General features: G+C 41.0%; 2 protein-coding genes across 2 annotated transcripts; one reads left to right on the top strand and one right to left on the bottom strand.

Moving 5' to 3' along the window:
* Positions 1-12,349: 12,349 nt before the first annotated feature.
* On the top strand, positions 12,350-39,060 carry copb2 (COPI coat complex subunit beta 2). Its single transcript, XM_080185545.1, has 22 exons — positions 12,350-12,480; positions 16,440-16,577; positions 17,548-17,634; positions 19,146-19,272; positions 19,485-19,633; positions 19,894-20,040; positions 20,890-20,989; positions 22,788-22,930; positions 25,021-25,220; positions 26,144-26,254; positions 26,333-26,421; positions 28,174-28,280; positions 29,463-29,606; positions 29,881-30,011; positions 30,261-30,468; positions 32,321-32,431; positions 34,778-34,992; positions 35,613-35,705; positions 35,820-36,003; positions 36,105-36,176; positions 36,600-36,740; positions 38,647-39,060. The coding sequence occupies exons 1-22, from the start codon at positions 12,478-12,480 to the stop codon at positions 38,740-38,742; spliced, it is 2,796 nt and encodes a 931-aa protein (XP_080041671.1). The 5' UTR covers positions 12,350-12,477; the 3' UTR covers positions 38,743-39,060.
* A 94-nt stretch (positions 39,061-39,154) lies between these two features.
* Positions 39,155-68,463, bottom strand: mrps22 (mitochondrial ribosomal protein S22). The gene is made up of 8 exons (XM_080185546.1): positions 68,334-68,463; positions 58,114-58,277; positions 56,948-57,112; positions 54,474-54,617; positions 45,485-45,568; positions 44,695-44,840; positions 41,578-41,686; positions 39,155-40,394 (listed from the first exon to the last, which is right to left on the bottom strand). The coding sequence occupies exons 1-8, from the start codon at positions 68,461-68,463 to the stop codon at positions 40,275-40,277; spliced, it is 1,062 nt and encodes a 353-aa protein (XP_080041672.1). The 3' UTR covers positions 39,155-40,274.
* Between the last annotated feature and the right edge of the window lie 3,626 nt (positions 68,464-72,089).

Here is a 72,089-nt window from a genome sequence, read left to right as displayed (position 1 = left end):
CTGAAGGATGGAGTAAGACACCCTTTGAAAAGCACTTCCCAAGCAGAAACAAGAAAGTGATTGCCAGCGTCACAGATCCTGCCATTTGGATAAATTCCATTGTTGTGAGAATTTTTAATTTTCTTTGTTCTTTTCCTCGGAAGGGTAGAGGGTTTTAGTTCAGTCAGGCAGTATGGTCGGTGCAGGCTTTAACAGCCGACGGGCCTGTCCCTGTGCTGTAATTTTCTTTGTTCTTTGTTCTTTATAACATGAAAAGCCACATGAATGAGTGGCAGTCAGATATTGGAATTCCCAATGCCAATATTGGAAGACATGACAAGCTCTTGACAGAAAAGGAAAGAGTTAATTCAGAAAATTCAGACAGCTAAAAAAGATTTCCAATAAAAAAACTGTAGCAGCCCCAGGTAAAAAATTGAAATGTTGACCTGGAAAACTGAAGGCTGAGCCGGACATCATGTGACAAGCTGAAAAGAAGCAAATGGAAGAGTAACTATGAACAGTGGAGCTGGTAATGGAGGCCAAGATGGAAATTCTAAATCTCAAGTCAGAACTTCAACATCATCAGCTCCAAATAGTAAACTGCAGGTGCAGTTGAACACTATGGGGGAGATTTTGAGTCCACACTACCAATCAGTGGAAATGGCAGAGTGCGCTCCAAATCTGGAAAGTGAGTTTCTGAGTTTGGATTTCCCTGGCTCCTTGCCTGTGGAGTAGCGTGAAACACGCTGCAGGACTGCAAAAGCTCATTTTACTACATTGTCATTAGCGAACACTCTGTCCAGGACTTATCCCTTCTCCAGATATTCAGCGGGCATCAGAGTGATATCACGCTGGGCCCATTTTCAACAGGTTCAGCTGTCATGAGGGTCTCCCCCTGGTGAGGGGGGAACATAGAAATGAGTATAGCACCTGGGAAGAAGGACATGGCCAGGCAGTGGCTTGGCAATGTGCTCTGGCACAGTGCCATGCCCATGCCAACCTGGCAGTGAAAATCTGGCAGTGCCAACCTGTACCAAGGCATGGATCCCAGTGGGTATTTCATGGAGAAGGGAGGTTTCAATCAGATTTAGCTATGGGCTTGAAGCTCATGGAGGAGCAGGAGACCCAGCAATAGACATTGTGGGAGAGAGGGGACATTCGGTGCTGGCTCAAAATGTGGGGCAGGTGTGTGATAGGTGAAGGGGGGAAAAAGGGGTCAATGATAGGGGATGTTAAGGGGCTAATGATGAGGGAATGGGACAAATATTGGGATGTGGGGGTTGACTATTGGGGAAGGGGTCAATGAATGGAAGAAGAAGGGGAGTGGCCGCTGTTAGGGGGGAATGGAAGGAAGGGGCGATGATCAGTTGGAAGGCTGGAGGAGCAAAATGATGACTATATTTGAGGGTGTGGAAGGGAGTCTCTGTTACCTCCATGGTGGGTTTGGGTAGGGGGTTAGGTGAGGAGGGAATTACTCTTGTTATATCCATTAAAGATGGCACCCGGATCTCAGTGCAGCCAAGTTTTGTGTTGAGGCCCCTTCCTACTGCATGACGGTGTGAAATCTACATCCTTGATTTTCTTAGACAGAGCATCATAAGATCACTGGGCAGCATGCTGGTACAGTGATCAGCAGTGCTGCCTCACAGTTCCAGGGACCCGGGTTCGATTCCTGGCTTGGGTTACTGTCTGTGTGGACTTTGCACATTCTCCCTGTGTCTGCGTGGGTTTCCTCCGGGTACTCCGGTTTCCTCCCACGGTCCAAAGATGTGCGGGTTAGGTTGATTGGTATGTTAACTTGCCCTTAGTGCCCTGGGATGCGCGGGATTAGCGGGCTAAATATGTGAAGTTATGGGGATGGGGCCTGGGCGGGATTGTTGTCAACGTAGACTCGATAGGCCGAACGGTCTGTTTCCACACTACAGGGATTCAATGATCTGGAGAGAAAAGTGACCAGTTTGTACGGAGGGAAACACATCAATTTTCCAGCTAGAAACAACACTGTAATTCTTTGGTAAGATTTCTCCCCTATTACACAGTTAGAAGATGATTTTTGGTGACCAATAACATACTGCAAGAGAAGAGGAAATACAAAATGCAAGTTAACAAGCAGAGTAAGAATGACAAGAAGCTGAAAAACTGTTGGAAGAAAGATGTGTGGAGAAACATAAGCTGCAGAATTTTAACATGGATCTCAAGGAGATGTACTGCCAGATCAAAGACTGACTGTAGTTTACTGCTTTAGCTGAAAATGGCATTTTACCATCAAAGCAAACCCACAAATAATGTTTTCAACTCAAAAAAATCAAAAACAGTAAAAGATTCTTAAGGTGTTCAGTTTAATTTTAAGTGTTGATTGTGTTAATTTCCTTTAATTTAGACAATATCAAAAAGTTAATGGCTAGGACTTTACAGCCATGATCACACCGAAACCGCAAAATCCCACCCGAGATCAATGGACCTCTCCCTGTTCACCGCTTGCCCTCTACGATTCCCAGGCAGAGGCAATGGGAAAATTTGTCCCAATGTTTGGAACAATTATATTGAGTTATAAAGGCTTTCTGTTTATTGCAAAGGAAGGATGAATGTTACGCTGTTGTATCATTTCAATATGATTTCAGAGTATGTGTTAATGTATTATATGAGAGTCTGGAGTGCCACATCGCTCAGTCTGTAACCATGTGGCAAGCTGACCATGCATCAGTCTGTAACCCATGTTGTAATCTGAGAACTATATTCAATGAAGCTCCAGCATTTGATTGCAAAGTCTAATTATTTCAAACCTCTGGGAAGCACAAGACTTGACTCAGAGAGTGGGATGTAGATTATCTCAAACACCAGGACCTAGGCATGGGAGGGACAGCCAGGACTCATTGCGCTAAAGGGAGCTTCTTGTTGTCTCCCAGCCTGAGCATCCAGCTGCAGACCTGAAAGACCGGCTTAAAAACAGATCAGAACTCTTAGCCTGAAGGTTCTGATGATTTTTAAAAGCCTGCCTTCCTGGTTAGCTTCACTGTGTTGCTGCACAGCTACTTCTGACCTTTGAGCAGAATCATGATTTAATTCTTTTATCAAAATCCCGCCAAGAAAACCTCTAAGCTGCCCGAAGGTCAGCAGCAGCGCAGCAAGTGTACTTGCTTGAAAACATGAGAAGTGAAATCTCTATTTTGGAGCAAATTGGATGCTGTGGTGGGTGAGGGCAGGGGCAGATGGTCGGGTGAGGTTGGGGACTGTCGGTGGGAGGTGGAGGTTGGGATGTTGGGAAGAGTGGGGTGCAGTCCTGTTGGAGGGGTAGGGAGTGAGGATAGATGGGGGAGATTGGGGATAATGGAGAGGTGATGGGGGATTAGTGTATTCTGGAGGGGTTAGGTACTGTTGGAGGGGTCAGGCAGTTGGGATAAGTTGAATGGTGTTTGTAAGGTGGGGGAGGTTGAGATTAGGGGGTTAAATGGGTTGGTGAGAGAGGAGGGAGGGTGGGATGGTGTCGGGCAGGGAAGGATGGATGTGACTGGAGTGGCCTCGGGAGAGGCTAGGGGTTGAGTGATACCTTGGGGTGGGAGTGTTACTCATTTTTGCTGTTTAAGTTTCCTATTTATTAATGAACACTTTTCCATTTAAGCCATAAATTTACAATGTGCAACACAATGAAATCATTCTTCTCTGAAAAAATCTGATCAATAATTTAATCTACATTTTTCCTGAGCTACTTGTAGATGTCTGACTGACAAATCCTAAAGATAGTGTCATTAGTTTAAAAGGAGTAGATGTCATTCATGGTGTATTGCCAGAGGTGTCAGAATGGGAAAGCTGTATTAGCTACAGCATTGAATTATTTTATACATGTAATAATTTCTTTGTAGCCACTTTCCTTACATCAGTTGATCGCTCTGTATCGTGGATAGGGAAGGGAAGCACAACTGAACTCCCTTTTTATACTATCAATCTGTAAGCAGAAGTGGGTTAATTTTTAAAATAGGTTGTGGCTTGTTTTCCCAAACCCTCTGTTTGTGAGGTCAATTTTTAAAATGACTCATAGAAAACTCTCTTTCGGGTTAAATCAGAAGTATAGTTTATTCACACATTCAAACCCAGGGAATGGTCACAACTTCATCCACACATACAAGTCCAAAATAACATAGGAAATAAGAGTTGTTACAACTATAAATAACAAAGAAAAATCCATTCATTCTGCTTGCCATGTATTTTAGCAATCTGTACAGACTGTAACATTTAAAGTAAATGATTTCCTATATTTGTTCCTATCTAGAACCAAGGACAGAACCCTCTTGGAGTGTTTTGATAGGTCACTGGATCTGTTCAAGGGTCAGCTAATAGCATTTCTTGAAGTAAGCACTTTGTCAGTCAGATGGAGTCAATTTTTAGTCAGCTAGGAAATGTCCCAGAGGTAAGAGATAGACAGAAATAGGTTCACTTAAGCTAAAGGGAGCCTTCCATCCATTGACTCTGTCTACACTTCCTGCTGCCTTGGCAAAGCAGCCAGAATAGTTAAGGAGCCCATGCACCCTGGACATTCTCTCTTCCACCCTCTTCCGTCAGGAAAAAGAAGCAGAAGTCTGAGATCATGTACTAACCAACTCAAGAACACCTTCTTCCCTGCTGCTGTCAGGCTTTTGAATGAACTTATCTTGCATTAAGTTGACCTTTCTCTGCACCCTAGCTATAACTATAACACTACATTCTGCACTCCCTCATTTCCTTCTCTATGAATGGTATGTTTTGTCTGTATAGCGCACATGAAACAATATTTTACACTGTTTGTTAATACATATGACAATAATAAATCAAATCAAAATCGAAAGCAAGCTCTGAATTAAAGAAAGTGCTGCAGGGAGCAAATTTTAACTGAAGAGGGCTCAAGAGAATCCTTGAAGATCTAAAATGGCAAGCAAAGGTTGGTGAAGCCATGCTGTGGGCGGTTGGAGCAGAAGTGCCCCTTTGGAGAAGTGGCGTTCTGCTTGGCATGCCCAAAGAGCTAAAATTATGTTTGTGAGCTAGTGTTTGAGTGTACAGAGGAATCCAGGGAATGCAATCTTGGATGATGAGATCAAAATGTTGTGAGGTCGGCTGTCATTGAAGCTGTCCAATTTAGACCAGCTTTTGGAGAGAATTCCAAGGCAAAATCTTTGAAGGTGAAGATTGGAAACCCTTGTGTGAATGACTATGGGCCGGCTTCTCCAACCTCGCCTACAGCTTTAATTCTCTGGTCCCGCTACGGTGAACAGAGATTTGGCTAATGCCAAGTTCTCCATTTTCGCTGGCAGTGGTGGTGGGGTGTCAGCAGCAAAAGAATTCCAGCCAATGTTTCAATGAGATCGGTTGGCCCACAATGTGACAAACACCTGGGTTGGGTTGCTCAGAAATCCACGGAAGTGGCTTTTGTCACATTTGGCATTTCAATCAAATACAGAATTGCCACTGAAATCTGCACTAACAGAGGCACTTCAACCTTCATCTAGCTCAAGGAATGCAGTTGCTTCTGTTGAACAAAACATGAAGGAAGTTCCAAGTTGTCCTGCCCAATTAAGTCCTTTCAAAAAAGTTACCTTTGTCTCCGACAAAGCGTGGGCTGTTAAAACATAGTTTGCTTATTAATTCACATATACCTCATACTTATCCTGAATATTAAAAATAGATGTTACAAATTGTTTTACCTTTTTGAGCTTTTATAACAAAGTTTCTTTTTGTTTGCTCAAAAATTGTGGAATCTTGAGGCTTTCTTCATCTTGTAAGCATTGTGAATTTAAAACTTTATCTACTTTAAAAAAGATATCATTGGACCCCAAATGAATCTCTCTTCATGACCAAAGTCTGGACACGGATCAGAACACACCACAAATGTGAATATCAGATCATGTGATTGCCAGAGACTAGAAGCTTAGAGGGCAGTGAGTGCTTTGTCATGGAGGAGTATTGTTCAGCTAGCTGAAGCAAAATTTTGCTGAATTCCCTGAAAGTTGATTATGACAGAGTGAGATGAGGTTGGTATACAGAGACTCGGTCAGCTCAGCAGGTGATGACAGGAATCTTCCAGAAAAATGGAGTTTGAGGAGGTTTTGACTTGGTGCAGACTGTTGGTCAGCCTGGAGTCCTGCTGTAATGTTATCAGGCTGGCTGTTAACCAACAGAGTGAGTTTTGAATCTAGAAATGTAACATTAAAATTCGCAAAAGGTCAGATGCTTAGGTCATGTGATGTTGCCCATTGAGGAGTCAGGTACAGGTGAACAAGCAGTTTATATGCCTTTGGTTAAAATCCATTGTTCATCATGAGATAAATGATGGCTTTCCACACCTCTGCCGGTATAATGAGTTACAATGGCTTCAGCTTTGTTAATGGACCAGCCTGGGGAAATGGATCATCTGCTGATCCCTGATTTTCTTCATTATAATGTGTTCTCACAAAGAGAGGCATGAGATTCCATAGGGATGAGGGTTGCATTTTTGTTCTGTAACTGCTATTGGAAATTTCCAGAAAGTATTGCAGCTATCTTTTGGTTCAGTAAAGTTCACATTTTAAGTAAGCAAGATAATAAGGTTTGATTTAACAGCTAATGATCTCTTTCATGTCTTGGGACATGACACTCTTGTGATTAATTATTCTTCGAGGATCAGCACTGAACTTCCAATTTTGCCATTATTAGTCTTTCTGCTGCTGCATGCAGGTGTTATGAAAAAAAGACTAAAACTACATTTATACAGAACCTTTCGCAATATCCCAACTTACAGCCAATTAAATACTTTTGAGTTGTAGTCAATGATATAATGTAGGCCTGCGTTTCCCAAACTGGATTCCATGCAGCTCTAGGATTCTCAGGAAACATTTAGGTGTTCCGTGATAGGTCTGACTGTTTGAAATTTTAACAATACTGAATCCAATTGAAAGCAGTTTTCACACCGCGTTGGCTACTGCTAGATGCACTAGTCAGCTGTCATTGCCCTGAGAATCTGGTCTCTGATCGGATGAGCTGGAAATAGTGGCAAAATCAGTGTTCAAAATCCCTGGAAAGGGCGAGAGTGAAGATGACTAGACTGTGGAACAGACAGCAGAGTGATGTAGGCGGATACCAAGGAGGGGCAGCGGTTCTCAGAAGGTGGAGGGCAGTGGCCAAGGAGGGCACAAGGGAAAGCAGCCATGGAGTAACATAGAGATAGGTGAGTGTGTGTATACATGTGTGAGAGAGAGAGAGGTGGTGGGTGAGTATGAGAGAAAGTGGGGGTGGGTGGGGGATGAATGTGTGTGTGATAGAGAAGTGAGCATGTGTGTGTGAGAGGGTAAGGTGTGTGCATGAGAGAGTTATTTAGGGTGCAGAGCAGAAGCCCCATAGTATGTTATGAAGTCTAACGAGATTCCAACAGTTTTTTTCAGAATGCCTCTGGAGAAAGAAACAGAGAGAGAGAGACCTATTAGCAAGCCCCAAACAACAGCCTCCAGAGAGAAAGACACGCACGCATTTTGCTTCTTTTAGGACCTAGCAGTAATACCTGCTTTTCCCTTAGGCACATGACTGCTTCTGTTAATCGACCTAATCAAAATCCTGCCCTGAAAGTCCAGGGGAAAGACCAAAATAAACAAAAATGCTTTAACTCAGATTAACACAGGCACATCTCTCGCTAAAATTAATCATTAGCCTGATTTCTCTGTATGTCTCAGTATGTGAGCTGCCTGTTTTGCCGACAAATTGGCACCATGTAAACAGAGCTGAAAAAAATGACATGAATATATTCTTTAAAGGCACAGAGGTCAGCGTGTGAGTGCATGTGTGGGTGTGAGGGAAAGGTGAGAGTGTGTTTGAGAGAGAGAGGTGGGAGAGTGAGGCTGTGTGTGAGGTCAGAGTGTGAGTACATGTGTGAGTGTGAGAGAGCTGAGAGTGTGTAAGAGAGGTGAGAACGGGAGTGTGTGCAAACATGAGAGTGGTGACAGTCTGGGTGTTTGTGAGAGAGGTGTAACTGTGAGTGAGTGTGTAAGAGAGAGATGTGTAAGTGTGAGTTTGCGTGTGAGAGAGGTCTAGGTTTGAGTGTATGTGAGAGAGAGACACGAGCGAGTGTATGTTTATGTGAGAAGTGTAAGTTTGAGTGTGGATGTGAGGGAGAGAGTTGAGATTGTGAGTGGGTATGAGAGAAGGCGAGGTATGAGTGTGTGTGAAAGAGTGGGAAAACTGTGCATGTGTGAGACAGGTGAGAGTAGTGTGTGAGGGAGAGGTTACAGTGTGAATGCATATGTGTGAGAGAGATGAGAATATGAGATTGGTAAAAGTGTGAGAGAGGTATAACTGTGAGTGTGTGCGTGAGAGTTGTAAGTATGAGTTTGCATGTGAGAGAGGTTTGATTTTGAGTATATGTGAGAGAGCGAGGCGAGCAAATGTGAGTGTGTGCATGTGAGAGGTTTAAGTGTGAATGTGGATTTGAGAGGTGAGAGTGTGTATGTGGGCGTGAGCGAGGACGAGGTATGATTGTGTATGTGAGAGCGCAGTGCAACCATGGGCCAGATTTTCTCATCGCGACGCACTAGTCTTTTGGCCCATCGGATTGGGAGTTGCGTGTGTTAGCCATTTTGCAGGATTTGCACGTACATTTCCAACGCATGCACGTCCCACAGCCGGAGAGCAGGCCTGGTCAAGACCACGCTGGAAACCAGCGGGAAGACAGGTAAGTGATTCTAATCTGTTTTAAACATGATTATTGAGCCAGGACTGAATTCTCTGGGCCCGATATCATCTCCTACCCCTCCAGGAGTATTTCATTCCGGCAGGATTTAGAGTAGCTCCTCACATTCAGGGAACTAATGGGAGACCCCACTGGAGTGAAGGGGGGCAATCGTGTCCCGCCCACCACCAGGGTCAGGCAGCAGGGGGTGATGCCCCCTGGGCACAGGCACCCTGGCAATGCCAGCCTGTGCCCCGACACTGCACAAGGGCAAAGTGCCCATGCCGGGGGACACCTTGGCACTATTCACTGGGTATCGGGCAGTGCCAAGGGTACGAGGCCGGGGAGCAATGCTGAGGAGACAGGGCGTATTGTGGGTGGGGCCTTGGGGCAATCGGAGGAGGTCTCGCTGTCATTTTGCAATGGAATTGGTCGGGGCTGAAGGGAAGCCAGCAATCAGGGTGGGCTGGGGGAGGCGGGGTGTCTGCTGTGGGGGGAGGGGGGGCTGCTTCTCAAGGGGTAGTCTGTCTCCTGTGGGGGGAGGGGGGTCTGTCTCCTGTGGGGGAGGTCTGCCTCCTAGTGGGGGGGGGGGGAGTCTGTTGGGGAGGGAGGGATCTGCCCAGGAGATGGGAGGGATTGTCACTGCTGGTGGGGGGTGGGTGGCTAGAGATTGCCCTGGATTTGTTGGGGGGGGCTGGTGGTGATGGAGGTTCGGCTGGCCTGGGAATAGTTGTGCACGATCAGGCCATGGAAGTGTCATGAGGGGCAGCACTATGGGGTTCCCAGGCCAGACAACAATCTGGCCTCCCTTTGCCCTCCCCCCATTCCGCCCCAACCAGACAACACTATGCCTCCCTCCTCCCTTCACGCCCATCCACCAGAGAGAAATCTGACCCGCCTCCTCCTCCCCCATCTCCAGAAAATGATCAGGCCTCCCTTCTCCTGCCAACACCACACCCTCCCACCCCCCAACCAGGGAATAATCTGACCCGCCTCCCTCCCCACATTCTGCCCACCACTGATCTGAGTCAGAGAGCCACTGGAAGCTCTGAACTTACCTCTTCAGAAGCTCGAGCGTCCAAAAATGACCTTTGCCAAGCATGTCTGTTTCGCACTGAATCTGGACGCGTGAAAGTAATAGTAAAGGGGGAAATGCTGGTAAAGTTTGGTGGGCAGTTCATTAATTCAATTTAAATGCATGCAAATCGTTTCTTTATTTTCCTTTTGTGCAGTTTTGGTCGCCGCACTTACGCAAGGATATTTTGGCCTTGGAGGGAGTGCAGAGGAGGTTTACTAGGCTGATACCGGAGTTGAGGGGGTTGAGCTATGAGGAGAGGCTGAATAAACTAGGCTTGTACTCGTTAGAGTTTAGAAGAATGAGGGGAGATCTCATTGAGACATATAAGATGATGAATGGGATGGATAGGAAAGAGGTGGAGAGACTCTTCCCGCTCAGAAAGGACAGCAGGACTAGGGGGCACACCCTCAAGATAAAGGGGGGGCGGTTTAGAACGGAGTTGAGGAGGAACTTCTTCACTCAAAGGGTGGTGAATCTCTGGAATTCTCTGCCCGTTGAAGTGGTGGAGGCTGCCTCGCTAAATATTTTTAAGACGCGGGTTGATGGGTTTTTGATAAGCGAGGGGATTAAGGGTTATGGGGAGAGGGCGGGAATGTGGAACTGAGCCACGACAGATCAGCCATGATCTTATTGAATGGCGGGACAGGCTCGAAGGGCTAGATGGCCTACTCCTGCTCCTATTTCTTATGTTCTTATGTTCTTTATGTTCTTATGTTTTTTTTATTGTCTCTGGTTCTCCCTGTTTCTTTCAAACCACTTCCTCCTATGATTTGATTTGACTTATTATTGTCACATGCATTAGTATACAGTGAGAAGTATTGTTTCTTGTGTGCTATACAAACAAAACATACCATTCATAGAGAAGAAAATGAGAGAATACAAATTGTAATGTTACAGTCATAGCAAGGGTATAGAGAAAGATTAACTTAATGCAAGGGAAGTCCATTCAAAAGTCTGATGGCAGCAGGGAAGAAGTTGTTCTTTTGTTGGTTGGCACATTACCTTTCCCATCTTTTTCCTGATGGAAGAAGGTGAAAAGAAAATGTCTGGAGTGAGTGGGGCCCTTAATTATGTTGGCTGCTTTGCTGAGGCAGTGGGAAGTGTAGACAGAGACAATGGATGGGAGGCTGGTTTATGCGATGGATTGGGCTACATTCACATTTTGTAATTTCTCCCAGTCAGTCTCGGGCAGAGCAGGAGCCATATCAAACTGTGATACAAACAGAAAGAATGCTTTCTATGATGCATCTGTAAAAGGTAGTGACAGTCGTAGCTGACATGCCAAATTTCCTTTGTCTTCTGAGAAAGTAGAGGCATCGGTTGGCATGGGGGGACCAGGACAGCTGTTGGTGATCTGGACACCAAAAAATCTGAAAGGTGTCGACCATTTCTACTTTGTCCCCCTTGATGTAGACAGGGACATGTTCTCCTTTACACTTCCTGAAGTTGATGACAATCTCCTTCTCATTGAGGGAGAGATTATTGTTGCTACACCAGTTCACCAGATTTTCTATCTCATTCCTGCACTCTGTCTTGTCATTGGTTGAGATCCCACCCACTACAGTAGTGCCATCAGCACACTTAAAAATCGAATTGGAGGGGAATTTGGCCACCCAGTCATAGGTGTATAAGGAGTAGAATAGGGGGCTGAGAACACAGCCCTGTGGGACACCAGCATTGAGGATGAACGTGGTAGAGGTATTGTTGCCCATCCTTACTGAATGTGGTCTGTGAGCTAGGAAGTTTTCTGGGAAGAATGGTGTTGAATGCTGAGCTCTAGTAATAAATAGGAGTCTGACATCGGTGTCCTTGTTGTCTAGATGTCCCAGGGCCAAGGCTTTGGTTCTGCTGTGCATCTGTTGCATCAATAGGCAAACTGTAATGGATCCAGTAATGCAGAAGGCTGGAATTGATTCATGCCATGACTAATCTGTCAATGCACTTCATAATGATAGATGTGAAAGTCACCTGACAGCCTCTGGCTCGTCACCCTCCCCTTCACTTATCCCTCCTTTGATTTCATTTGCCCATCTCTCACAGCATTTGGCTTTATTTTACTGCTGAGCTCTATGCGCGTAATTCTACCAGTCGGGAAGAGGCACTTGTGCGGTGGTTTTGCTGTCTGGAAGGGGCGCTGTGTCTGGAGGTCTTTTTGTCCGGAGGGGGCGCTGTGTGTGGAGGTCTCCCTGTCCGGAGGGGACGCTGCGTTCGAAGGTACCCCTGCCCGGAGGGGGCGTTGTATCTGGAGGTTGCCCCGTCCGGAGGGGACGCTGTGTGTGGAGGTCTACCCTGCGGTGGGGGCGCTGTGTCTGATGGTCTCCCTGTCCGGAGCGGGCGCTGTGTCTGGAGGTCTCCCTAGATAGAGGGGGCGCGGTGTCTGGAGGTCTCCCTGTCCAGAGTATGCACTGTGTCTGGAAGTCTCCGTCCGGATGGGGCGATGCGTCCGGAAGTCCCCCTGTCTGGAGGGGGCGCTGTGTTTGGAGGTCTCCCTGTCCGGAGGGGCCGCTGTGTTTGGAGGGCTTCCTGTCTGGAGAAGGCGCTGTATCTGGAGGTCTCCCTGTCCGGAGGGGACGATGCGTCCGGAAGTCCCCCTGTCCGGAGGTGGCGCTGTATCTGGAGGTCCCCGGGGCCGTGGCCGCGGCCAGTCTCGCGAATCTGCCGAAATCCCGTGTTTCGTGGCCGAGGAGGAAGCTCCACGTCAGAGGATCAGTCGGTTCGGCTGGGCTTTGGTTTGGTGACGGGCTGAGCGGCCGGGGCGATGGTGGGTACAGCAGCCTGACAGGGACATGGCTGGGAGTGAGACTGGAGGCTGACAGGGAGCTGGAGCTGAGCTCGGGCCCGCTGTTCTCATCACAGAGGGTCCGGGAGCGGCTGCAGATTTACCCGGGAGGGGAAGGCTGAGCTCTGGGCCACGGCCCTTGCAGTCTTGGGGGCTTTGTACAGATCACTGCAAGTAGATAGCAGTCTGACCATTGTTTACGATATGGACCTTTAATGTCCCGATTGAAACTTGTTTTTTGTGTGAACTCTCAGTAGACAAATCAAGTTATTTGTAAGTACCTGCAGATTTCTGGCCCGGGGTCAAAATACGTTGTCGAAAAGTGAGCTGTGCGCTTGAAGATAGATTTACAGTTTATTAGTGTGCAAGTTTATAATTTCTGGAGTGTAGCGAGTGTGCATTAGTTGTAACTCTTCCATGTATATTAAGTGGTGGATGTTGCTGTTTGATTAGTAACATGTTATTTCATGGTGGTGTTTAGCTGCCGGGAGGAAATTATGTTTGAAGTGAACTCTTGCAAGCTTCTTTGCTGCCCATCTCAGTGATCTTTGCTCGATTCCACTCTTGCTTATCAAATCAACACCTTTAATAATAATTGCTCTACCTGACTGATGTGTGCTTAACCTATTCTCTTCCTCAGCCAAATGCAGCTTGCAGCAACATTCAAAATATAGAGTCAGCTTCCATATTTAAGCTTGCATCCTGTTTTACCTCTTCACTCTTGTCTTGAATCCTCCACTATCTGCACTTTCAGACTGATTATCTGATATTGTCTTAGATGAGTTGCAATTTGTTCTAGTTAAACATAAGAAATATCAAAGCCCTCAACATTGATCCCTATCAAAATGTTCTACCTGTGATATTTATGCTGTACCCCTCCCTGGTTGTTAGTAAAGTTGTGATAAAAGCCGTTAGTAATTGCTTGTTAAATCTGCAAATTTTCAGTGACCAACGAATTACAGGGCTGTGAATATATCACTCATTTTTCATTCTGGAAGTAAGAACATAAGAAATAGGAGCAGGAGTAGGCCATCCAGCCCTTCGAGCCTGCCCCGCCATTCAATAAGATCATGGCTGATCTGTCGCTGCTCAGTTCCACTTTCCCGCCCTCTCCCCATAACCCTTAATCCCCTCTCCTATCAAAAACCCATCAACCCGCGTCTTAAAAATATTTAGCGAGGCAGCCTCTACCACTTCAACGGGCAGAGAATTCCAAAGATTCACCACCCTTTGAGTGAAGAAGTTCCTCCTCAACTCCGTTCTAAACCGCCCCCCTTTTATCTTGAGGCTGTGCCCCCTAGTCCTATTGTCTTTTTTGAGCGGGAAGAGTCTTTCCACCTCTATCCTATCCATCCCATTCATCATCTTATACGTCTCAATGAGATCTCCTCATTCTTCTAAACTCTAATGAGTACAAGCCCAGTTTATTCAGCCTCTCCTCATAGCTCAACCCCCTCAACTCCGGTATCAGCCTAGTAAACCTCCTCTGCACTCCTTCCAAGGCCAAAATATCTTTGCGCAGGTGCGGCGCCCAAAAATGCACACAGTACTCCAGTTGCGGCCTCACCAATGCCCTATACAGCTGCAGCAAGACCTCCCTATTTTTATATTCAATCCCCTTCGCTATGAAGGCCAGCATCCCATTCGCCTTCCTGACCACCTGTTGCACCTGCAAGCTGGGTTTTTGCGACTCATGCACAAGGACCCCGAGGTCCCTCTGCACCGTCGCCTGCTGCAGTTTTTCGCCCCGTAAGTAATAGTCCTTCCTACCATTCTTCCTACCAAAGTGGACCACCTCACACTTGCCAACATTAAATTCCATTTGCCATTTGCCATTTCCTGGCCCATTCGCCCAGCCTATCTAGATCCTTCTGCAGACTCTCCACACCCTCCGCACAATTTGCCGTTCCCCCAATCTTGGTGTCATCAGCAAATTTCGACACTCTACACTCTGTTCCCTCCTCCAGATCATCTATATAAATGGTAAAAAGCTGAGGCCCCAGCACCGACCCCTGGGGCACTCCACTAGTCACCATCCGCCAATCCGAATAGCACCCGTTGACCCCCACTCTCTGCCTCCTATTTGACAACCAATCCTCTATCCACGCTAACACCCTACCCCCAACTCCATGTCCCTCGACCTTCTGCAATAACCTCTTGTGAGGCACTTTGTCAAACGCCTTCTGAAAATCTAGAAAGACCACATCCACCGGCTCTCCTCTATCCACCGCCCTAGACACATCCTCATAGAACTCCAGTAAATTTGTCAGACACGACTTCCCTTTAATGAAACCGTGCTGCGTCTGCTCTATCAAGCAATTCCCTTCAAGATGCCTTGCAATTTCCTCCTTAATGACAGATTCTAACATTTTACCTACCACAGACGTTAAACTAACCGGCCTATAATTCCCCGCCTTTTGCCTGGCACCCTTCTTAAACAACGGCGTAACATTAGCCGTTTTCCAATCATCCGGCACTTCCCCGGAATCCAGCGACGTTTGGAAAATAACCACCAAGGCATCCACTATCACCTCCGCCATTTCTTTCAGAACCCTCGGATGCATTCCATCCGGTCCTGGGGACTTGTCCACAATCAGCCCCTCCAGTCTGTCGAGCACCGCCTTTCTAGTAACAGTAATGTCATTAAGACCCTCCAGTCCTACCACCTTTCCATCGCTAACACCCGGCAAATTATTCACGTCCTCCTCCGTGAAGACAGAAACAAAAAAGTTATTCAATACCTTAGCCATATCCCCATCCCCTACCACTAGGTCCCCTTTCTCATCCTCTAAAGGACCAACATTCACCCTAGCCAGCCTCTTCCTTTTTATATATTTATAAGTACATTAGGAAGTGCTTACTGAAACATTCATAAACAGTAGATGCAGGAGTTTAACTATTATAAGGGTAAACACTATTTCCACTGACAGGTTTAGTTTGTTTTTTCCCCTCTTGAATATGGTGATTCGCTGCATATGGTTTAATGGAAGCTGATGGCCCTCTGGTATCATGTGCAAACGGATGTAATTTTAAATCAGGTAAAGGTATTAAGGGATATGGGCCAAAGGTAGGTATATGGACATAGGCTACAGATCGGTCAAGATCTCATTGAATGGCATAAAAGGCTGAATGGCCTACTCTTCTTATGTTTATGCATGACCCTGGATTGTGTGTGTGCTTGGCTGTTGCAATGCCAAGTTTCCGACTGTTCAGACTTTCTGAACTCACCCAGTAACGGTCTGCTGCTGCAATTTAAGAAAAGAATTAACATTTTAATAATATTTATGTAACACCTTTCAGCTCAAAGAATTAGATAGTGGTTAATCTGTTAAAAAGTTCTTTACAGAATCTGACAGAGACAAGACTTGAGTAGTTATCCCAATGACAGACTCATTTTTATGGGTCGATGAGCCAGGGTTCAGTCATGCTCACAAAGTTTAAGTCAAACAAATGCAACAGCCTATAGCTTTCATTAATTGGTTCAATTAAAGGGAATTCTACCTCAGAATTGACTTCATGTGAGGAGGACTTTGTTGACCAGAATGGTAATACTGTCTCTTAAACTTTACAGCTACAACACAAATAATCTTTTATAAAGTAAGTAGTGTTAAAATTGTAATTAAAAAGGAAATATTGGAGTATAAATTTATCTCAGTCATCTGGACTCAACATTGGCTCTATTCTGTCCTCACAGATGTTGTCAGTCCTGCTGAGATTTTCCAGTATTTTTTGTTTGTTTTAGATTCCTGTATCCAAAATATTTTGCTTTGTATAAATTTGTCTTGGCTGGTATATAGTGCAAAGTAGCAATGGGGATTTGGTAGTCACTTTATGTTCTTCTGATGCTTTTAAATCCCATGTGTTTAAACTCTCACAAAGTGCAATGTGTTTAAGTGTGCATTATTTGGAACAATATTAATGCTATATTAACTTTTTTCTAGCCTTTGAGACTAGACATCAAACGGAAACTGACCGCTCGGTCTGACCGAGTGAAAAGTGTAGACTTGCACCCGACTGAACCATGGATGTTGGCTAGTCTTTACAATGGCAGCGTCTGTGTGTGGAACCATGAATCTCAGGTACAGCTGCTTTTTTTGCTTCTTCCAGTTCTGATTGACGTTGCAATTGCTAAACAGTGTTTAATGAAATGTTTATTATTTCAGACCTGTTCACTGCAGTTCTGTCCTAAAATTGCTTTGCCATACTGTCTTTTTTGCCTCCTAAAATCTGTTTGTTGTTTCACCTATTTTCTCTTCCTTGCAATATTCTCTTTTTCTTGTATGGTGCTCAGCTTTCCTCTTGTAAAACACAGTGAGACATAACTTTTATGGCAGAAGAGCTGCTTCTTTCCATATTTTTAGTTTTAATTCTTGATGAGGGAATTTTTAATAGATAGAAATAAAATCATCTTGCATGGAATTGTAATAAGTAAACTATTATATTTCATATAATCCCTCAAATAATAAATATCTACAACTACATTTTATGCTACATTGCAATGTAAAATTAATATATATGGTGCTGTTGTATTGAAATAGATCACAAATCTTCCAGTTCTGAGATTCAAGTCAGCACATAATGAAACTTTCCTCTTAAGTAAATGAATTTAAATTTTCAGAGAGTTTCAGCTGCACGATAGCCATGATCACAAAATAGCCAGAATGAGTTTCAAAATTTAGTGTCACTTATAAAGACAACAATGGCAACTGAAATATCAGAGTCTTACTGTAACAGGTGCTGTTTTGAAGTTGTGTTAAGTGGTCTCTGAGTAGCAGTTCACATGTGATTTCATTCTCCAGACCAGATATCTATCATCTACAAAACCCAAAAGATGATCAAATTAAACAAGTTTACATCTTGATTGTTCAAAGATTGTTCAACTTTTATGTGGTTTTATTCTTATTTCTCGCAATGTTGTAGGTTTTGTGTTAGGCTAATTAATATGTATTTACTGTATTAAAGTAGATAATTTTTCAGTTAGCAGCAAAATTGAGTTCTGAATAAACTGGTCATATTTACTTTTTTTTTACTGTTTCTGTACTCTTCCAGACACTGGTGAAGACGTTTGAGGTGTGCGATCTACCTGTGAGGGCATCTAAATTTGTGGCACGAAAGAACTGGGTCATCACAGGAGCAGTAAGTATCTTTGGGGATTTTGAGAGTCTGAAGATGCAGTATAGCATCTTTCAGATTAAAGAGCTCAAGAAGGGATCCGTGGTCTCTCTTGAGCTGTCTGATTTCAGTTAGACAGTGATGAGGCTTTGTGCCTTTCAATCCCCAGACAAAGGGAAAATAATAACCTGCATTTATGTAGTTTCTTTAGTATAGTAAAACATCCCAAGGCACCCAACAGATACATTGTCAAGCAAACTTTCAGAAGGGTAAAACTAGGCATGCTTCTATCTCTCAAACATCTTCCAGTGTCCCCCAGTTGAAAGTGCATGTTGAACATTTTTTTGAGAAACTGCCACCATTCCAAGCTGTAATGACTCAACTGTATTGAATAGCCACTTGTCACTCAGTGCCAGGATTTGAGGCATAAGAATGTTGCTGATAACTGAAACTAGTAAGGAGTCAACATTTTGGAATTAGTGGTTTATTTGCATTCATAAATAGATTGATGAAGGAGAAAATAATTTTTTTCTGTTCAGACAAGCTATATATCTTAACTAAAAATTGCCGGAACTTTAATTATTTGGCTAGCCCTTCCCTAAATAATGATCTGTTTTAGCTAGTTTGTGTGAAATTGTTCAGGGAACCAGAGATGATTGTCCATCTAAGGAAAGTAATCGTAAGTAGGTTATTCACACAGGTACTTTGATAATATCTTTATTACACATTGCATTGTGTAAATCAACAACTTGTCCTTCAGGTGAAATAACTGAATTGAAGTTAAGTCTGCTGTCCATATCCAAATGATGAAAATGGTGGAGCTGGTTTGGGGAAGGATTAGACCAGCTGGGCCGCAGAGTGGTTAGCACTGCTGCCACACAGCGCCAGGGGCCCTGGTTCGATTCCCAGCTTGGGTCACTGTCTGTATAGAGTTTGCATGTTCTCTCCATGTCTGCCTGGATTTCTTTCAGGAGCTCTGGTTTCCTCCCACAGTCTGAAAGACGTGCTTTAACCTGAACAGGCACCAGATTGTGGTGACTAGGGGAATTTCACAGTAACTTCATTTGCAGAGTTAATGTAAGCCTTATTGTAATATAATAAATAAACTTTATTACTTTATAAGAATTATTAATGGAAGAATGTGGCAAAATGTCACTGCAAGTAAGTTTTACAACTAAGTACCAAACAAAGACAAAATTTTGAAATAAATTGTAGTCATAGTCACCTTAATCATCTTCCATCTCTCACTGCCATTTATTTGATGAGTTGGTATGATATGTTGGTTTAATATGTAAACTCACTTAATTTATCAATCAGTGTGAAGTCTCTGCCTCATTGCATTTTAATAGTAAAGTTGTCTTTTCTTTATGTTGATGTAAGGGGAAGACTTTTAAAAATCATTCCGCTTTATAGTGATTCTCAGTTCAGATGAATGTTCTGTCATTTTGATCACAAAAACTTGGACATCCTCAATTTGCTACAAAGTCTTGGTTATTGGTGACTTTGCAAGGTATAATTTGTAATTTGTAACTTAGGATGATATGCAGATCCGAGTTTTCAATTACAACACGTTGGAGAGAGTTCACATGTTTGAAGCTCATTCAGATTACATTCGTTGTATTGCTGTCCACCCAACTCAACCTTACATCTTGACCAGCAGTGGTGAGTGTACATTACTTCAAATGTATTTCTGAACTTTTCAACTTACAAATATTGTAGCCTATATATGTAAAATTGATAATTATTTTTATTTTTGATAAATCATTTAATGCTGGTGAGTGGGAAGATTTTCTGCAGATTTTATCTTTGCTGTTTTTCAAATATTGATGATTTATGGAATGGTTTTAAAAACTGGTAAATCATTCCCTTGGTAGATGACATGCTTATCAAACTGTGGGACTGGGAGAAGAAGTGGACCTGCACCCAGGTTTTTGAAGGGCACACCCATTATGTTATGCAGATTGTCATCAATCCAAAAGACAACAATCAATTTGCAAGTGCGTCTTTGGATAGGACTATTAAGGTACGTGAATGAGGTTGAAGTATGGTGTAGAACTGTTTGGAAGAAAGAGTGAAACATCTTTTTTTATAAGTTAAAACATTTCACAGCATAAAATTAAAGACTTTATGACTTTACTCCCCAATCTAAAATATGGAGACAAACAGAATGCTGGGCTGGAGTGTGGTATATTTGATTTAGGAATATTTGAAGGGGTTTGTTTTGCATATTTTGTTTTTCTGTAAAGACCTTACATTTGTAAATTGTGTGTTGGCACTTGTCAGGTGTGGCAGCTTGGCTCGTCCTCACCTAATTTCACCTTGGAGGGCCATGAGAAAGGAGTGAACTGCATTGATTACTACAGTGGAGGTGACAAACCATACCTGATTTCTGGAGCTGATGACCGCCTAGTCAAAATCTGGGACTATCAGGTAAAGAGAAATTATTACATTGGTAGGTAATTGTTCGTGCAGGTTGGGTAATTATGTAGGATTGTTTAATTGTGAATTGTAATTTGATAATTTAACTCTAATGGGCAGCATGGAGGCTCTGCTGCCTCATAATGCCAGGGACCCGGGTTTGATTCCAGCCTTTGGTAATTGTGCAAACTGCACACACACAATCTCCATGTCTATGTGGGTTTCTTCCAGGTGCTCCGGTTTCCTTCCAAGGTCCAAAAATATGCAGGTTAGGTGGATTGGCCACGCTCAATTGCTGCTTAGTGTTCATAGGTGTGCAGGTCAGAGGGATTAGTGGGGTAAATATGTGGGGTAATGGGGATAGAGACTGGGTAAGATTCTCTGTTGGAGACTCAGTGCAGATTCGATGGGTCAAATCCCATTGTAGAGATTCTAAGATAATTAATTCTATTTAATGGTAAAACTTGACTCCGCAAAATCATCTAAACATTTTAGAAATAAACATTGCCTCCATGATAGTGTAGTTGTACAAAAGCCTGGCTGTAATCCTCACTTTGATTTAGAAGGTCAAACATATCCATATGGGTCAATAGCTGGCAAAAACACAGAACCGGCAACAAAACTATCACTATTTTCACCAATCTAAGAGAAAGTAATTATCTGCTTTATATTGAATTGTTGTTAATATTTGCAAAAAGGCCTGCACATTGCAGCACAAGTTAGTGAACTTGATCCCATTGCTGTGTGTTGATTGCTCCATTGCCAAATGCACTGAACCAGTTAACTGATCGAAGCTTTTAGACCTGGAATCATAAACATACATTGTATATTTTAACTGAAATAATGCTGTTTTGCCTGCAGAATAAGACTTGTGTTCAGACACTGGAGGGCCATGCTCAGAATGTCTCTTGTGTTAGCTTCCATCCTGAACTTCCAATTATCATTACTGGATCAGAGGATGGTGCGTATTGCCTATGTTTCAATAATTGCTATTAAGTTTGCTTTTTTTAAGTCCCAGTTTGGTTTTGCACCACACCCTGTATTAAAATAATTGAAGCAGTTACTTTTATGGGATAAAGTAGACTGTTGATTTATTGTCTCCAGAAATACTGTGGACACCTTCCAAAAGGGCAGGAGGGAGATTGTACCCATAGCTACATGTTCTATCTTGCAATTATGGAATTGTCATCTAATTGGATAGCCTGAATAGTCCAGCCTCAGCAACTACTTGCTTTTCAAAAGAGTATATATCAGTGCACTTTGAAGTGGAGCACTCAGATTTTATGTTTTATGGTGGAGTGCTGAAATAGCAGTTTTTGAGCTCTGTAGCTCTGGTAACTTCTTTTACAACTCTCTCACCTTTGGATATAATGGCTCTTCCTCCTCCTAACTTCATAATTTTTAAGTTGTAACCGGATATTTAAATTTTTAATCATCATAAACAACAAGTCTTTCAAAGATTGACGAGAGAGATCTCAAATAAGTATAAAATATTCCAAGTGACTGTTAAAGAATCGATGAGGGCAGATTTTTTTATATGTCTTGATTGAAACATAGTAATTTTGATTTGGAAGGAGGCTAAAATAATTATCAGTTCAGTGAAGGTATAAACTAACTAAATAACACAATCTGCTAAAGGATTAGTATTAATCAAAAAGCTGTTTTAAGGACAATTATTGGAACAAGAATGGTGGATAACCCATTGCAATGTTTCAGAAACATTATCACCTGATTGTTCTTTCATGAGGTGCATAAACCAAAATTATAGGGGTTTTTTTCATTGTAAAGGGTAGGGAAAGATATTCTTAACATGTTGTAAAAGTAGATTACATTAACATTTTGTTCTGATACTTGACTGTATCTTCACAATTCTCAGTGTTTCTTTGTGTTTTTACTTTTGTGTAAAGTGTGTTCAAATGATTTCATTTCTTTGCCCATGTTTCAAAAACATTATGTCACCTGATTGTTCTTTGCTGAGAGACATGTAATCAGAAACTAAACGGTTTTTTCATTGTGAAGGGCAGGGAAAGATATTCTGCAGCAAGAAGGAATTTTGATTGGGAGCTTATTAAAAAACCCTTGTTGGCGGATAAAAAGAAACGTGATACAAAACTAGATATGACTAAGAATGAAAGGAAGTTATATTTCAGTTATATGTGATCTTGATGGAACAGCTTCTGATGTACTGTATTCAGATTTTGTCTTTATATTGCTGGAAAGTATGAAATTATTGGAGGAAGTCAAGAGGAGAGTTATGAGCTTGATTTCTGAACTAAGTGGGCTGAGTTCTGAAGAAGGATAGTTTCTTCCCACCACTGTGCACATGTACATGCATACACAAAAGATTTAATTTCCTGGTGAAGGGTGAGAATGACTGATGGAGGCCTTTAAGACTCCCATGGATATGGGAACTTTGGATCAAATAAAATATTTTTGTTGGGCCGAAGATTCAAGGATGAGGAGCACAGTTTAATAAAATTAAGGACAACAAAGAAAAATAAATTTAACCAGTTTTATTTCTTAAGAGAGTGACTGAATTATGGCTCAGATTACCAGTCAGGACAATGGGGAAGTTATAAAGAAAGACTGAATGCATTGATAATAAGTGATGCAAGAGTAACAGTTCTAGAATCATGATTTTTTTTTACAAAACTGATAGGCCATTTGGAAGAATGGGCTAGATAAATCAGTAGTTTTGTGTCCAAAAGATTACTGAATTACTATGTATGCAACTGACCCTTGCATTTAATTCTTTAAAGGTACTGTTCGTATCTGGCATTCAAGCACTTATCGCCTAGAGAGTACCCTGAATTATGGAATGGAAAGAGTCTGGTGTGTGGCAAGTCTAAGAGGCTCCAACAATGTGGCTCTTGGTTATGATGAAGGCAGTATCATCATTAAGGTATGTGAGCTAAAAATTACCACTCCGCATCAAGCATGGCTGACTAGGAGTCTCTCCCGCTTTTACCACCTGCTGTCAGCGTGTTGGAGGATTTTGCAGGTTGATATTCAACTTGTTTGGCTACATTATGAATATACCTTCTTTAGCCATCAAGCCCTGAGGTGGGTCACCTGTTTTCTAGCTCAGAGGCAGGGATGCTACCTACTGCACCGCAAGATCTTCTGAGTTGATATATCGGGCATATTAATCTTTGAGAGATAGTGTGTACTAACTATCCAGACAGTCATACGCAAAATCCAAATTATTTCCAAAAGGCATTAGTTAAGGTGTCACTTAAAAGGTTACTGTACAAGATAAGACCTCATGGTATTGATGTAATAACTTGGATAGAAGATTGGCTAGTCAGAATCAGTGAGTCACTTTCGGATTATCAGACTCGTAACTAGTGGAGTGCACAGGGATTAAGATTGGAGCATCAACTATTTACAATCTGTATTAATGATGTGGGTGATTGGACTGACTATATTGTATCCAGAATTGCTGATGATATAACAATAGGTAATGTTATGGTCCCCTTTGAGACTTGGCATTTAAAGAGAAATAAGAACACCCAGTAATTAACTGACAGAATAATGCCACAACATTTCACGTTTCTAAACCAAGTAAATGTTATTATATATGTGTGTGTGTGTATATGTGTATATACAATATCTCTATGAATTAAATGTTCCTGATTTAACAGTAAAGCTTATAAACTATATATGCTACACATTCAGTTTTAGTTCAACTCCCCATCTGCCTCTGGGAGTTCCATCATCTTACAAACTCCTGAAGCTCATTTATTTTCCAATCTCCAAAGGTATGACACAGCTCTCCAAAATTCACTACCATTTCTCCACAGCATTCTAGCTATTCTCTGAAGTATGAAATCTTTTAGGGATCCTTCCATTAGCTTTTATCCAAGTGATCTTCCAACTTTTCTTCAAAACGTCACAACTGTGGACTTCTTCCTCAAACTTCCACTACATTCTCCAAGATAACTGCTTAATTTTACTGTCAGGGTTACAGTGAATTTCTTCATTTAGTTGCTCAGCAAATATTCTAATCCCTCTTTCCCTCTTAAATTCTAAGTGAACTACAATCTACATAAGACAAATCTACAACTCCTTTCTGTGTGAACAGCACAGATAAGTTAAGCAGAGGGACCTTTTAACCTTCATAGTCCATGTCCATGACCGTGTGGCATGGCTTGGGACGTTCCAAACCAGAAATGCAAACTAGTTACATTTTACGCGCAACTCATTGGTTCTGCAGCTCTTATGAATAAATATCTCTATTGGATATGATTGCCCTATTTGTTGAGTCCATCAAAAAAATCTTACAAACTATTTCTAGCTTCACTGGGTTACTTGTCAGTTTCCCAACCAGGCTTTTCCATTTATCCGACATTTAACACTTGTATCTCTAACTTAATGATACCATTCCAAAAACTATAAGTTATATCTTTGAAACGCATGAATTATGGAATCAAATATTTGCAACATTAGGAAAGCAAGTTGGGAAGAGGATACAAAGAATCTTAAAAGGGATGTAGATAGGTTAAGTGATTGGACAAAAATTTGTTAGAGTAAATGTGGAAAAATGAGATTATCCACTTTGACAATCCAGAGGGATCTAGGTGTCTTGAACATGAGTCACGAAAGATTAGCTTGTACATCAATTCGGAGGACAAATGGAATTGTCTTTTTTGCAGTGAAAATGTTGTATGAAAGTAGCCAAGTCTTGTTACGACTGTATGGTGTATTAATGAGACCCACACCTAGAATACTGTGTACAGGTTTGATCTCCTTACTTAAGGAGGAATATATTTGCCTTTGAAGGATTTCAGAGAAGATTCAGTCAGCTAATTTCTGAATTGGAGGAGTAGTCTTATGAGGAAAGGTTGAACAGATAGGGCCTAAAATCATTGAAGTTTGGAAGAATGAGAGATGATTATATTGAACCATTTAAGATTCTGAGTGTCTTCACAGGGCAGATATAAATATGATGGAAAGGTTGTAAACATGACAATATTTGTGCTTTTTTTTAAGCTTGGCCGTGAGGAACCTGCAATGTCTATGGATGCTAGTGGCAAAATTATTTGGGCCAGGCATTCCGAAGTTCAGCAGGCTAACCTCAAAGCAATGGGAGACACTGAGATAAAAGATGGTGAAAGACTGCCCTTGGCTGTAAAAGACATGGGAAGCTGTGAGATATATCCACAGACAATTCAACATAATCCAAATGGAAGGTAAAGCTTTAACTTTACCCAATTTTTAAAAATTAATTTAACAACAGCTTGGTTTGTCTTGAGGCAAAGATGGGACAAATTTTAACTGTTAAGGCACTGTTATCTTAAAGTGAGTTTTTTTGAAATATTTGCTGTTCATAATTTTAATTAATTATTAGTTATTCCTGAATTTAAAAATAACATGTTCTCAAGTCACTTGCAATATTTTTAACAAGTTAATTATTTAAGAAAATATTAGAATGGTGACCAGGAAAAATAATCTATTATTGTGACAGGCAGCCTTTCATTTTGCATTTGCTGGTCAAGTCAATGTTAAACTTCGCTTGATGTGGTTCATGAACCTTACTATGGCATGGCAGTCTTTGTCGCATTTGCTGAAAATGATGACAGGCTGAGAAGGTGCAGGATATGCTGGCCTTCGTTTTCTTTGGGCCTTATACTTGACCAGCTGAGTTTTCCATTTCTTCCCACCTCTTCCAATGCCCTCCAAACAGTTGGCCTCCAGAGGTTATAGTCATTAATGACTGTCTCCCAGTTGCCTGTGTCTATGTGTGCCACCTTTATAGCTCAGTTTCAAGTATCCTTGTAGAAGAGGTATGAAGATCCAGAAGTTCATGGCCAGTTCACTATTCTAGAAGTTCTGAGTGTGTGGCTATCATCCAGCTGACTAATGTGGCTGAGCCATTGCAGATATTGTTGGCTTAGCGATAAGTGTACACTGACTTATCAAGTTTTACGCTTCCTAAGCTGGTGACCTTGTCCTGCCAAGAGATGCATGAGATATGTCTTAAGACAGTGAAAGTTGAAACTGCCAGCCATTTCTCATTTCACATATGTTGTCGAAGTCTTACTATTGTAGAGTAATGCTGTTTTTGGGAATATGAATTTTTCATTCACACGTTCGTTTCAATATTTGTATTTAGGTTCGTGGTGGTCTGTGGCGATGGTGAATATATTATTTACACAGCAATGGCTTTGAGAAATAAAAGCTTTGGATCTGCACAGGAGTTTGTATGGGCGCATGATTCTTCTGAGTAAGTAAAATTCTAAGTGTGATTTTAGTTATAGTCAGGAAGCACTTGAATCACTAATTGACATGTTTTTATTTTCAGATACGCAATCAGGGAAAGCAACAGTGTAGTGAAAATATTCAAGAATTTCAAGGAAAAGAAATCATTTAAACCAGATTTTGGAGCGGAAGGTAGAGTTTCAGTTTACACACTACCGAATGCATCTAAGTGAGATAATAGCCAGATTTAGCAAATCATTTAGCTAATTTTTGCAAACTACCCATGCTCCAATTTATTATGGCCAGGAAATTGAACATTCTTTTGCCAGTTGCCTCAAAGAAAATACACTTGTATAACTGTTTGAATATTAAGCATCTTTAGTATCAATCACAAAAATGATGAGATTATGTTGACCATTTCTTCATAGGTTCAGAAGGTCATCATACATTGGGAATAAAAATACAGGGAAAGGATTTGACTTTTTCTGTCTATGGTACTTAACATCGGAAGGGTCTCTTGGAAATGCTTTTCTAGCCAGTTTGTAATTCGCATGAAATGCCATATAAATAGAACGTATAAAGCTCAGAACTTGTTTTTCCTGAGAAAGAATTTTCTTATCAAAGCTTTTCATCTTGCACTGATTAAGATATTTACAAGACAATGCAAGGGAAATCAACAAATTTATTCTGTATGACAAGAGTGCAGAGTGCTGATTGGTTGGAAAGTGGATTTTGGTAGAGCCATTGCCTGGTGTGTGCAACACTTGATGGTGACTGACGCTTGACTGCCGAACATTGTTTGAAATTTAAACGAGACAGCTTGACTCTGGTCAGGGCCTTACCCTAAGTCATGAACTTATTGTGTTTAGCTGAAACTGATACAATGTGTGTACATGTTATTTCTGTCTGCAAGTAACAGTTCTATGACTCTATTTAGTACTAGCTTTGGGGTTTAAAAAAAGGGCGGCATGGACAGGTTGGGCTGAAGGGCCTGTTTCCATCATGTAAACATCTTTGACTCTAACAGGGCCTTGTGTACTATTACATGTAGCTTCCAGTACATGTAAATGTGCCACACAGTGAGCCTGACTGATAATCTTAAATTGGTTATCAGCGTAATCCTTAGCATAGGATTATTTAGCTAATGTTGTCCAATCGCAGTATCACATCTAACATTAGACACTGCAAATATTCTGATAAGTGCAAGTGTTGATAAAAAAAATTCTATTTTTTTCAAACAATACTCAAGTTCTGCATTACCGAACAGCTCAATTTTAGTTTTAGTAATTGCATATAACATAGGTACTTTTTAATTAGCAATGGATAATAAATTAATTATGTAACAGCTTGAACTACATTCTAACTTAAAAAATGTTCAAACATTTGAGTCACCTGCTGCAAGATGGTCAGGGACCTCTGCTTTTGAATTCAGAACTAAAATGATTTCTGTGCCAGGTGTGCTCTCCCTGATGATAAATCAGAAACTAGCTCAATGCTTTGAAGTATATAAGAATAGTTGAGTCAAGACCCTGTGGAGATTGGGAATTAGAGAGAAGAGACAGCTGGGCATAAATAGACCAAAGTAAATTAGGGAGATGGATGGGATCAAAAGAAAAGAACAAAAAAAAACAGGCAAAAAGAGAGCAAAAGATCATGTACAATGTATGTCTCACTGTTTTGAATTGCTTAATTTTCCACGTCACTGATTTTGGTCGATTCACAAGTATACGATGTAGTGAGGCAATGAAGATCAATTAGTAATTTTCAGTTTTATGAAGTATGTCTCAGATTAAATTATTATTAAAATCTGAAGGTTGAGTTGTGGAATTATGACACAAATACGTGTTTTTCAAATGCATTTACAGGCAATTTGTCTCATTTTGCTTTTTGGTTTTGTCTGACATTATTATCTAAATATAACTTTAAAGCTTTTGATGTTCATAGGTATCTATGGTGGGTTCCTCCTGGGTGTCCGCTCAATGAATGGCCTAGCATTTTATGACTGGGATACCACTGAACTCATCCGCAGAATCGAAATACAACCCAAACATGTAAGTGATGTGACCTGATGATTAGTGTTCCACCAAGGGAGAATGTTCAAAATTAAGAACAGAATTTGATTTTTCTGTACCCATCTTGATTTAAATAAATCATCTTTATTAGAATTTTAAATTGACATATTTTCTTCGAGAATAGTTTACTTCTGAAGGTGTTCTTAAAATGCCTGAGCTAATGATTTTTATATTGTATTACTTGTTTGATATGCTCCCATGGCAAATCGCTCCAGTATAAGGTTAGTTATAGTGTTGATTTATTGCTGAAGTTTTTCTTCAGATCCTTCATTCTACACATTCTGTATACATAGTAGGAGCTTGCTGTATACCGTGGCTTACAGTTCCTAGCTCTGGTGATGATGGTAATCCATTTAAAATGAATGGACTACCATTTGTGTAATGGTCAGAAAACCCAGTCCATGGTTCTAACTTGGCACAAGGAAGCTGTTCATACGGTTGGAATTGTGGAGAAGGAAATGCTGGGTTCAGAGAAGTGATTTAAACCTAAAGAAAGGAAGCTGAATTTAACTGAAGGATAACTTTGAGTATCTTGTGGAAGGGACTGTCATTTAGTATGATTAACACAGCCTCAGTTGAATATTTGTTTTGTAGATTATTCCAGGTAATAGGAGTAGAGAATTGTGATTGGTAGTGAGGGATTAGAAATGAAAATGGCCTTAGTCCTATATGGATTTAAATAATGAGTGGTTGGTCTTTTCCTGTGCTTACACTCAACTGAGGGTAGGTGTTTGCTACAGTAGTGTGGTGATAGTTACTTATTATTTCTACATTTCAATTCTCTCCTTTCTCAAGGACACTGTCCCATTTTGGGGTACAGGTTCATGCACAGTAGTTGCTCTCTGTTCCCTTCTTCAAGTGGCAAATTTTCCTCTCAAGTCCAGACCTCGAATGATTGTGGATTATTCTGCTGTCTAGGGAATTATCGCCAAGTCTGTTCTCATTTTCTCACGTGCTCTTTCCTCTCAGGATCACTGGTGATGGGCTGTAAATCTAAGCTAAGTTTACTCCTTCCCAAACCCATTGGCACTAAGAACCATTAAAATGCCTGTACTACCATTCTAATCAAGCTGCTCTGTGATTTGATATTAGATTTGGCAATGCATTTGCCACAGTGATGGTTATCATCAGATAACAACGTGATGCTCCTTTTACTTGCAGATATTTTGGTCAGACTCTGGTGAACTGGTGTGCATTGCCACAGAGGATTCCTTTTTCATTTTGAAATATCTTGCTGAGAAGGTGGCTACAGCACAGGAAACACATGAAGGAGTTACAGAGGATGGCATTGAAGATGCATTTGAGGTAAGATGCAAGCACTTAGTGTAACAATTGAGTAGTTACTTTGAAGAAACAGTAAAAACACAAATTGTAGGCTGTAAAAGTTGCTTGAATAGAACTGCCTGACAAGGATATGATGGGCAAAGTGGCTGCCTGTGCTGAAAATGTTTCTATGTTAGTAAGTTGTAATTGTGCTCCTGCAGTCATGATATTTTCTAACTGTGTATTTTGAATCTTTCTAACTACTTGATACTGAGTTACTTGATTTATTTAATTCTTTTGGACATACTTTTACCAGGTTCTTGGTGAAATTCAGGAAATTGTTAAGACTGGATTGTGGGTAGGAGACTGCTTCATCTACACAAGCTCTGTGAACAGACTTAATTATTACGTTGGTGGAGAGATTGTTACCATTGCCCACCTTGACAGGTTAGTGGAAGAGTGTTAGAAAATCACATTGCATACCTATAAAACGCTTTACCTTTAAATACTTCGGCATTTTTTTGATTTCATTGGATGGTGACATTGTGGTCCAACATTTATTGTCCTTGGGTGATGAACCACCAACGATTTGCTGGTGTTTTAACTGGATTCATGTACTTGTGTATTAAAAAAATCTACATAATTGAAGCTGCTACTTTTCATGCCAAAATTAAAGCTCCAGCATTATTTTTTCAGGACTATGTATCTCCTGGGTTATATCCCAAAAGATAATCGACTGTATTTGGGAGATAAAGATTTGAACATTGTCAGCTATTCTTTGCTTGTCTCTGTGCTCGAGTACCAGACTGCTGTCATGAGGAGGGACTTCTCCATGGCTGACAAGGTTCTTCCCACAATTCCAAAGGAGCAGAGGACAAGAGTAGCACACTTCCTGGAGAAACAGGTTAGATGGGACGTAATCACACTCTAAGTCAGTCTTTGTAGATGGTTTTATTCAGCAGAGGTGTTTCTCAGGACAAATGAGCCTCAGCTTTCAGTCTCAGCAATATATAAAATTGTACATTTTTTAAAAAAGCAAGCAGTTAAATTACAGTACTTATTGAGCACTTAAGCTGCTGATCATCTCATAAAATGTAAGGCAAATAACATCAAGCTTTAACTCTGCCTCGAAGATTTCATTTTTGGTTGCAGTATTATTTCATTCTTCTGAATTTAAGACTATGTAATTTTCCTTCAGTAATGTGAAAAATTGCATTGCTCCCAAATATACCCAGAACCAAGTTGCACAGGTTGTCTGATGGTTAAAGAAAACCTGTGTACCCAAGCACATCCCAGCACATAAATTTGCAGGAGCTCTGGCAGTTAATAATGAATGAAATGCTTGTTTGTGTCCATCTAATTTGTCTAGAGTGATTTGAGATATGGAAAAGTAGGTATATGAAGGAGGTGAAAATGAATAACACTGGCCCAAGACAAGGCAAGAGGAAATGTTGCTTAGCTATTCAACAATGGATGGATGCACAAGATTGAAAAATAAATAAAATGTGAAAATAATAATTTATAGTGATGATAAAATTAGTACTTCTGACTACAATATCCTTTGTGACTTTAAAATTGAGACTCATGATTTTCTCTGTCCTTTTTGTTTATCTAGAAATAATGTTGATATGTATATTTTAACTGTAGAGTTGTACTTAGTTACGGGAGACTTAACACCAAAAGTCACTGTTTATACACCAAGACATATTCTTAGTTGCAGGCTGTCTTAATTCTCTACAACAAATAATGTTATGCCCTTGTCAAATTTGTTTGGATTTATTTTATTATCAAAGCACTAACTTACCATAATCTGAGCAGTGAGATAAATTATGGTTCTTGCTGCTCGCTTCAAGATCCAAATTATGTTGTTGTCATTTTAGTTTTAACTAGTACCTCTCCCATAGTGGGAGAGGTAAGGATAAGTATTTGTAGCCAAAGCAATTTCTCCTGTATTTTTCTCATCAATATTCATCCTTTTACATTGAGGGCAGTTTTGTAAATAATACTTTCATAAATTTTGGCACTCAAAAGTTGTATGATCACTTTGCAGAAATCTTAATGTTGTCATGATTTCTTCAAAACAAAAATGGTTTCCTCCTTAACTCAAATTTGCCATTGCCCCTTTTGTCTATTTGCAGAAATTGAGAGAATGTTATTTCAACCCATGGTTGGTTTCAAATAAATAAATTAAACTAAGTTGCAATGGTTAGACATGAAAAATGATACTGGAGCAAGTGTGAGCAACACAGAAATTAAGAAAATTTAAAGTCAATATACTTTCCATATGAAATCACAAACAAAATTCACATTTTAGTTTGTTACAATTTATTTTGATCAATACTATCAATTATGGAGATTATATCATTTTTCAAATTATTCTTGTGCGTGCCTTGCAATATTTCCCCATTTTGAAGTTGGCATGCAGATTTAAACTGTTGTTGCAGCCCTTTTGAGATGTGGTGACTGTTGAGATTTCATTGCTATGTAAATAAGAGTCATATGTAAGTACTGGACAACAAAATTTGGGCCTAAAAGATTAGACTCGTGCACCATGAGATCCTGATGAGGGACAAATCAAATCTGTCATTTTCAGCTTCACCAAAACCTGGATTAATGGAAAAATATAAATGGCACTCATTGCAACAAATCCCGGCTTTTAGATTTTCCCTGTAGCATTTTCGAAAAGCTGTAAGTGAGAATGCATTTTTTTTTTACAAGAATCTTTAAACTCTTTCCTTTATCTATCACACACACAGGGTTTCAAATCACAGGCTCTTGCAGTATCCACTGATCCGGAGCACCGCTTTGAACTTGCTCTGCAGCTTGGAGAGCTGAAGATTGCATATCAGTTGGCTGTAGAAGCAGAGGTAACGCTTTTATTCGTTATTTCTAATGTCTTGAGCTCAAATATTAAAATATAGATTATTTTTCAGTGATATGTTTAATTGAATTATACAGTGTCAATAACTGATGAATAATTCAATAATTTAATTATTCATTAGGGCCAAACTTCTCACAACCGTACCTTACTGGTAATATGTTGTCCTTGGTGTCCCTTCCCAATTTACTAGAAATACTTGGCAGGTTAGTTACCATCTGTAGAGTGGACATTTCAGATGTGGCCAGTGCAATAGAATGGGAAGATATTACAGACGAACAGAATTTATAAAGGAATGGAACAAAAAGGAAAGGCATAAAATGTCATGCACACATGAGAGGAAATATTGTTACGTATAAAACAGAACATGGTTTGGGATAATAAGAACCTAAGAACTCGGTGCAGGAGTAAGCCATCTAGCCCCTCGAGCCTGCTCTGCCATTCTATAAGATCGTGGCTGATCTTTTCGTGGACTCAGCTCCACTTACCCACCCCTGCTCACCATAACCTTTAATTCCTTTACTTTTCAAAAATTTATCTATCCTTCCCTTAAAAACATTCAATGAGGTAGCCTGAACTGCTTCACTGGGCAGGGAATTCCACAGATTCACAACCTTTTATGTGAAGAAGTTCCTCCTCAACTCTGTCCTAAATCTGCTTCCCCTTATTTTGAGGCTTCATTAGGCCCAAACTTCCAACAACCGTATTTTACTGATCCATATGTTGTCCTTCCCAATTTACTAGAAATACTTGGCAAGTTAGTTCCACCTGGAGAGTGAACATTTCAGGTGTGGACACTGCAATGAAATGGGAAGATATTACAGATGAACAAACTTTATAAAGGAATGGAACAAAGTGGGAAGGCATAAAATGTCATGCACACGTGAGAGGAAATATGATTAAGTTTAAAACACAGGAGATGGTTTGGAACAATAAGAACTAGGAGCAGGAGTAGGCCATCTGGCCCCTTGAGCCTGCTCCGCCATTTAATAAGATCATGGCTGATCTTTTCATTGACTCAGCTCCATTTACCTGTCCGCTCACCATAACCCTTTAATTCCTTTACTGTTCAAAAATTTATCTTTTCTTGCCTTTAAAAACATTCAATGAAGTAGCCTCAACTGCTTCACTGGGCAGGGAATTCCACAGATTCACAACTCTTTGTATGAAGAAGTTCCTCCTCAACTCAGTTCTAATTCTGCTTCCCCTTATTTTGAGGCTGTGCCCACTAGTGGAATCAACTTCCCTGTTTCTATAAGATCTCCCCTCATTCTTCTGAATTCCAATAAGGATGGTCCCATTCTACTCGGTCTGTCCTCATACGCCAACCTTCTCAACTCTGGAATCAACCTCCAGTGCCAGTATATCCTTTCTCAAGTAAGGAAAGCAAAACTGTACACAGTATTAAAGGTGTGGCCTCAGTAGGACCTTATACAGCTGCAACATAGCCATGATGTTTTTAAACTCCATCCATCTAGCAATAAAGGACAAAATTCCATTTGCCTTCTTAATTACCTGCAAACCAACTCCTACAGATTCCTGCACAAGGACACGCAGGTCCTTCTGCACAGCGGCATGCTGCAAGTTTTTACTATTTAAATAATAATCCATTTTGCTGTTATTCCTACCAAAATGGATGACATCACATTTACCAACATTGTACTCCATCTGCCAGACCCTCACCCACTCATTCAGAGTATCTATATCCCTTTGCAGACTTTCAGCATTCTCTGCAAACATTGCTCTGCCACTCACCTTAGTGTCTTCTGCAATTTTGACTTCGTCCCCAACTCCAAATCATCAATGTAAATTGTAAATAATTGCAGTCCCAACACTGATCCCTGAGGCACACCACTGCCAACCAGAAAAACACTCATTTACCCCAACTCTTTGCTTTCTGTTAGTTAATCAATCCACTATTTATGCTATTACCTTAACACCGTGCACTTTATCTTATGTAGCCGTCTTTGGTGCAGCACTTTGTCAAATGGCAAATAGAGCATCATAATGGGTGTAATTTAAAAAAAATCATTGACCAGGAACAATGGGTGGTGGGAATGAAAGCACAAGAAAAATGGGCAAAGTTCAGGAGTCTGCGAATAGAATAAAGTATATTGATAATGAGGATGCAAACCATTATCACCAAGGAGGGTTGTCATGCCAAGTACCTGCCCCACATAAAAATATAACTTTAAAATATGCATTTTGCTTATTTAATATAATCGTGCCTTTGATTTTAAGTCCATGACTCTACATTTAGAATGTGTGCAAAATTGCAGCAAAATTCAAAACACAAACTGGTTCATTTTGCAAAATATCCTTTTCGTTTCCACAGTCCGAACAGAAATGGAAGCAGTTGGCAGAGCTTGCGATTAGTAAATGCCAGTTTGCCCTTGCCCAGGAGTGTTTACATCATGCACAGGATTATGGTGGATTACTGCTGTTAGCTACTGCCTCTGGCAATGCTCCAATGGTTAACAAATTAGCAGAGGTTGTTGAAAAAGATGGCAAGAACAATGTAGCTTTTATGACTTACTTCATGCAAGGAAAGTAAGTACTTCAGCTATACACTTCAACTTTAAACAGACTGTTGCTTTTTAACTGCAGATTACTTGACATTGACAATGCAGGCATTTCATTTTTAAAAGTTAGTGAAATATGTGACTTTGGGATATTGTTTTCAAAATCTTTATATTATGGTTTCCATGATTTTAAGACCCTGGATGCTCTACCGGTTGAAATGGTTTATTTCAACCTACCCTTTTGTATCGTTGAATAATTTGAAATATCTCAATTAGATTACCACCAAACTGTACTCAAGTATACACTGATTTCTCTTGATCCTATCAATACTTTTTTCTGTACTCAAGGGAATACAAGCCAAGTTTATGTAATCTGGCCCTATAATTTTACCGTTTAATCTTTCTGGTGAATCTACATTGTTTCCATCCAAGGTCAGCATATTCTTCCTGAGTCTGCTACCTAAAAATGCCTGTAATATATTACATAGACCATACAGCACAGAATCATACCTTTTACCTGATACTTAAGTACCAAACACTTCCTGCCCCCAACCCCACAATAACATAATATTGATTGGTGTTGCTGTGAATTTAATAGGCAGGTATTTGGTTTAACCTTTGAAATATTTTATCTCAAAAAAAATGCAGGCTTGACAATTGTCTGGAATTGCTAATCAAAACAGGACGTCTTCCAGAAGCTGCCTTTTTTTCCAGAACTTACTTGCCAAGTCAGGTCTCCAGGTACGTGTCAACAGTTTCAGTTCTATCACGGTACAGTGTAATCTTGCGTGTCCGCATACAAAAATAAACACATGCACATGATGTTTGCATTTAGATTCTAACTTTTCCTTTCAGAGTTGTGAAGCTCTGGAGAGAAAATCTGGCCAAAATAAACCAGAAAGCTGCAGATTCTCTCGCTGACCCTACAGAATATGAAAATTTATTCCCAGGCCTAAAGGAAGCTTTTGTAGCTGAGCAGTATCTGAAAGAAACCAACATGACTATAGAAAGACCTGCTAGGGATTACCGACTTGTCACTGTAAGCAATTGCATCTTTTTGTGTAATATCAATGCTGTGAATTTAGATTTGAATGGAATTTGCCAGTGCTGATCTTTTTTCCTACCATTTTTAATTACTAGCCAAATGAAGAAAGGAATATTATTGAAGAATCAAAAGACTTTGCATCATCTCCGTATGAAACATCAATTAAGGTAGCTGATTGTTATAAAGCGCATTCTTAATTTCAGAACTGGAAAACTAATATTATAATTTCAATGTGATGTAATCAAAACCTCCAACACTAAGACCACTGATTACAAAGACAACAGTTGACAATTGATGTTGGACAGAGTTAAGAGATCCAGAATTTGCAGGTCTTAGTTTAAATGCCTAGTACTTACATTCTACAATTAGATAGACCTGTGACACACAGCAAGAAACACTGGTGGCAGGATCTTAGCCCTGCAACATTACAAATGCAAAATAAGATTTTTTTCAAAATTAGTTTGTTCCCTGACCAGTACAGTGATAGAAGAAAAAACTGACTGCCCACTTTCAGGTAAATGCAAAAATACCTAGTTATCTAGTTAAAGATTTCAGCATTCTGAATGATTTAAATCTTTTTGACGTTATAGAAGCCTTCTGAAGACAAAGTGGAAGCGGTACCAAGCATGTCAACATCAGTGAAGGCAGAAGTAAAAGCTGCATTAGAATCAGCACCAGATTATGTGGCAACAACAGATGATTCAGAAGTATTGGATCTTCAAACTAAAAAGGTATTTAGCTTGAGCAGTACATGCACACAGCTCATTTAAGTAATTCATGTAGATAGATTGGGCCAACTTCAGTTGGGCATTCCAGTACATACATCTGAATGTCCATGGCCAGTGCCATGTGACAAATGCCAGGACAGTTAAATTATATTGTCTTTATACAAGGCTTTGGTTGAACCTCATTTAGAATTGTGTCCAGTTTTGGTTCGTCCAGATGATGAGTTAAGTAGATGAAGGTTCAGGCGAAGGCAACAAAATTGAAATATAGTTTTAAAAGCTGTTAGACCCCACAAATGGCTTAAGAGAAGTGGAGAATTTTTTTTTCTCCTGCAGAGTAAACTTTGATGACATTGAGGTGGGTAATTTGAGTTGCAAAATTTAGCATCAGGCAACAAAAGTTACAGGAGCATTGGATTGGATTAGATATCAGGAGACATCTTTTGGAGTCATTGAACATATTGAACAAATTAAAAAATTGAAAAGGGAGCTGCACAAATGCCTAAATGTAAGCAACATATAGGTCAGCAGATGAGGGTAAAGGTGCGCCTCCCAGTCCCCTTGATCACTTGAAGTTAGTTTGTCTTTGGGACAAATGAGTAATTTCTCACTCCTCCCATCACTCCAAAATCATCCTCCCTATCCCACAGCACTTTCTCTTGCAATTGCAGAAGGTGCAACACCTGCCACTTTATCTCCTCCCTCCTCACCATTCAACACTCCAAACATTCATTTCAGGTGAAGCAAAATTTCATTCTGGTTTATTGTACTTGCTGCTCCTAAAGTGGGGTCTCCTCTAAACACAAACTGGGTGACCACTTTGCCAAACACTTTCACTCAATCTGTAAATACGATCCCAACCTTCCTATTGCTTGTCGTTTCAACCATGCATCGTGCTGTCATACCTATGTTTGTCTTTGACCTGTTGCAATGTTCCAGTAAAGCCCAGGGCCAACTGGAGGAACAGAATTTCATCTTCTGCTTGGGCAATTTACAGCCCTCGGGTCATGACATTGAGTTATACAACTTTAGCTTTCAACCTGCTCCTCCATCTTTTGTCAAAAATGCATACTAATGGAGTAGGTACAGAGGAGATGTCAGGGGTAAGTTTTTCACTCAGAGGGTGGTGGTAGAGGTAGAGGCAGATTCAATAGGGTCTTTTAAGAGACTTCTGGATGAGTACATGGGACTTAGTAGGTAGAGATATGTTCGGTGCAACTTGTGGGCCGAAGGGCCTGTTTGTGCTGTAGTTTTTTCTATGTTCTAATCCACCCCCCTCCCCTCAACCATTTGGCCATCTGTTATTTGTTCTTAAGTTTGCTTTCACTGAACAGAATCCTTCATGATATCTGTGCTGGGTTTACTCGTCCTGGCCTTTCGACTAACCTAGATTTTATTTGCTGCACTACTGGTGACCACGCTGTAATGTGTCTGGGACCCAAGATCTGGAATCCCTTCCTTTATACCTCTCTAATTCTCTTTCCTCCTTTAAGACATTCCTTCAATACCAATTCTGTTTGTTTTATGATGTACGTTGGGATGTTTTATAACAATTAAAGGCACTTTGTAGACAAAGTTGTGGATGGGGAGTATGATGTGTAGGAGTTGCACCATGACATGAACTAGCTCTGTCTGTCTGTTAAGTACTCTTCCTTTCACTTTTGTATTTTGGTAGAACATGATTCTGAATATACATATTTCCTCCCCAAAATAAAAGTAATTGCCTTGCTGGAAATGAATTGTCTACAGCAAAGGGGAAATTTGTGTCCAACGAACCATAAATATGGCATAAATTGTTGGTTTGTGCAGGGCTGATCAAATTAGTGAACAACTTTCCCAATTCAGTTTTCATCTGTGAAGCATATTTGATTTGACATCCAAGTCTGGTCTAAATTTTATGTTTTGTTTTCAGTCTCTGACTGATCTTGACGATGATTTGGATAACTTGGAACTGGATGACATAGACACTTCAGACGTTAATTTGGATGAAGAATTCCTGGATGATTAAATTCAAGACCAAGTATATTTAAATGTGACCAAATTTCTATTAAATGAGTGAATATTCATACTTTGCTTCTAGAAAGATGTTGCAATTTCAACTTTGGACAGTTCTAAATTAATAGAGCTGATTGGGCAGCAAGGTGACATTCTGAAGTGCGTTTTGCACCACACTACAACAGGTGGCGCTATTGCCAAGCCAGCAGATAAGATTATATGGCTGCCATTGACATACCTGTAAAGTAAATCATGGAGTTAGTGTTTCATAACCGAATAGAAGTGCTTGTGCTGTATTAACTCCAAATAAAACTGATCACATTTTTTATTATGACTCTGGTATGTGTTCTATTACAGTGGGTAAGCCATTCTAAACCCAGAAGCTGATAAATTTTTCATCTGCAACATGCCCCGATTAACCCATCTTTCACACAAAGATGGGACTTAAGTGTATTCATAACCTGCATTTTATTTTACCATTAAAACCATTTTGACACTAGGTTGCACTTTTATATGAAGAGAGGATTAATTTTGATATCAACAATATCTTCAAAATAATGACAGTAACTGCATGTTTAATGTTTAATTGCAAATTTAGTTTAAAAAATTGAACAGGTTTATTGGAGCATTAAGTCACTGGTTGGTGTAGTTTATCTAAAACTATTACCACACTCACGATTTTGAGGACAATTATTTACTTCTGCAGTGATTTTACTGCAACATGAATAATAGGATATCTACTATTCTGAAGCGCTGAAAACAGTCAACATGGAGCCTGTATTTTCTTGGGCAATCTCAATCCTTCCCTACTATGTCTGTATCCAAAGGAGATATTAAATTACGCAAATAAACATTTTGAACTTTTCAATAACCAGTATTTGTTTCCAGATGGAAGCAATCCACAAAACAGATCTTTAACTCACCCTTATTAAAAATGGGACATGCCAATCCATTCACAGTACCTGGCCTATTTTTCCTAGGCCATTATGATCGAGGGGCCAAATTGTCTATTTTTGCTCCTATTTTGTATTTCATATAATTTACCTGTGCCTTTAAATTCCAAATGGCAGAAGCTTTGCTCAATTATCAACCTTAGTACAATCAATAGAGGGTTAGCTTTTTCTTACCTTTAGGTATAAAAATCATTGTATATTGGTGGACAGCGTAACATCACCTATGATGTCACCCACAGTCAAATAACCCACTGACAACTAAATATTGAGGCTTGCGTCATAAAAGATCACTCAGGCACTCAACTATGGAGCCATAATCCAATGCTAAATCTTAACATTGTAGCAGAAGTCCAAAGATGGCGTGATATTGTCCAGTATCCCACCCTCCCACATTCCAAGTTATTTTTCTGATAACAATAGAACGCCTGGCATTTTATTTTAAAACTCCAAAAAGAAAATGGTCACAATGTGATGTTCCAGTAATTATTTTCCAATTAAAAACACAGCTGGAATTGAAAGTATAAAAGTTTTGTTTCTACCATCAGGTTCTTAACACGAGCCAAATTCAGAACTGTTGGACCGGACTGACTGATTAATTTTGTTCTTCGTTCCTGTGCAGATCTTGATTAGCAGAGCTGTTGAGCGCTTCCTGATAAACTTGTAAAGCTAATTCAATATAGCCTCCCTTCTTGGAATCGGTACGAGAAAATATCTGGGAAAATAAACATTGTTTAATGTTATGGCTTACTTTAACAACATTCAATATTCCTTTTAATTATTGATAGATGTGTAATAGTTGATTGAGAGCAAGATTAAATAACTTTGAGAAAAAAATATAGGCTGAAATCTCAGGTCAAATAGCTGTATTCTTGTCCATATAACAAGTTGTGTGAAGTTCCATTAAGCTGTTTTCCAGTAGACCTTTGCCGCAATTACCTCAATTTAAAAGTTGTGAATCCAAATTTGTAACATACACAAAGCATTTTCTATTTTCCATGTATAAATCATAAAATCCCTACAGTGTAGAAGGCAGCCATTTGGCCTAACAAGTCTGCACTAATCACAGTTCCACCCAGGCCCTATCCCCGTAACCCCACATATTTACCCTGCTAGTTCTGACAATAATTGGCCATGCAAAATTGCCCATCAACCTAACCTGCATATCTTTGGACTGTGGGAGGAAACCCACACAGACAGTGACCGAAGCCAGGAAATCAAACCCACGTCCCTGGCACTGTGAGACAGCAATGCTAACCACTACTTTGGGGTTTTTTTAAAGCGTATCTTCATCCACATGCGTGGTTTTCTGTTTAGCAAAGTGCTGGAAAGATTACTGAGCTGATCAGTAGCCGATTGAATCATGTTATGAACACTCCTTTTGTGGCCAACAAGTCCTGGCATTGGACTCAACAGGGAGCTTTTAGTCCAGAGGTAGGATGCTACCACTGCACCATAAAGCTTCCTATCCTCCATAAATAACTTGTGTAATCTGCAGTATTTGGACATTGCAAGAATTGGGTCAGCTGTCTCATTCTGAATCACTTCCCAGAAATGGCTGAATTTGTGGTTTTTACTCTGCATCTATCTCAATCCAGCAACACTTAAATGCAAATTAACATTCCCTTTCTGCAACCCTAATAGTGAACTTTAAATCCAACCCATCTGCACTACCTCTTGAGCCAACACATTGCATTTTGAAGAGTCTTAAATCAAGTGAATATTCTTTAAAAAAATATAAAACAGAATTGAATGTGAGTCTCTTAATTGCTAGCAATGAAGGAGAACTTATATTTATGTGATGGAATTAAAGAGTGCTAATCTGCCTACCTAAGAGTTAGTTTGTTATGTAAATGACAGAACTCTGATTACAAGCATTCTTAAAGAATAAATTGTACCTTAATCAGGTCAATACCCTGGGCTTGCTGTTGGTTTGCTTCCTTTGATGACTGACACTCTGGATGTAACACGTGATATAGCTGAAGCACACTTATAGCGTCATCCATTCTGCAAAAGACAAAATCAGTTTTAAAAATGCTAACTATAAAATAAACCTCCCAATATTGTCAATGACAAAATAATACATTGAGTTCAAAAGAACTGCAGCAATTATGTTCTAGCTCCAAACTCAATTTATTAGAAATTAATTTGTTCCTCATCTCTTCCCCTACCCAAACAAGGTGATGGTAAAAATTCTTAAGGGGTCAGATTATGTGGTTGGAATAACAGTGAGACCGTCCATGTTGACTACGATCATGCATTAAAACAGATAACTGCTTCCAGTGTCTGCACATGCTCTTATAAGCTGGAAATCTGGAGATTGCTGTCTGATTTGTCCTGCTTTCCCACAAGCTTCACTCCACCAGTATATCATCAAGAAATTTAGAACATGAAGACCATGAAATTGTGTGGTATTTACCCACTAAAAACACTAAAATGTTTTACATTTTAATGCTGTGATTAAGTTTTAGGTATTATAAAACAATCTCTTTGTCCTCAACTTACATTTACAAATATGGAATCTCACTCCATAGATTTTTTTTTACTTTTTCTAATCTATCATCTTTCACTCTCTTTTGCTTCCTGTATCTAATTTGAAGTTGAATTACATATTCTAATTTACACTGCCTAGTTTGTGTGTCCCTCCATGAGGATCTTCAGTCTGATTAGCTGAAGAGATGTGTCCTGTTCTCACAGGTCTCCAATCTCTGTGCTTTCTGACACACTGACTGCAAGTTGCAATGCAAAAGCCCATAAAATTTCTGTGGGCAATCGTCACCACAGTTTTGGCACTAAGTGTGAAGTGTGGGCCAATACTGACAAATATTTATGGTCTATATTTTATGTTCCTCCCAGTAGATGGTGCTGTTGCTTTAAAATCATTCTGCTTTAAACCAATGCACCCCTTCAACGTAGGCAGTGAGAAATTGCAGTAAAAAAACATATTACTTCATTTTAGTTTCACTAGCCTACATTTGTACATAGGTTAGCTTTGAATACGTTCATCAAAATCTATAACCAATCATTTGCTTGTACCTTCAGCTATCTCCATTTATAATAGTTATGAACAAAAATTAAGATCAACTTTCTACATGTCATAGTGATAACATATTCTGTAAGACTGAGATGGATGTGATCATTATTGTACCAGCAAGGCCACTGTTTGTACAGTTTTTAAAAAGACAAATTAACAGAATCATGGACTGTGACTGGGCAATCAGATTCCTAGTTTTTTGCTAGAATTTCCAATAAATCAGTGTCAAAATATACAAATTTACAAATTAGGAGCAGGATTAGACCACTCAGCCCCTCAAGTCTTCAATTCACCACCACTGAATTAGATCATGGCTGATCTGATTGTAACTTCAACACCACATTCCCATGTGCCAGCAATGACGTTTCGTCCCTTGTTTATCAAGAATCTATCTGGCTCTGTCTTAAAAATATCCAAAGCCTCATGACTTTCAGAAAAAGATTCTCCTCATCATTGTCTTAAATAGATGAGTGCCTTATTTTTAATCAGTGGTCCCTACTTCTAGATTCTCACACAACATCTCCACATCCATCCTGTCAAGGCCCTTCAGGATATCATACGTTTCAATCAAGTCACCTCTTACTCTTCTTCACTCCTGTGGCCTGTCCAAGCTTTTCTCTTTGGACAATCCTCGATTCCAGGTATTAGTCTGCTAAACCTTCTCTAAACTGCTTCCAACGCATTTACACCCTTTCTTAGTAAGGAAACCAATATTGTACATAATAATTCAGCTCTAGTCTCACCAATGCCCTGTGTTAGCTTTCCAAAGTTACTTGTTGCTTGTCATGTGTTCTAATCATTCCTGCGATTGCACCAAAGGCAGTCTACAAAATCTGGGAAGCTAAATGTTGAGTTAATAAACTTTCAACTAATGGATTTTACCTGATTAAACCAGTCATGCTATCACTCACTTGATGAAGGAGTGGTGTCCAAAAGCTTGCGACTCCAAATAAACCTGTTGGACTTTAATCTGGTGTTGTGAGACATCTTACTGTCCCACTCCAGTCCAACACCGGCATCTCCACATCAGGCTATGATAAGACTGAATTTACACATTTCAGTTGGCACTTCTTTCCCTGAATTTTGTGTGAAAAAATAATGTTCTTGGGACAGCACTTAAAACTCTGTTTTTCTGTGATACCCTGAGTATCATTTTTTATGCACGAGAATCTTACAACGTCATACAAACTCTATAAAGGGAATGATGACAGGGAGCAAATGTCTTGTCTTCATGGGAATGAATTACGTGCCATGGAGCCAAGTAACACATTAATGATGTAACATTTCCTCCCTTAGCTGAGATCAGGTAATTCAGCAGAAATCGTAATACATTCCATTTTATATTGTTTAGTCCCACACTAGTAATCTCTTTACCCACTACATCAGGCACATCCTGGATTCTTGACTTCACAAGCCTTGTGATGCACACTATGGACACGTATGTGCCACATGTAAAGTTTAAAATCAATGTTTTAAATATATACATAGGCATTTTGAGCTGCTTATGCTGAGATTTTCCAGCCCTTACCACTAGCAGGATTTTCCAGTCCCTCGCAGTGGGTTCCCCAGAGAGCTACGCAAATCGCCATTAACTTTAGTGGGATTGGAAGATCCTGCCAGTGGCCAATGGTGAGTCACCTCCGCCACAGAAAAACCCACCGCAGGGCAGCCGGAAATTCCCAGCAGAATTTATCCATTAATGTGACAAAAGCATCCAAAACTAACTTATCCAAATCTCTAAACCTGGAAAATTCAAACACCACGATCTTCTAACAAAACATGGAAATAGAATTTGAGCTACCAAGGCTTTGTGCATATGGTTCCAAAATTACACTTTGAATTATTGCACCAAATTGTGTAAAGAGAAGCTACAAAGTTTTTTATTTAAAATCAATCTACATGAAGTTAATTTCAAGCATTAAATGCAAATTTTGATAAGTCTGATGAGAGAAAATGTAACTGTATTTAAAATTGTACTTACAGGTCTCTCTGAATCATGTCTATTAGTAAACCATCAATTTTGCTCCTATTGACCAGGTACCACACCAGCCCACCAAAGTGCCTTGTTGAACGCAAAAGATCATACTTGCCACGTTTATCAATATCTTCATATGTTTGCTGGTGAACCTGGTAAAGAAAGACTTACATTTATTCAGCGCTTTTCCAACACCAGATATCTCAAAGCGCTTTACAGCCAATGAAATAGTTTTGAAGTGGTAGAGGGCTTGAAAGTCAATTTATAATCTTCAGAAGCAAATTGGCTGAAATGTCTCAACAGCTACAGGAGTTCATAAAATATATATCAAGAATACCTTGTGAGTTTATCTCCTGTAGAATTCTTTCTCTCCATGCTACAAAGTAACTGCACTTTGAACAGGTGATCTACTTACAAGTGTCCAGTAACGTAGTCACTTTGGTAAATGACAGCAGCCTGAGGGGGTTACACCCACACACCCTCCCTCACAGCAGAGAGACACAGTGCCTCAGTTATTCCTTCCTTTAAATATCAGAGTTGACTTTGGGAGGTCAGTAATCAAATGAGACTCAGCTTCTTTGAGCATAAATAGTAAAGCTCAAAGGTTGGGATATAAAGTAGGACACAGAGCTCAGACTTCTACACTCTGATGAGTAACCTTCAAAACTTGCATAATCTCTGATGAAACTATGGTGCATTGACCAAACTGAAGTGCTTTTGACTTGCACAGTCATAATACATTCAAGTATCTATTTCACTGACCGCCCTTGTGGAGTCTGATACAAGGTGTACTCACCCTGATGTAATCAGCAGAATCTGGCTCAAATTGGATAAGACACAGATCTAGAATATCTTCATAACGATCCTGAGCAAAAACAACCTAAAATGGGCAACAGTGATCACATCAAAAGTACAATACAACAATCATGTGATCAAAAATTAACATTGGTAATTCAGAAAAAAGAAAAAAAGAATCAGTTTGGAGAACACATTGAGCAGAATCCCTAAATTGTCAAATTGCAGGAAGATAAATGCAATGATGCGATTAAAGAATGCAGCTTCCCAGACACTGTTGGACCTGCACACTCTTAGCTGTGCCATGATCCTCACGCACATGACCTATGTAGAGTTAGAAATTTTAACATAACTGCTCCACACCCATTTTCAAAATCAGCATAATTAATTTGATTTTGGACCAGATTAAAGGAGATTGCAGAATGTTTTGCATTAGCCTGTTTCAGAAATTTCTATGTCCAGCCTCCATTTAATAATTTCCACAAGCTGTAGCCCATTTTAATGTGCCACTGGGGGCTTTCCACAGGGATGTTGACAAAGAGATGCCAGGAAAATCTAAGATGTGAAGATGCTGGCATTGGACTGGGGTAAGCACAGTAAGAAGTCTCACAACACCAGGTTAAAGTTCATTTGGTAGCACAAGCTTTTGGAGCACTGCTCCTTCATCAGATGAGTGGAAAATCTATATAAGAAAAGCTATATATTGGTGGGGAGCGGTGGGAAAGGGTATATGTATTATTCTTCAAAAAGGCTACAAATATTTGTCAACAATTATTTAAGCCTTCTCAAAGGCTGTTTCCTGGAATGGTGCAGTTCTAACAGGCTTCTTGCTGATGCCCACATTTATGAGTAGGAAGTGTGGGTAGTAGTATCACAGCCATTTCAGTTTGTGCCACTTAGAGCATTAAAAAATACAGACCAGCACCCAAGTAGCAGTAATTTGCCAAAAGGCACAAAATGTACCTTTTTCCATACCTTGGTGCACTCTGAGATAGCACAAGATACTTTGACAGCTGCTACTGTCTTTAAGAATCTTTTTACTCTGCTAAACTTGGAAAGGAGTTTCAGGACAGCTTTTCTATGATATTGGGAACAATGAGTCAGCTGCTTTTTATTATAAGAATATTGGCACAGTAGCCTGTCCCAGAAAGCTCAGGAAAAAAATACACCCAGAATACTTGATGAAAAATATTTGTAAAGCTAAAAGCTTTTAATAAGTAAAAATTTTAAATACAGTAAAAATTTACTTTTAATATGTTTAAATACAGTAAAGTTGCCTCATTCGTGGTGGTTCAGTTCCCAGAAAATCTTGAAGGGTGAAATCACAAACGGTGAACATACTCTATAAGTGAATAAATTAGATATATTCCGGCCATCGCCAAATTTGACGTTTTGAAAAGGAAATTAAGCAATAAAAACTACAAGGTGGATTTTCCACTCCTGTTTCTGGGGGAAATCAGGACAGGTGGAGACAGCAGAGAATTGAGTGGATTTCCCCACTCAATTGTTCCTGCATCCTGCCAGTGACATAACAAGGAGTTCTATGGGGATGTGTCTAGGGCGGTGGATGTGGTCTTTCTTGATTTTCAGAAGGCATTCGACAAGGTACCTCACAAGAGGTTATTGCAGAAGGTAAGGGGGCATGGAGTTGGGGGTAGGGTGTTAGCGTGGATAGAGGATTGGTTATCAAATAGGAGGCAGAGAGTGGGGGTTAATGGGTGCTATTCAGATTGGCAGTTGGTGACTGGTGGAGTGCCCCAGGGGTCGGTGCTGGGGCCTCAGCTATTTACCATTTATATAGATGATCTGGAGGAGGGAACCGAGTGTATGGTGTCGAAATTTGCTGATGACACCAAGATTGGTGGAACGGCAAATTGCGCGGAGGGTGTGGAGAGTCTGCAGAAGGATCTAGATAGGCTGGGCGAATGGGCCAGGAACTGGCAAATGGAATTTAATGTTGGCAAGTGCGAGGTGGTCCACTTTGGTAGGAATAATGGTAGGAAGGACTATTACTTACGTGGCAAAAAACTGCAGCAGGCGACGGTGCAGAGGGACCTCGGGGTCCTTGTGCATGAGTCGCAAAAACCCAGCCTGCAGGTGCAGCAGGTGGTCAGGAAGGCGAATGGGATGCTGGCCTTCATAGCGAGGGGGATTGAATATAAAAGTAGGGTGGTCTTGCTGCAGCTGTATAGGGCATTGGTGAGGCCGCAGCTGGAGTACTGTGTGCAGTTTTGGTCGCCGCACTTACGCAAGGATATTTTGGCCTTGGAGGGAGTGCAGAGGAGGTTTACTAGGCTGATACCGGAGTTGAGGGGGTTGAGCTATGAGGAGAGGCTGAATAAACTAGGCTTGTACTCGTTAGAGTTTAGAAGAATGAGGGGAGATCTCATTGAGACATATAAGATGATGAATGGGATGGATAGGATAGAGGTGGAGAGACTCTTCCCGCTCAGAAAGGACAGTAGGACGAGGGGGCACAGCCTCAAGGTAAAGGGGGGCCGTTTAGAACGGAGTTGAGGAGGAACTTCTTCACTCAAAGGGTGGTGAATCTCTGGAATTCTCTGCCCGTTGAAGTGGTGGAGGCTGCCTCGCTAAATATTTTTAAGATGCGGGTTGATGGGTTTTTGATAAGAGAGGGGATTAAGGGTTATGGGGAGAGGGCGGGAATGTGGAACTGAGCCACGACAGATCAGCCATGATCTTATTGAATGGCGGGGCAGGCTCGAAGGGCTAGATGGCCTACTCCTGCTCCTATTTCTTATGTTCTTAAGTCAGGATCCTTATTTGCATCTATTTAACTTTGCATATCAGGACTTTACACCTGATAGTCCCCCTCTGGGTTAAACTGCCTATTCACATTGGTGTACCCTCATAACAGCTCCCCCACGACATGCACCTGCACCTAGCGAACAGAACCCACTAGAGGTGCACCGGTGAGTACAGCACCCCCCCCACTTCCGGGTCATGCCAGGGCAGTATCCTGGCACTGTGCCCCCGGCACGTAAGGCGCTGTGCCATGGTTTATCTCATTCAATAAACAAGTAGCCTTTCTTTTAAAAGCTGAATTTGGAGTGGGGCAGGTTCATTTTTTTGACAAGTCTAAAAGTACAGTGAGAAAAGTCATCAGCACAGCCGGCAGGCTGCCCTCTGCTTTTCCCACCCAAGATGACACCTTGTCAAAATATGTCAAAATTCTGCCTTATGTTTTTGAGACAGTTTTACTGCAGGAATTGTTTGCCAATGCAAATAAACAAGAACACAGTGTAAAACCTGTCAATTACACAATATTCCAAATTACACACATATACAGGTACCACGTTTTGCCTGAGAGTGGAGGTAGGGGGAGTGACATGGCAGGCCTTGATGTGAACCATGTTATTGTTGACTGCTTCACCTTATTTTTTAATTTTGTGAACTCCTCAATATGGAGAGATAGTTATACCAATCACTCTACAGCAGGCAATGCTTCTTGCCATGCTTGTATCGGTGTTTGTCACCTGCTTTTCCAAATCTTCAGCTTATTCTAGCAGATCTGCTATAGTCTTTGTTGTGAATTGAACCTTCTTAGGCTCTTCTATTCTCATCAGTTGAAACCAATTCTTCCATACTGGAATAATATACAGTAAATCTTCCACATACAGAGACCCGGGTTCAATTCCAGCCTCGGGTCACTATCTGTGTGGGGTTTGCACATTCTCCCCATGTCTGCATGGGTTTCCCCCAGGTGCTACGGGGGGGGTGGGGGGGGGGGCTTTCCGGCCACAGTCCAAAGATGCGCAGGTTAGGTTGGCCATGCTAAATTGCCCCTACGTGTCAGGGAGGCCAGCAGGATAAATTTATGGGGTATGGGAATAAGGCCTGGATGGGATTGTTGTCAGGGCAGGCTCAATGGGCCAAATGACTTCCTTCTGCACTGTAGGGATTCTATGATGACATAGAGTTCCTCTATCATCATAGTTTGAAGCAACTGATCCATTTTATCTACGGTCAAGTCTTCAAATCCTTTCCCTTCAGTTTGTTTTTGCCAATTCCTAGCCACTTCAGCATCCACATTGGGAAACCCTGTGAAATCATTCACAGCCTCATGCCAAACTTTTTTCCAGCAGGCATTTATGGTTGAAGCTCTAACTTCATCCTAGGAGTCCTTAAATTATGCCAACTGCTAGGAGGATGTTGAATTGCTTCCAGCAATCGGGGCTGCTGCAGTTGAGGGGTCTGATTCCAGAAGATGAAGGATGTGGCTGAACTTCATCAGGTGTAGTAAACCTCGAATGAGGCAATGAGCCCCCCCCCGCTCCATTGATTGGATATCAGAAGGTAAAAACAAGAGAGTGTGGATGTTCAGACGCATTATTGAGCATCAGTACAACATTGAAAGACTGGTTCCTTTCCCTCAGTTAAGTGACGACCTCTGGCAGAAAGCAATTGGCAAACCAGTCTTTAAAGACTGCTGCTGAAACGCAGGGAGTGCTGTTAGCCTTCCAAAAAGCTCACAGATTTTTCCCTTAGGAAGTTTGAGGGTTTTCTGACCTGTAAATAAGCACTGATTTGCATTTCAAGCCAGCCACATTAGCCAAACTTTGTGCCAGCCTGTGTTTTACTGCTTTAAACCCAGGAGCAGTGTTCTTCCAAAATGTTGGTCCCAGCTTGCATCTTCCAGGACAAGCCAGTTTCATCTACACTGAAGACATGCTCTGCCTAATAACCTCCCTCCTCAATGTATTCCTGCACCTTCTTGGGAGACTCTCCTGCAGTTGCATGGTGAACTGACATAGCCTCCTCCATTTCCTCTGTGGATCTCCTACTCAGAGGTATTAACTTGATAGTACAACTACCAGAAACACTAATAATAGCTTTCATTTCTTCTTCAGATTGCCTAATATACCTCATTGTGGATTCATTCGCAGAGTATTCCTGATTATGGCACAGTGGCAGTGTGGTTAGCACTGCTGCCCCACAGTACCAGGGCCTTGGGTGACTATCTGTGTGGAGCTTGCTCATCCTCTCCGTGTCTGCGTGGGCTTCTTCTGAGTGTTCTGGTTTCCTCCCATAGTGCAAAGATTTGCAAGTTAGGTGGATTGGCCATGCTAAATTGCCCCTTAGTGACCCAAGACGTGTACGTTAGAGGAATTAACAGGGTAAATATGTGGGGTTACGGGGATAGATCTGGGTAAGTTGCTCTGCCTAAGAGTCAGTGCAGACTCAATGGGCCAAATGGTCTCTTTCTGCAATGCAGGGATTCTACGATCAACATGGTAGCACTTGCATCATTTTTCAGTCAACCTAAGATTGAGACTTTTTGTTCAAGTATCATTACTTTTCCTGGGATGTTTTCTGCTTGTCTTTGAATCACTCACTTTTGGTGAAGTGCTGTATATACCTGTGCCATAAAATACTGGTTGGGAGTTACTGCATCCTGTAAATTACAACAAACCACATACAGTTGGAGACAGCACATTCAGATTTGTGCATTTTCTACATGTGAAAGACAACAAGTAGTCTTTTGTTAATCTTCTGTGACCAAAATGTGTTTAGGTGAGAAGTTGAACATTTTAAATCACGGATGAGTGAAGTTTTGTGACCAGGAACTGCAAGTGGATGCACAAAAGCATTTCCATGGGTCAACAAATTTGCAATGGAGGGGGGATTGTGAATGGGGGGGGGGCGTTGATTGTGCTAAATATGACTTGCAGCCAAAAAAAAACTAGCATTTTTGATTTATAACCCATCATGGGGAGGGTAGTCAAGGAGGAAACTTGAAAGATGATTCCTGAATTGCCTTAAGAAGTCTTTGCCTTTTCTGGGATTTGAGAGAAGGACAAAGAGACATGATGATGGAGATCCATCAAGAAATGGAAAAAGCAAGAATGGGCCTGATATACTATAGACATGAAAAATACTTAATTGCAAGCACTGTTTAAAGAAAAATACATTTAAACAGATTAAGTATATTTCATTTTGCCCCTTAAAATTGGGTCTTTATACAGCTTGTCTTTAACACTTGTTTTTCATGGGTCAAAGTGCCACTGAGCTGAATCCTTCCCAGCAACAGAAAACAAAAAGTGACATGCTGACTGCTGAATTAATTATGCTGCCACTTAAAATAACTAGGAGTGCTACACATGCATAGAAAACCTAGTGGGGCTCATTTTCAGCAGAGTCCATGTTTGGCTGCCCAGCTCCCCACCCATCCATCCCCAAATTCTGCCTGTGGTAGAAAATTAACACTAATTTCTCCATATCCTTTTTGAGGGATAAACTACATTTTAAAATCAATCATTTCCCCACTTCTTGGGGTTCCACGGCATTTTTGAGGGTGGACATGGTGTTCCTCTCAACAACATCACTCTCCTAAAGAAACTCAAAACTTGGGCGGCATGGTGACAAAATGGTTAGCGCTGCTGCCTCACAGCTCCAGGGATCTGGGTTTGATTCCTGCCTTGGGTCACTGTCTGTGTAGAGTTTGCACGTTCTCCCCTTGGTGCTCCTGTTTCCTCCCAAAGATGTGTGGGTTAGGTTGACTGGCCATGCTAAATTGCCCCTTAGTGTCCTGGGATGCGTGGGGTTACAGGGATTCGCAGGGTGAACATGTGGGTTTATGGGGATTGTTGTCAGTGCAGACTTGATGGGCCAAAATGGCCTCCTTCTGTTCTGTAGGGTTTCTATGAAAGTTTGGTGTTTAAAATAGAGCACTGCTTCACACTTATCCCCAAAATGTTCAGGCCAGCAGGAAGTATAAAAAGTGAAAGACAAACTCTTCCATTGTATTCAACCAGTCTAGTTAAGTACTGATTTCATTCATTGAAGTTATCAAGGTGTGAATTGAACTCCATCTCAATCCTGCTTTTTAAATAGAGTCCCTGCAAACAGGACCCTGCGTTACTGCATGGGCTTCTCAGCGGCTTGGCATTATAGCAGCTCAAATCCTTCACAGTCCATTTTTGGAGCACAATCCACCAAGTGAAGGAGATCAGTTGTAGGCTTTTATTTCAGGTTTTCCAAAAGATTTTATTTTTCAAATTAAGACAAAAAAAATTTATATGAGCAGCACTTAACTATTGTGAGGATGGAGGTTTTAAAACTGCACTTGTTATGTTAAGGAATTAGTCTACACATATTATAAGATTTAAAGACAGCATGCAAATGGCAGTTAGCTTAATTAACTGAATCGCTGTTCTTCTGTTATATTTTCTTTAAAAACTGAATTGCATCGGGTAATATGAAATAATCGGTTACAAACTGACAAGGCAAGCATGGGTGAGAGGTCATTTCATTTTTGATAAATAATATAAGAACAATTATTTTTAAGAATGGGTAGAACAGTGAGTTGTAATTCTATTATGAGCCACATTTTTACTGTGCACTTTCTTTAGAATTCTTGCTGACACATTTTTGTTGTGAAAAAAAACCAGTCTCACCCACAGCTACAGCTGTTGATAGACCTCTTTGATACACTCAAAGTACCAGCATCTAGGAATACATACATACACACACCCAGAACAGAGCTTTGAACTGTCACGTTGCTCATTTATCCTGACCAGTTTTCAAATGAGCTCAGTAGCTAAGCGATCTAAAGGATAACTGGTGTTTTGTTTAGGAGATGCTATTCCATCTTAAGATCTAGAGGTCAGACATTTGGCTATCAAATAATTCTTATATGGAAGTGATGACATGCAGGCGCTGTGAATAAGACAATATTTCCATATAATTTACCAGTCTCTGCATAATTGAGGAGAACAAAGCGCATCCAGATAGGCAGGAGCCTGTCGCCAGAAGCATTTTGTATGCACTGCTACCTTATTGGAACGGCGCCAAGAACTGACACCACATCCAAAACCTGGGCACACCTGCTGTATTTAATCATCATTAGCTTCTTTGTGTGTCGTGTCTTTAAACACCAAAGGGAAGTTCTCCAGAAAATTGCGTTTTAAGAAATAAATGTGGCTCCATTGGACAAATGACCTGGGAACTGCTTTTATCTAGTTGGCTACTATTTTATATTTTCAGAGCTTACAACTGAGCCATAATCAGAGGGAATTTAATAAATTAACAACTTCCAATTCTGAAATTATGCCTGCACACAGGGATGCATTTCAGCCCAGAAATCTGAAAGAATGAATTTACTACCCAAGACAAACGTAATGCTACAAGAAATCTACAGCAATGGTCATTCTGACCACAAAAGAGCCACATTCATGAGCTTTAAAAACACCTAAGGGATCATGGTAACTGTTCAGATAGTGCAATGAATGCATTAGTTCTTTTTCCTTTTAATTCCCAGCATAAATTAACTAGTTACCCTCAGAACGGTGGCAGGATTATAGAAGAGTTTGCTGGACTGCTTCATAAATAGCCCAGTACCAACTGCACTGGTATGTGACAGGAGTCACACCGAAGCCAGCTCCAATAAGGGTAACAGACTTCCTTCTCTAAAGGACACAAGTGAAACAGTCGGACCATCTGAGAGCTTTTTAGTCACTTCAAAAAAAAGTAGGTTTTATTTTTAAACTTCCCCATTCTAAAAATTGAATTCAAATTCTCAAATGGCCATCGTGGCGCCTGAATTTAACATTGTTTGGATTAGTAATTCAGTAACATAACCACTATATTTGTAATGTAGAATAGTGAAAAGATTAATTTATTTATTCAAATAGCTTAAAAGCATTTGATAAGCAAAACCATTAGTTTATACACCCCTTCAGGAAAAGAAAAGGGAACAATAAGCCAAGAAACTGATCCATCATATTTGCAGATAAATTATCTGGCTCTTATAATCAAATAATTGCAGTGAACTCAAAACATGCAAATATGCTTTGCATAATATTTCTCATGGTTTTGATGAAACAAGCACCAGCAATGAGTAAATACACCCCGTATTAATTCAGTCTGGGTAATCAAGGTGTTTAAGTTCAAAAGATAGCACTTTTGGGTTCCAATTACTAAAGGTTCAGAACATTACATGTTTTCTGAAATAAAGAGAAAGATTTTACCAGCAGGTTTTCATTTTTAAAAATTGGCGGTGGAGTGATCCTTCGACCATTGCGAGGGAAATAGACCTGGATCATCCTATCCCGCTCTTCCCAGGTTGCTTTCCGCAAAACCCCATTAGGTTCTCTGACCACGATAAAGCGTTCCTTGGGAAAAAAAATGGAAAATTTCTTTAAAAACGACAGGTGATAAAAAGGCCCTGAATCGATAATCAGTGTAGGACTCTAATTGTATTTGCCCAGATCTTAGGGCAGAAAACAAGAACAAATCCACTGTGTGCAAACAATTAGAAATACAAGCTGATCTCGTCAGGGAAACAATACAAAAATATTAAATTGGACATTCATATATTGCTGGTTAAATTCAGAAAAAGACTACAAGTATAGACTTCAAGGGAGAGGGATTTGGAGGATGGGGATAATTAAACTAGGGTATGCAAATGTAATTCAGATTTCACTTGAGTTGTATATTCTGCTCTTGTATAATTTTTATTTTGACACAGAGCTCAGACTGTGTAATACACTTCTAGGTTTTGTGGTTAACCAGACGCTGTGTCAACATTCAAGGCTGGACTGAGTAAGCGGAAGAAGGAATATGTGAACAGGTCGGGTAAATGTGATTACAAGAATTTGCTCACGAGGAGCAAATAAATAACAATGCAGACTGGTTATACCAAGAGGCTTCTGTGTTTTACATGTACCACAGCTCACAATAGCTCCACTATTTTTATTTCCCTATATCAGATGACTACTTAAGATATTTGTAGCATGAACAGTACCCTCTTCCTCATTCTCTCATCACGACACCTAGCTATTTGAATCAGTAGTCTTTGATAATGCAAGGATTCCTGTCAGTCCTGCAAATATAGGATGACCAAGCTCAGTGCCTGCCTACCTGAGAATAGACCAGCATAATTGTTGAAAAGTAAGACATTTTGTCTCTTCTTGCCACAACACCTCCAGCAATCATCTGAGATGGGAGAATTTCTGTTCAAAAATAATCATTTGGATGAAGGGATGGCTATCAAATTTGCTGATGCCACAAAGACAGGTAGGAAAGTAAGTTATGAAAAGGACATAAAGGTGGCTAGAAATATAGATAGGTTAAGTGATTGGGCAAAGATCAGGCAAATGGAGTATAATGTGAGAAAATGTGAAATAGTCTATTTTGACAGGGAGAACAAAAGAGAAGCATATTATTGAAATGCCGAGAGATAGCAGAGCTCTGTGATGCAGATGTATCTAGATCTGAATTGCAAAAGGCTAATATGAAAATAATTAGGACAGCTAACATGTTATCATTTCTTGTGAAGAGAATTGAATACAAAGGGAGGCAGGCTTTGCTTCAGTTCTATAGAGCACTAGTGATACCACATTTGGAGTACTGTTAACAGAGTATAAATGTGTTGGAAGCAGTTCAAAGGAGGTTTGCCAGATTAATACCTGGAGTAGACTGGTAATCTTACGAGGAAAGATTAGACAGGCGAGACAGATTTCTGCTGGAGCTCAGAAGAGTAAGAGGTGACTTAATTGAAACATACAAGAGCCTGAGGGGTCTCAACAGGCTGAATGTGGAGAGGATGTTTCTTGTAGGAGAATCTAGGCTTAGGGATCACTGTTTAAAATGGAGACAAGCCTAATTTGTATTCTTTCAGAGTTGAGAGTGGGGGGTGGGGGGGACAGCGGCGGCGGATAGTGGTAGCGGTTGGTGTAGGCAAGATGCTGATTTGTAGTTACTATCAAATCAGCTATGATCTTATTAAATGGCAGAGTAGGCTCAAGGGGCCTGATGGCACAGTCCTTGTTTGTATGTAATAAAAACAGTGGTGTTTGTGTGAGGTGCAATGTGTCTCTTTCAGCTAAACAAAATATATTACAACCATTTATTGGTTCATTCCTCAGTGCAATGTCTTGGCCAGAGTCAAGCTGCTTGATATATTTCAAACAATGCTTGGCCATTAACTGTCAGTCACTATCAACCGGCGCATTCTCCATGGCAATGCCTCTATGAAACATCGCCCAGTCCCCTTTGAATCAGTATTAATTTTTGTTTTCGCTTACGAATTGTCCTGAAGAGTGCAAGACAAAAAACTTTGACAAAATGTCTCTTTTTCAGCAATACTCAAATTCTATGCTACCAAACAACCACTAACGTAATTCTTGCTACCAGTCATCAGGGACTGAAGACAGTTAACAGTGTCAAAGGTAACAGCATGTGCTAACAGGAAAACACATGTCAGTGCTCAGAGGGAGCAACAGTGAACAATTCAACACATTTCTACCCCTTTTCCTTTCTGCAGCAGCGTCAATGGACTGGAACTGTAGAAGTGTTTCCCTCTTCACAGATGCTGCCAAACCTGCCGAGCTTATCCAGCATTTTCTGTTTTAGTTCAGGTTTCCAGCATCTTCAGTATTTTACTTTTATTTAAGTAGTTGGTAAAGTGTAGAGCCAATTCAGACTCTAGAATAGTACTTACTCTGTGTGGAATGTCATACGTTATATCTGTGAATACATATTTAGCCGTTTCCAGACCTTCAAGAACCTTATCTTCTGCTAGTACATCATTAATTGGTTCCCTTTCGCTTAGTACTGGTGGAGGTCGGAGACAAGCTTTAGCTGCATCAACTGCTTTAAGTCGGGCCTGAAAAAACAGGACGCATTTACTTCAATCAATCACAGTCATTAGCTACTCGTACCAAATCTGTGCCATCGTATGAAACTGATGAATGTGTCTTGCAAACTAGTTTATCATAAGATTTTTAATACAGTGGAAATCCGCCACCAGACACAAAATTTCTCCAAATCGAGCTGCTAAGAAATTCAATCTGATAACCTGTGTGTCTGATTGTGGGGTGTGCACAGACACCCTAAAAACACAATCCCTTTACTTGGTTCTGAGACACTAAGTACAGACTGAGATCAGCTAGGATTCAGAGACTATCTCTCCCAACTGTGTGCAGGAAGCTGCTCCATTCTCAAAGTTACAAAGCCAATGTTCGGAATTGACTGAGCAAATCCAACTCCATTCCTTGCTTGCACCAAAAAACAAATTCATAAACCAACTGAATCCAATTCAAGATCCCTTCAAGGGAGAAAAAGTCCAAGCTGACAAGATGAGTCATAACACCCCATTTCAGGCTTGATCTTTGCCAAGGACGCTGCTAGCCAAATAAAAACACAGCTTACCATCACAAAGCCTCCCAATGCTTGTCCAGCCAGGTTCACCTTACCTGTCAGGACATTGCATTACCTTATTGGAGGGGAACGATCCTGCAGTTTTAGGTCTACTGTGTGTGTTTGCCAGTCAGTATTAACTGTGTTTGGCAGTGCATTGCCCCACAAGGTCCCAATGTTGGATTACTGAGTCTGACAAGTATTAAATAAAGCAAAAAGCAAATAAACCAGCAAAAATAAATTTTGCAACAACCAATCAGAAGTGTTTTCTTTTTGTCAATAAACACACAAATCATGCAGAAAAATTTCCAAAACAGCTGGTGGGTGAATATTTAAATGGGAAAGGGAGAGGACTAACTTGGTTTCTCCTCAACAAATGCTTTTGTGGCCAAAACAGCAAATGTGTTTACTTAGTAATTTATCGAACAGTAATGGAAGAAAACAATTTGAAACTACTGGCAAATATACCTCATCAAGCTGCATGTTTGTCATTAGTTTGTAGGTGGGTGGTTTTAGTTGCTGCTTGACCGGTTTGAAGACCTTCTCAAGGTTGAGGCCTGTTATTCTGGTGAGGATTTCCTGGACACTGTCATCCATAAATTGGGGTTTTCTGATGCCAGCTGCCTCTGTGCCTGCCAAACAAGGAGGGAGAGAGAGAGAGAGAATGTAAATATTTAAAATCCAGAGTAAAATTTACTTACATACTGTACTGTATCAAACTGTACTAGAACGTTGCAATGATCTTGTAAATTCCTCATGCCAGACCCCACACATCTAGGTAAACAAATACCTGACCCATACACATGATTAATATGCAATTTGCCCCCATTCTTGTACAGGTTGCACATTACCTGATCAAAGGATAGGGTTTCTTGGCAAATTTGGGTACATGTTAATCAGGATTCAGCTCCTACACAATGTTATATAGATTGCTGAAAGGCAATATTCATGATGATATTTTCAAAGTATCTTAAAACACCAACTGGTTTGCTAGCATCCATCAGGAAAGGGAAACTGCCACTTTTGTCCAACTACATCAATATGCCACTCCAGTTTCATGCTGCAAGGTTAATGCCTAACAAAGCGTAGCAGACTCTTCTGTTGTTTAAACTAAAATCTACTAGCAGTTCAAGACTGTCCACCATCACTCTCACAAGCGGGTGAGCAATAAACATTTTTTTTTCAAAACTCTTTTAACTCCACACTTAAAGTTACAAAGCCAATGCTCAAGAATGGACTGGTCAAATGCAAATTTATTCCTTCCTTGCTCCAAAAACCAAATTCAAAATCCAATTGAAATCAATTCAGGGGCTCCAAAGGAGAGACAAACAAGATGCAAGCTGACAGGATAAGGCACTGGACCCCATCTTGGACTTGATCTAATGCTTTGCCTTAGCCAAAAGGCTGAGAAAATGACCTCCACTTGGAGCAGCTGAGAATACGTGTAATTCATTCCGGAAATTTTACTTTGTGGTATGCTGGAGATTTATAGCAATCTGTACAAATTCAGACAGCATTGTAGACATATTTCAAATTACTAAGTTTAGTGTGTTCAAGTGTCAGGTCACAACAACCATGTCCTAATACTTACACTTTTCAGATGAACATGTATTCAAAATGCCTTGCATTGGCCTGTGGGGGCAGAGAGGGCATGGAGGGGAATTGCAACTGAATCTTAAATCATTGTAACTTTTAAGTATTCCATCCTCCATGATCCAACTGCCTTCCCCCAAAAAAAACCACTAAAACTCATCACTGAAAACTAGCTGTCATCTCCCAAATTCCTGCCCATCTTTCCCAGAATGCCACGTCTGAATCCCTCCAGTCAGATTTCTGTCCTGGCCACCGCACCTAAGCAGCTTTTATAAAAATCACAAAAGACATTCAAGCTTCCGAGACAATGGTAAACGATCTCTAGCTATTCCCTCAACTTGTCTGCAGCCTTTAACATAGCTAACTACACCATCTTCCAAATGGGTGAGATTGCACTAATTAGATTCTTATCTATCCAATTACAGCTAGTGAACTGGTTGCTCTATCCAATCCTGTTACCTCTGGTGTCTTCTAAGAATCTATCCTTGACCTCCTCTCATTTCTTACCAACATGTTGGCCCATGATATCATCCATAACATCATCCAAAAACTGTATGACAGTTTCCACATGTGCATTGACAACACCTAGCTCTACCTCACCGTCACCTTTCAACCCCTCCATCGTCTCAGAGTTATCAAGACTGCATCTCTGATATCCCAGTACTGGATGAGCAGAAATTTCCTCCAGTTAAATATTGGGAAGATCAAAGCCATTGTCTTTAGTTCCCATCGCAAACTCCATTCCCTATAGCAACAAACTCTATTCCCTCTCCCTGGCAACAGTCTGAAGTTGAAACAGACTGAAGTTGAAACAGACTGTTTGCAACCTTCATGTCATGTGTGACTTCAGGATGAGCTTCAGAGTACAAATGTATACCATCATTAAGACCAACTATGTTCATCTTTATAAATCATTTTAAACTTCATCCAGACTCAACTCATCCAGGCTTTTGTTACCTCCAGACTTGAACATTCTAATACACTCCTGAGCCACCTTCCATCTGTTCTCCCTCCATAGACATGAGGTCATCCAAAACTCTGCCTTCATAAGTTGCACCAAGTTCTGATCATCCTTCACCCTGAGCTCACTGATCCAAACTAGCTCCTGATTAAGTATTGTCTTCATTTTAAAATGCTCATTCTTGCTTTCAGAACTCTCTATAGCTTCACTCCTCCCTACCTCTGTAATCCCCTCCAGCTTTATAACTCTCAGACATGTTGGAACTTCTGCAATTCCATCTCCCCACCTTTCTCTCCTCCTCAAGAAAGATTCTTAAGCCTACTTCTGAAGCAGTTTTTGGTCTAATAGTTTCTTAGGTGGCTTGGTGTCAAATTGCATTTAGTGATGCTCCTGTGAAACACTTTAGAAGTTTTTACTGTGTTAAAAGGTGTTACATAACCACAAGTTTCTGCAATAATTACCGCCATCATGGGATGTTTGCAACCATGACAACTCAACAGATGATGCCATCCAGAACAATAGATTTTATTTAAGAGAAGGATCTATGTTCATAGAGCATTTTTTATGACTACCAGACATCTCAAGATGCTTTACAGTGAATGAAGTACTCTTTGAAGTGTAGTCATTATTGTAGGACATGTGACAGCCAATATGCAAACAGAAAAAGCAATGTGATAGTGACCAGAGTAATCTGGTTTTGTGATGTTGATTGAGGAATAAATATTGACCAGGTGACTCCCTTGCTTTTCCTCAAACATCCTGTGCAGGCTATTGGGGCCTCACGTTAATGTCTCATCTGAAAGAAGGCATCTCTGACAGCAGTGTAGTGCTCCCACAGCACTATACTGGGGTGTCATCTTTGATATTTTGTACTCAAGCTGTGGGATAGGACCTGAATTTAACGTACAACTCAGCTGCCATTCTGGTCAACGGTGGTGCTTTGTAATTATAATCCGCAACAAAGAACTAAGAAAATTACAGCACAGGAACAGGCCCTTCGGCCCTACAAGCCTACACCGACCATGCTGCCCGACTTAACTAAAACCTCTACCTTTCCGGGGACTATAGCCCTCTATTCCCATCCTATTCATGTATTTGTATGGCGGCACGGTAGCACAGTGGTTAGCACTGCTGCTTCACAGCTCCAGGGACCTGGATTCAATTCCCATCTTGGGTCACTGTCTGTGTGGAGTTTGCACATTCTCCTCGTGTCTGTGTGGGTTTCCTCCAGGTACTCTGGTTTCCTCCTACAGTCCAAAGCTGTGCAGGTTTTGCCCCTTAGTGTCCTGAGATGCGTAGGTTAGAAGAATTGTAAAATGTGTAGGGATGTGGGGGTAGGGCCTGGGTGGGATTGTGGTCAGTGTGGACTTGATGGGCTGAGTGGCCTCCTTCTGTGCTGTAGGGTTTCTATAATTTGTCAAGATGCCCCTTAAAAGTCACTGCCATATCAAATTCCACCACCTCCCCCGGCAACGACTATTCCAGGCATCCACTACTCTATAAAAAAACTGCCTCGCATATCTCCTTGCACCTTGCACCTTAAACCTGTGCCCCCCTCTGGGAAAAAGTTCTGACCATCCACGCCGTCCATGCCTCTCATAATCTTGTGGACTTCTATCAGGTCACCCCTCAACTCCGTCATTCCAGTGAGAACAAACCAAGTTTCTCCAATCTCTCTTCATAGCTAATGCTCTTCATACCAGACAACACCCTGGTAAATCTTTTCTGTATCCTCTCCAAAGCCTCCACATCCTTCAGGTAGTATAGGGACCAGAGTTGAACACTATATTCCAAGTGCGGCCTAACTAAGGTTCTATAAAGCTGCAACATGACTTGCCGATTTTTAAACTCAATGCCCCAGTCAATGAAGGCAAGCATGCCTTATGCCTTCTTGACTACCTTCTCCACCTGCATTGCCACTTTCAGTGACCTGTGTCCCTGTACACCAAGATCTCTTTGCCTATCAATACTCTTAAAAGGTTCTGCCATTTATTGTATATTTCCTTTCTGTATTAGACCTTCCAAAATGCATTACTGCATATTTGTCTGGATTAAACTCCATCTGCCATCTCTCCACCCAAGTCTCCAACTGATCTATATCTTGCTGTATCCTCTGATGGTCCTCATCGCTATCCACAAATTTGTCACAATGCTCCATTCAGAAATGCCCCTTTCTACTGCTACTCTCTGTCTTCCCCAGCTCCCGATCACCAAGAATAATAAATGTAGCAGAATCTGGGGAGCATCACCATCTCCATGTTGCTGTTCAGGACACAACATTTGTCCTTCAACATTGTTAAGGTAAAAATCCTGAATTCTATGTTAAATTTCAATATGGGATCATAATCACGTGAACACAAGTAAACATCAGCAAAAGGACCATTAGCAGCTCAAGAAGGTCCAACATTATTTTCTCACAGCAATTCAGCATAGGCAATAAATCCAGGGTTGCTATTGTCACTTATATGCCAAGAACAAATCAAGAAACAAGAATGGGGGATGGGTCGGTGAGTAGAAATTAGGGGGAAATGATTTAATAGAGTTTTCAAGAGTGGGAAATGTGATATGCTGCATGAGCGAATTAAGGAGGAGCAAAACTTCAGTTGACCCAGGCATTAAGTCAGCAGCACGTTTGTGGCGTCCTCACACCGTCCTGTGGTGGGTTCCCATATGTAATACATTTACATGCCACGAGTACTCATTAGTTTAAAACATTTAAAAAATTATGTCCTCTTCAAGATAAAGTCAGCAGCACATAGTAATCTTGTGGTCAACTGGTCACTTTTATTCAAAGATGGCATGTTACCATCTGCTTTGTGCAGCTGTCCGAAATCAGCAGAAGGGACTGGTATCCTGGGTGTGGTGGGGACAGTCAGTCAAGGTAAGTAAATGAGGGGCCTAAAGGGCAGTGTTGGTACTGTCCACACATGGGTCCATCTCGGGGGTGTTGACTGGCAGAGTCCTTACAGAGCTTTTGAGTTCAGCTACACATTTCAACTGCCCCTCAGAATGATCCCAGTCAATTCCTTTGCAATACGCAGAAGGGAAGGCCAGCTGATCAGCGATGTTCCCACAGAATGGTGAGTAAAACACTGCACACTAAGATGAACATTCAATAAGAAGTGGACAGAAAAAAGAACACAACATTGTTTCTTCCACAATACAGGAAATACGCCAAACTCTCCTATAACTATCAATGCATGCCAATGGTGTGGCAACCATGAGATGTGGCAGTACATTTTGCTCTCTAAGCTAGTCTGAACAAATCATGATGCATGCATGAATAAAGTGAAACCAATACAATGTGAAATATTTACAATTTAAATTTGAAAAACACCCCTGTTACTTTTATGCTCTCAATAATTCTTACATTAACGAGAATGGAGTTGAGCAGAAAAGTTCTGGACATGATGAGGAGCCCTCCTATTTGTCTGGATCTACAGCATTGTCAGGTGACAAGAGATTTCCCATACCCTTACCATGTGATTGCCGGTCTCCTGTGAACGCCACTGGCACTTTATGTGGGAATCAGCAAAAACCAAGGCAGCAGGAGTGGCAGCCAATCCCTGTCCTGCCATTGGGAATGGTGCACCATGGCTAAAATTCCACCCAAAGTGTCTAACAAAGGGTCAGTATCATAATGGAGGGATGAATGACCCCATTCTGCACTGTACATTCCATGCCATGGATTGGAATCCATATTTCAGCATTTCAGAAGCACAGCTCCTGTTGGATATCCCGGTTTATACGTCTCGGTGCCACAGTGATACTTCCAATCAATGCTTGGAACCCTGTCTATTTACTTGTTTGATCATAAATACTATCTCCACTACCCTATTTACGGATGAAATGTTTTAAAGCTTTTCTGAAATTTAGCCAGCTTTTATCAAAAACGTTATCAGTTATAACAATAGCATTCAGACACATTCTGAAATCAGAATTTATTGCTGCTCTTTGATTTATTTTATCTAATACACAATTATTAATGCCCTATAACTTTCTAAAACATAAAAGGTGGGGCTAAATACCAAGAATCATGAATAATAGCTCCAGATACATCACTCTGTAGAGATCTTAGCTGTATCCAGATCAGATACCAATTACAAAGTTAAAAGACAGGTTTTTAAGACATATTTCTTCATTTACTGTATTATTTAAACAAAGCATAAAAATAGCTTTGATCAAAAGCACTGATTAGCTTGTGTTTAAAAGTTCACATGTAATCTATATAAAGATAGGACAAAATGGATATTCCAATCCACTCTCACCTATTGTTAAAAGTTAGTTGCAAGCAGCGCAGGTCATGACACACTGTGCCACTCAGATTACGATCGGTCTGCAGTGAAACAAGAGTCCATTGACTGTATCACTGCAACACAATAATTGCAGCTCAAATTAACGACCAACCACTTTTATTTATTGATGCCTTTAGCCTTTTGAAAATGCCCCAAGATTCCCCATAAATAAACTTCAGGAGATGGACACCAATCCAAGAATAGAGACATTAGGGAGGTAGCTGAAAGGTTGGTCAAAGAAATGGATTTGGACACAATTTCTAAATTTGGCACGTCAGCTATGACTCTCACCAACTTTTACAGATGCACCATGGAAAGCATTCTTTCTGATTGCATCACAGCTTGGTATGGTTCCTGCTCTACCCAAGACTGCAAGGGTAGTCAAAAGGTTGTGAATGTAGCCCAATCCATCCCATCCATTGACACTGTCTACACTTCCCACTGCCTCGGCAAAGCAGCCAGCATAATTAAGGACTCCACACACCCTGGGCATTCTCTCTTCCACCTTCTTCCTTCGGGAAAAATATACAAAAGCCTGAGGTCACATACCAACCGACTCAAGAACAGCTTCTTCCCTGCTGCTGTCAGACTTTGAATGGACTTACCTTGTATTAAGTTGATCTTTCTCTACACTCTAGCTATGATTGTAAAACTACATTCTGCACTCTCTTATCTCCTTCTTCATGAACAGTATGTTTTGTCTGCATAGTGTGCAAGAAACAATACTTTTCACTTAATACATGTGACAATAATAAATCAAATCAAATCAAAGGTGGCGAGTGATGGAGAAGCAAAAGGTTTAGGGATGTAGCTACAGACTAGGACTAAGGTAACAGAAAGATCTGCCAAGGAAAGACACAGAAGGCAAGAGTATGAAGAACAGTGTCTTGTTCTAGAATCATAGAATCGCGACAGTGGAGAAGGAGGCCATTCAGCCCACTGAGTCTGCACGGACAATAATCCCACTAGGTATCCCTTTTACCCCATTTATTTACCCTGCTAATCCCCCCTGACAATAAGGGGCAATTTAGCATGGCCAATCCACCTAATCAGGACATCTTTCGGACTGTGGGAGGAAACCCACACAGACACAGGGAGAACATATAAACACCACACAGATATTGTGCAAACTCCACACAGACAGTGACCCGAGAACGGAATCGAAACCAGATCCCTGATGCTGTGAAGCAGCAGTGCCAACCTCTGTGCCACCGTGCACCGTTTTGGGAAGGATACAGGACTAAAAGAGTGAAAAGGGGAAGAGGCATTATGCAGTAAATACTGTCTAATGGGTGAAGTACTGTGAATGTTGAACATTTGTCCTGAAATAATAGTTTCCTTCCAAAAACAATTACATATATTTACATGGGTCATTGCTGAAATGACAGTTGTAAATACAAAGACTTGGGCTAGAGTATAAAACGAAATTAGTTAAGTTGTTTGTGTGTCATCGGCTGTGCGCTCAGGAAGAAATGATCATCACAGAATCCTACAATACAGGAGGCCATTTTGTCCATCCAGCCTGCATCAACAATCCCAACCCATCCCACAGATTTATCCTGCTAATCCCCCCAAAACTTTGGACAATTTAGCATGGTCAATCAACCTAACCCACATTTCTTTGGACTGTGGGAGGGAACCAGAGCACCCGGAAGAACCCCTAGCTGATACAGGGAGAATGTGCAAACTCCACAAGACAATGACCCAAGCCAGTAATCGAACCCGGGTTCCTGGTGCTGTGAGACAACAATGCTAACCACTGTGCCACTGGATCTTTAAATACATATTCAATATGTTATTTTCCAAACACAAGCTACCATTGCACTTACTCTTAAGTTCACCTATAAAATGTTTAATCAATACATTTTTGTGAACATACATTTTAAACACATGGATCTGACAAAGTAACGTATTAGAATTGTTGAGATATTTTATGGTTCCTTTGATTTTTCAACATCTGTATTTCATTCCAGGGCAGCACAATGGCACAGTGGTTAGCACTACTGCCTCACAGCTCCAGCAACTTGGGTTCAATTCTCACACTGGGTCACTGTCAGTGTGGAGTTTGCACATTCTCCCTGTCTCTGCATGGGTTTCCTCCCACGGTCTGGAAGATGTGCTGGTTACGTGTATTGGCCAATGCTAAATTCTCCCTCAGTGTACCCAAACAGGCACCGAAGTGTGGCGGCTAATGGGTTTTCACAGTAACGTAATGCAAGCCTACTTACGACCGTAATAAATAAACTCTAAACTCATTTTTCCTTATTTTCATCTAATTGCTCTGGCTAATTCCCCTCTACCTCACTCAGCTTCTGTTCCAATTCTCAATGTGCACATAGCACCAGTGAGCTAGTCAATCCCACTTGATCAAACTAACCACTCAAAACATATGACATTCCATAAAACAAATGATTTTACATTTTATTTAGCACCACTTCCCAATCTTGGCACCAAGCCGTTATTTAAATTGAAGTTGTTTCTAAAGAAAAATATGCATTTACATAGTGCCTTCCATGATCACAGAATACCTCAACATGCTTTATAACCATTAAGAACTTCTCGAAGTATGGCCATAATTGTAATGCAAGAAATATGACAAGTTAATGCCTGGCAAGCTCCCACAAACAGCAACAACCAGGTTATTTGTTTTTCTGATGTGAACTGAGGAATAAATATTGGCCAGGACACTAGGAGCAACCTCCCTGCTCTTTCTTAAAATAGTGCCACAGGAGCTCTTATGTCCACTTGACAAAAGCACACTGGAGATCAGCTTCACATCTCATCTGAAAGACAGCACTTCTGATTGTGCAGCACTGTCTGGAAGTGTCACTTTAGATCTTTGTGCCTCAGGCCTGGAGTGGACTTGCAACACAAGGTCCTAATGCGGAGGCGAGAGTGTTATCGACTAGGTCACAGCTGCCACTGGACTCCATGGAAAGCTTTAGGCCCCTTTTTCACATCTGTATTTGGTGTCATTTTATTGATGAATTAAGAAATCCACACAGAGGGGAGGGTGTAGTGCTACATGTAAAATAAAAGATTGCATCAATTTTGAAAGTCTGGTCTGCATCTCCGTCACCTTCACAGTGGCACAGTGGTTAGCACTGCTGCCTCACAGCACGAGGGACCAGAGTTTGATTCCTGGCTTGTCGCTGTCTGTGCAGAGTCTGCACATTCTCCTCATGTCTGCATGGGTTTGCTTTGGTTTCCTCCCACAGTCCAAAAGACGTGCAGAATATAAACACAGAAACTAGAAACAAAAGTAGGCCATTAGGCCTTTCGAGCCTGCTCCACCATTCACTTTGATCATAACCAATCATCGTATTCAATATCCTGATCACCCCTTCCCCCATAACCTTTGATCCCTTGAGCCCCAAGACCTATATCTAATCAGACAACGTTTTGGTCTCAACTACACTCTGGTAGCAAATTCTACACATTCACCACCCTTTAGGGTACATTGGTCATGCTAAATTCTCCCTCAGTATACCCAAACAGGCGCCAGACTGTGGCGACTAGGGGATTTTCACAGTAACTTCATTGCAGTGTTAATGTAAGCCTACATGAGACACCAATCATTAAACTTTAAACATTTGAGTGAGGTGCACTGTGGGATGTTGGGTGTGTGCATTTATCTTCAGAATGGCGTTCCACTCTCACTGCTGGTTAATTTAGAGAAAACAACTTTCCAATGTCTCCTGGATGGTGACAAGCTCTATAATTGACACAACAGTAATAGTTCCAGCAGGATAACGTGTGTGTGGTGTCAGGAGGGGTACTGCTGCGCTCAGGGCAGCCACGGGCACAGACGACAGCGCCAGGGCAAGTTGCCGACTCACCTGGATGCCCGGGGCTGTGGGTGCAGAGGGCGCGCTGACCCTGCCCACCTGTCCTCGCAGAGGGGAGCTCAGCGCTTGCAGCGAGACGCGAACTCTGAATGACACGCCGTGCAACCCTGAACGCAGCCATCTTCACCGCTGTAATAGGAGAGGCGACCTTCCGCTGGGAGGAGCGGCTGAGATACAGCACTCTGGGAGATGGAGTTTTTAAACCAGGCAAATGCAAATCTGCGTTGTGAGCGCTGCTTACTTTTGTTTCAAAGTTACGGTCACACGGTGGCTTAATTTTCACTTATATCTGGAATTTGAATGAGCAAGTGCAACTATATTGGGGTGACAAAGTGGTTAGCCCTGCTGCCTCACTGAGCCAGGGACCTGGGTTCGAATCCCGGCTTGGGTCACTGTCTGTCTGGAGTTTGCACATTCCCCCCGTGTCTGCATGGGATGGTCCGGTTTCCTCCTTTTGTCAGAAAAGATGTGCTGGTTAGATGCATTGGCCGTGCTAAATTGCCCCTTAGCGTCAGGGAAATTGGCAGGGTAAATATGTAGGGTTAGAAGAATAGGGTTTGGGTGGGATAGTGGTTGGTGCAGACTGGATGGATCAAATGACCTCTTTCTGCAATGTAGGGATTCCATGAAACTCTGAAAACTCAATGCCCTGCTGATTCTGGCCTCTGGAGCATTCCTGATTTTAATTGCTCCATCCTTAGTGTCTGTGTGGGTTTCCTCTCGCAGTCTAAATGATGAGTGGTTCAGATGCATTGGTGATCCTAAATTGCCCCTTAGTGTCCCAGGATACAATGGTTAGAGGGATTAGTGGAATAAATATGTGGGGTTATGGGGATAACGCCAAGGTGGGATTGTTGTCAGTACAGACTTGATGTGCTGAATGGCCACCAGCTGCACTGTAGGATTTCTATGATTCTGTGATAAACTGTAGAAAATATATTCCAAGCCTTTCGATGATTCTACAGCTTTCTGAAATCTGATTCCTCAACATAAACAACTAAAATTGATAAATATAAAGGCGAGAATTGAATAAAAGTGCACTTCTTTAAAAAACACACTGATCTCCCGCGTCTGCAGAAAGTGTAGCAACAATCTGTATTTATATGTATATACTATATGTTTATACAAATTGAAAATTCCCAGCATCTTTGTTGTTGACTGTCTCAAAAATTATGGACATAAATTTTTAAATCAAATGAGAGATAAGAAATAACAAAAGGAAAGAATTCATTGGTGGGCGTAGTATATAAAATTCTCCCAGATGCTTTACAAGAGCATTGTAAAACAAATTCTGACCCCCAGCCACATAAGGAAATATGAAGTTAGGTAACCAAAATCTTGGTCAGAAGTAGGTTTTAAGGTTTGAATTGAATGAGAGAAGCCAGGTGAAGGAGTGTGAATAGAGGCTTCCAGAGCTTAGATGGATGAAGATATGGTCACCAAGGATGGAACAATTAAAATCAGGGATGCTCGTGAGAATCAGCGGAGCATTGAGATTTCAGAGTTTCCTAAAACCCCTACAGTGAAAAAAATAGGCCATTTGGCCCATCAAGTCTGTACAGATCACAATCCCACCCACGCCCTATTCCCACAGCTCCACATATTTACCCCACTAATCCCCCTGATTCTAGGGTCAATTTAGCATGGCAAATCAACCTAACCCATACATCTTTGGAGTGTAAGAGGAAACCGGAGCACCTGGACAAAACCCATGCAAACACAGGGAGAATGTGCAAACTGCGCACAGACAGTGACCCGAGGCCGGAACTGAAGCTGGGTCCCTGGCACTGTGAGGCAGCCGTACTAATCACTGTGCCACCCATTTTGTGTGCTTAGAGGAAATTACAGGGACAGGTAGGAAGGAGCCAGGCCATTGAGAAATTGGAAACAATGGTGAGAGTTTTAAAATTGAGGCATTAATTCACCAGGAGGCACCAGTCAGCAACCACAGGGTAACAGGTGAACAGGACGGGACTTGGTGCAAGTTAGACATGGGCAATAGAACTTTGGATGGCACCATGTGGAAGGATGACCAAAGTACATTGGAATAGTCAATTGTAGAGATGATAAGGAAAGTTTCAGCAGCAGATGAACTAAAATGGGCACAGAGTTGGATGATGTTGTAGAGGTGGAAATTGGCAATCTTCAAGGTGGCACAGATATTAACTTTTCTTAGGGCTGAATATGACAAGTAAGTTTATGAACAGTCCAGTTCTGCCTCAGATAGTTGCCATGGAGAGGAATGAAGCTGATAGCCAGGAATTGAGTTGTGGCAGAGATTGAAGGAGTGGCTTATAATTAGCGAGGTAAGCATAGAACTATATCAGCTGCAGTCCCACCCAGCTAGTTGTCATTGGCAAGGCATTGGAGGAGGATGGTATGATCAACTGTGTTAAAGATAGTGGACAGGGTGAGAAAGACTAGGAGCAATAGTTTATCATTGTCAGAATCATATAAGGCTGGATTTTAGAGGCCCCAACCCATCTAGAAGTCTTGGAGAAGCCCACATGCAATTCCAACTGCTGTCCCATGGCAATGTAACACTGAATGCAGTGTTAAAGTGAGTGGGCTGGTGGTGGAAAGGCCATCCACAAGATTTTAAGGCCTGCCCACAGAGGAGTGTAAAATCCAGCCCCCCATCTGTGCCTTTGATAAGAGCCATTTCATGCTCTGTCAGTGGCAGAAATTTGGGGCAGAATTCTCCCATTTTGAGACTAAAGTGCTGTGGTACAGCGCGAAAGTGGAGGTTTCCTACTATAATGGGTCGTGGAAAAATATACCAAATATTTCAGCTGTGGCCTTATTAATTATACACCCTGGTGTTTCATGCTGTACTCTGTGGCTGGCCTGGGTCTGCCATCATGTCCAGCCGCTATAATGAAACAGTATCCAACCTCACTGACCCACTACCGAAGAAGGAACACGGACCACCTGAGAATGAAGGTGGATCCCCAAGAACATCCTGAGGCTGGAAGATGGATCCAGAACACCTGATCTGGAAGGCCCACCTGTAGCTGCACCCCCTGATCCACTGCTGTAGCGTTCCAGGGTTGTGGGTGACCTCAATCCTGAATTCCGGAAGTAGCCCCGGACATTGTTCAGATGAGTCCCATTTGCATGTCACATTGTTCCAAAAGTGTTTCACACTGCCATGTTTTCTCACTGCCATTGTGGAGAATCTGGTGTCGGCCTTCATTCATCAATGGGATGTAAATGAGGTTCACGCCAGCTTCGGGTGGGTTTTCTGACCTGCCATGATCAACACCAACAGAAGATCCCTCTGTAAATTCACACTGGTGTGAAATCGATTTGTGGGCCTCCTGCCATTTTCTCCCCCTATCCTCCCCCCCACCAACCCACAGAGCCTCATGCCGCCTAAATCCCTGAGACCTGATGAAGTATATCACACCACATTGTGGGAAGCTAGGAAGGAAATTGCGGGTCCTCTAGCAAGATATTGAAGTCATCGACAGCCGCAGGTGAGGTGCGTGAAGATTGGAGGGTGGTAAATGCCTTTGTTTAAGAAGGGCTGCAGGGAAAAGCCTAGGAACTACAGGCTGGTGAGTATCACATTTAATGGGTAAGTTATTAGAAGGTATTTTGAGAGACAGGATCTACAAGTATTTAGAGAGGCAAGAACTGATTAGGGACAGTCAGCATGGCTCTGTGAATGGAAAATCATGTCTCACAAATTTGATTGAGTTTTTTGAAAGGGTAACCAAGAAGGTAGATGAGGATAGTGCAGTT

The sequence above is a fragment of the Carcharhinus amblyrhynchos genome, chromosome 3 (genome assembly GCF_965287045.1).
Source record: "Carcharhinus amblyrhynchos chromosome 3, sCarAmb.v2.hapA, whole genome shotgun sequence".
NCBI lineage: Eukaryota > Metazoa > Chordata > Chondrichthyes > Carcharhiniformes > Carcharhinidae > Carcharhinus > Carcharhinus amblyrhynchos.
This window is presented reverse-complemented; position numbering and strand designations above follow the sequence as displayed.

Bases quoted from the DNA above. Each gene is read 5' to 3' on its own strand.
- copb2 (XM_080185545.1), top strand. The intron at 20,041-20,889 runs GTAAAGAGAAAT...TTTTGCCTGCAG, and splicing joins TCAAAATCTGGGACTATCAG to AATAAGACTTGTGTTCAGAC. The intron at 30,469-32,320 runs GTTAGATGGGAC...TCACACACACAG, and splicing joins CACACTTCCTGGAGAAACAG to GGTTTCAAATCACAGGCTCT.
- mrps22 (XM_080185546.1), bottom strand. From the start codon at position 68,463: ATGGCTGCGTTCAGGGTTGCACGGCGTGTCATTCAGAGTTCGCGTCTC. The intron at 57,113-58,113 runs GTATATTTGCCA...CTGTTTTTTCAG, and splicing joins CAAACATGCAGCTTGATGAG to GCCCGACTTAAAGCAGTTGA. The intron at 41,687-44,694 runs GTAAGTACAATT...TGTCTTTTGCAG, and splicing joins GACATGATTCAGAGAGACCT to AATGGATGACGCTATAAGTG.